The 70,530-nt window shown below is 55.0% G+C and overlaps 1 protein-coding gene across 1 annotated transcript; it reads right to left on the minus strand.

The window, feature by feature from the left end:
- Positions 1-3,072: 3,072 nt before the first annotated feature.
- LOC102446540 (uncharacterized) lies at positions 3,073-38,606 on the minus strand. The gene is made up of 3 exons (XM_075914486.2): positions 38,406-38,606; positions 13,736-14,544; positions 3,073-11,851 (listed from the first exon to the last, which is right to left on the minus strand). The coding sequence occupies exons 2-3, from the start codon at positions 14,470-14,472 to the stop codon at positions 11,110-11,112; spliced, it is 1,479 nt and encodes a 492-aa protein (XP_075770601.1). The 5' UTR covers positions 14,473-14,544; positions 38,406-38,606; the 3' UTR covers positions 3,073-11,109.
- Positions 38,607-70,530: the final 31,924 nt, after the last annotated feature.

A 70,530-nucleotide genomic window follows, 5' to 3' on the forward strand; every position in this document is an offset into this window, starting at 1 on the left:
GGAGAGGTTAAAGAGACTGGGACTTTTCAGTTTAGAAAAGAGGAGACTGAGGGGGGATATGATAGAGGTCTATAAAATCATGAGTGGTGTGGAGAGAGCGAATAAAGAAAAGTTATTTATTAGTTCCCTAAATAGAAGAACTAGAGGACACCAAATGAAATTAATGGGTAGCAGGTTTAAAACTAATAAAAGAAAGTTCTTCACACAGCGTGTAGTCAACCTGTGGAACTCCTTGCCAGAGGAGGCTGTGAAGGCTAGGACTAGAATAGAGTTTAAAGAGAAGCTAGATAATTTTATGGAGGTTAGGTCCATAAAAGGCTATTAGCCAGGGGATAAAATGGTGTCCTTGGCCTCTGTCTGTCAGAGGCTGGAGAGGGATGGCAGGAGACAAATCGCTTGATCATTGTCTTCGGTCCACCCTCTCTGGGGCACCTGGTGCTGGCCACTGTCGGCAGACAGGAAACTGGGCTAGATGGACCTTTGGTCTGACCCAGTACGGCCGTTCTTATGTTCTACTCTCAGCTGGAAACCGTTTTATCGGAGACCCCTAAAGAAGATAAGATTTTTCTGGGGAATTTCAATGCACGTGTTGGAAGAGACTCAGACCTGTGGAAAGGAACAATCAGGAGGAGGAGTTGGCAAAAGCAACTCAAATGGAATCCTGCTCCTGATCAAGTGTACTGACCATGAGCTTAGCATCACAAACACCCTTTTTTGGCAAAAGGGCAAGTTCAGAACATCGTGGAGACACCCGCGTTCAAAGCTCTGACATGGTCTCGACTATATCGTAGTTCATGCTCGAGATTGCTGTGACGTACTTCTCAAAAGAGCAGTGACAAGTGCTGATGACTGCTGGACCGATCGTCGCCTCATTTCATTCACAATGAACATTAAGATGGCCCCCAGCGGAGGCTGCAAAAGAAGTAGGTCAGATGCAAGTTAAAGGTTCAAGATCTGAAGGACTCCATTAAGCATGACCACTTCCAAGCAGTCTTAGAAGAAAAGTTTCCATTAGTGTTTCAGGAAGAAATTGAGGCACATTGGAGCCAGTTGGTCCGCCGTTGTTAATTCAGGAGCTTTGCCTGCTTATCCTTAAAATCTGGATAAAGGAGATACCCAGTGAAATGAGGGATGCCTTGATTGTTACTCTCTTTAAAAAGTTTCCACAGTCCACTTTATCCCCTGTCGTGGTATCTCTCTCCTTGCCATTGCAGCCAAAGTTTTGGCCTGAGTCCTTGCAACCTGTCTTCTGCCCCTGTCTGAAGAAACTTTACCAGAGTCACAGAGTAGCTTCCAACCATTTCACAGAATTGCAGATATGATCTTCCTTGCACGGCAACTACAAGAGAAGTGTTGGGAGCAAAACTGACTACTTCACACGGCTCTTATTGACCTAACTAAAGCCTTTGACACAGTGAATTGTGCCTGTTGGACTGTACTCTCAAGGATTGGATGGCCTGATAAATACATCAGCGTCCTAAAGTTGCTTCAAGAGCACATGAAAGCGACTGTTCTGAGCAGCACTGGCTCCTGGAGTGAACCTTTCAAAAAACAAACAGGAGTCAAACAGGGCTGTATCATCATCCTAACCATGTTTTTGGTCTTTATTGCAGTCATTTTCAACTGTAATCTACTCCTCAGTTCCTCCTCACCACCCAGACAGCCCTTGGAATGGTTCTTGCTTGTGCTTGCAAGTGTGTCCTTAGCGGTTCACCTGTAAATAGTTTTCATTTCAATAGGTTGTAGTTAGTGTAGTAGTTTTAGTGTTAGCGGAAGTCTGCCATGATGGTTCTCCCCACCCCGCCCCCGGGGAGATGCCTGGACCACATTGCTTCAAGCCTTGTTCCCAGTGCTTGAAACCCATGCCCCACAGCAATCCCCATGACACCTGTTTGAAGTGCCTTGGGGAAGGACACCTGACCTATAGCTGCAAGATTTGCAGAGCTTTTAAGCCTATGAGCAAAGGGAGAGGGATTCCAGGCTTAAACTCCTAATTATGCAGTCAGCCCTCTAATCTCTGGCACTGGCTTCAGCTCCAGTGGTTTGAAGCGCACCAGGATTGGTGAGCAAGCCATCAGCATTGCCGAGACCTTCGGCGGCACTGGGCCCCGGTAGGGCACCTCAGTACCGCTCAATCACTGGTGCTGCAGAAATGGAAGAAGGCCTGCAGAGGCAGAGCTCCGTCCTGGCATGAGCACAGGGTGCATCTGCAAGTAGGACACTTGGCTAAATCTTTGCCGATGCACTTGGGGGCTCCGGCACTGATTAGGTGCCAACTGAGCTCAGCACGGGCCGGCTGTTCGGACTTGCAGGACACACTCGTGAAGGGTGTCTGACAACCTTCCACGCCAGACACCTTGGACATGGCTCAGGACTCAGTAGAGCTGACATCTTCGCCACACTCAGCGGAGCGCTGCGAGGAGTCCTGCGCCTAGGCATCGCTGGACAGACATTTGGCACTGCAACCATCATCAACACAGGCACCGGTGACCTCACCTACTCACCCGGCACTGGCGCCTCTGGCGTCATCACGGTCTCTAGTACTGGAGCCACCCCTGGCTCTGAGGGTCCAGCACTACGGATGTGAACTAGTTGCTCCCCCACCCCCTTTGCTGCCTCTATCAGAAAGAGGCAGCAAGGGGGGGAAGAGGAGGAGGTACATCAAATCAGCAGTGCCGTGTGGAGCGTGGATCCAGACCCCGGGCTCCACACGGTGCTGCCACTTCGAAACACCATGTGCAGCCCAGGGCCAGCTGGGGTGTCCCCAGGCTGCATGTGGCATTTCAAAGTGTCAGCGCTGCATGGAGCCCAGGGTCAGCATGGGAGTCCGCACCTGACCGCAGGCTCCATGTGGCGATGCTGTTTTGAAACGCTGCGTGCAGCCTGATGCCGGGCTCCCTGCGACGTTTCAAAGCGGCAGCACTACATGGAGCTTTGGGTCAGCGGGGACCCCGGACTCCATGTGGTGCTGCTGCTCTGAAATGCCATGGGAAGCATGGGGCCAGCGGGACTGCCCCACTGGCCCCGTGCTCCCCACAGCACTTTCGCCTTTAAAGTGTAGCAGCAGCCCTGGGGCTGTTGCTACACTTCAGAGGTGAAGATGCCTCATTGAGTATTCGATTAGTAAATGACTTGAAATATAACATCTTATCCAGCACTGGGGCAAGCTGATGGCTATGGCCTATCACCAGGTTCAGCACCACTCACCAGACATGGCCCCCACAATGGCAACCTCAAGTCCAGTGGCCATTCTGGACCCATGGACCTATCATCAAGCCCAGGGACAGACGACGTCTCAGATGGGGTCTGCTTATTTGTACCCCCGAGGCACCCCATCAGCTACACCCTTTCCTCGGCAGCAGCGTTGGAGTGCAGGCTGTGCCCACAAAAGCAGGAGAGCAGACCACCAGTAGAGGGTGAGGCCATGTCTATCCTGGTGACCGCTCCGGGCCCACCCCAGATCCTAGATAGCCGTCAGGGTGGGGAACAGTCGCCACCCAGGGATTTCTCTGTTGTCCCCTGATGAGGCCCTAGCTGAACCTTCATCATCTGTGCTGGCCATGGACGCTAGAGCCCGCCAGGAGCTATTGAAGAAACTAGCTCAGAACCTAGGGGTCCAGGCAGTGAAGTGGTGGAGATTCATACAGGAGATTCTCCCACCGGGGTGCCACTCCTGCTAAATAGTGGCCAAAATCTCCAAAACACTGTGGCAAACACCTGCATTGTTCCGCCCCCTTCTGTGTGCCAGTGGTATTTGTATCCCAGTCTGGCTCTGAGCACCTATTCACCCGTGTTCCCCCGGGGTCCCTATTCGTACAGGATGCCAAACCTACGGGAAGACGGGCAGCCAGGGCCCACTCCGAAAAGCAAGGAGAACAAAAAGCTGGACCTAGTAGGCTGCAAGGCCAATGCCACAGCAGGCCTAGAACCGGGAATTGCCAGTCTTCAGGCAATGAGTACAGCTCTTGGGCAGCTGTGGATAAGTTCGAAGAATTATTTCCATGCGATTCCTGTCAGGCGTTGGGTGCCTTGGCGGAAGAGGTGCATCTTGCACACCCTATAGGCAACTTCGGATGTTGCAGACTCCGTTGTTTATTCCATGGCCATGGGCCTGTCCCTGCGGCTGAGTTCCTGGCTGCCAGTCACGGGTACTGGATCCGAGGTGCAAACTACTATTCGGGACCTTCCATTCAAAGGGTCTGGACTGTTTCCTGAACAGGCGGGCAGCAAATTGCACAGCCTCAAGGACTGCAGGGCCACGCTGACATTCATATGCTGGCCTCACAGAGGTGCCCCATCAACCTTAGGCCCCCTCCCCACCCCTGATGCTGGACTCCAGCAGGAGGAGGAAACGTAACAATAATGGCAGGGCCTACAGGAGACTGTCCTGGGCTGCCTTGGACCAGCACACAGACCCCTCGAACAAGGCACAGAGGCCTAGGTTGGGCTTTTGAAGGAGCGCCCGAGGGCGGAGTTACAGTCCCAACATTACATCGTCCCTTTGTCAACCGTTTATCCCACTTCCACCCTGCCTGGAGCAGGATCACCTCAGATCGGTGGATCCTAGACATGGTAAGAGTGGGATACTTGTCCCATTCCTTGCCTCCCTGTTCTCCCGCCCCCCTTCCCAGTCCCCCTTCAGGGACCCTTCTCACGAGTATCTTCTGCATCAGGAGGTGTGTTTGCTCCTGCAGCTGGGAGCAGGGGAGTTGGTTCTGCCAGAGTTCAGGGAAAGGGGCTGTGGAAGCAGGAAAAGGGAATAAGGGAATTTGTGTGCAGCCATCTTGGTCTTGTTAACAAGAGAGCAAGAGTCAGGCTAAGTCTGTGGCCTGACAACGCGAGATCTGTAATTAGATGCTGCCTTCGCCTCTCGCCTCCATACGGAGATAAGGATAGAATGCTGACTCTGGCAAGGACCTTGAGATAAAGAGCATCTAGGTGGAACTAAATAATTGTTAGCCATTAGTGTTTAGAATAAGAAGGAGACTAATTGTTATTGTTATTATATTTAATAGACAGTATATAAACTGCTTCATAATTGCTTGTATTCAAAGATCTGCCTCGGTGAGGGGGGGACTCCCCCCTGTCCGAACCAGTTTTTCCCTTGCTGCAGCTCGTAATAAAACTGCCTCTAGCTACTTGTTGCTTACAAACTCAGAGTGAGGACAATGTTTTCTTCCACAGGGCTTTACTCTAGTTACTTTTTAATCCCAAAATCCAAAGGGGGTCTCCTCTCCATTTTGGATCTCAGAGGGCTCAGTGCCTTCATAAAGATAACAAGGTTCAGAATGGTCACGTTGGCCTCAATCATTTCCTCTCTTGATCCGGGGGACTGAGCTGATGCCCTTGACTTAGATCAGGGCTACTCAACTCCGGCTCAGGCCACAGTGATACTCACAGCACGTGCCGAGGGCTGCACCTTAAGTGTGGTTGCGTGTACATGCAAATCTATGCAGATAGCCTCTTTCACACTGACGGGCATGAACACAAAGAATAAGGCAAGACGACCCAACACGCAGGCCCCATGTAAGTCCGTTCTGCTGATATTAATAAAAGGCAACATTGACCTGATTTCCACCCATAGGACAGCACTTGGAATGAGCAATGGCAGTCCAGGAATTGAAACCGAAGACCATTCTATTGACTCCTTTTTTGTTTTGGCTCCCACCCGCGGGCCGTGTGTTGTGCCTCACGTAAACCCAAACCGCACTGAGGGCCGCAAACGCATGGGCCCTGGGCCACATGTTGACTAGCTCTGACTTCCAGGGTGCATATTTCTGTTGTTCCACCGCACAGGCGGTTCCTCTGATTCACGGTCAGAAGAGACCATTACCAGTTTGTGATCCTCCCATTTAGGGATGTAAGCGATTAGTTGACTATTCGATGAGCATAAGCTTATTGGATAATTGAGTAGTCATTGACTAGTCACTTCCCCCCCCTCACCCTTGCTGCCTCTATCAGAGAGAGGCAGCAAGTGGGGGGGGAGCAGGGGCTGGGGTGGGGGAGCTGGCTTAAAAGCCAGTTCCCTCCAGCACTGTCTTCATGGGGAACAGGAGGCAGAACATCCCTCCTGCTGCACCTGTCTGTTTGAAATGTGCGGGAGCTGCTGTGGATCGTGTGCATTTCAAAGGGAGAGGCACAGCGGAACAGTGAGCGCTCCCCTATCGACTAATCGAGTGGTCACTGGAAGTTCCATCTACTACTCGATTAGTTGATTAACATTTAACATCCTTCCTCCCGTTCGGCCTGTCTACAGCCCCCAGGGCCTTTACGAATGTATGGTGGTGGGGGCAGCCTTCCTCGGGAGGCACAGCGTGCAAGTTTCCCCTATTTAGACAACTGGCTAATCGGGGCTGCTTTGAGAGCCCATGTGCTACAGCATGTAGACCTGATCAGACACCTTTATTCAACTAGGGGAAGTCCACCCTCGGCCCTACACAGGACACAGAGTTCATGGGAGTGCAGCTGGACTCAACAGCCCTTCAAGGGCCAGGCTCATAGCCTTAAGAGACGCTGCTCTGGGCCTGTGAGCAGCCTCTGACACCAGCCGGGAATTGCATGAGGCTGCTAGGCCGTATGGTGGCATGTGTATGTGGTGCAGTGCTCCTGGCTATACCTCCGCCCCTTGCAGGCCTGGCTCGCTCGGGCATACAGCCCGGCTCTTCCACCATTGGATGTGCTGGTCTCCCTGGGCTGGTGGCTGCAGGAAGACATGATCTGTGCAGACATCCCCATTCACCAGGCAGACCCCATCAGTTCAATTGGTGATGGATGCTTCGGACACAGGCTAGAGCACAGCACACAAGGTATGTGGTCGCGTGCCGAGCAGTCACAGCATAGAAACGCCAGGGAACAGAGCAGTTCATCTGGCCTGTCGGGTGTTTGCCTCTCCTGGAAGGCAGGCAGGTTTCAGTCCTGACAGACAATAGGGTAGCGCGGCTCTAGACCGACAGACGGGGTGGAGCTCCATCTCCTGTGTCAGGAAGCCCTGGCCCTGTGGGAACTCTATTGCACACACAATCCACATGTCCCCGGCAGGCCCTTCAGAGCACACGAGTGGGCCCTCAGGGAGGACGTAGCCTGAGAGGTGGGGGTTTCCCACTGAGACTTGTTTGCTGCACACAGCAGTGGGCAGCGCCAGCACTGTCTGCTCGTACCTGAATCCCAGGGTCGGTGGAGGATGCTCACCTCACGTTGGCTGCCCCGCCTCCTGTCTGCGTTTCCCCTCCTCCCCGCTAATGCACGAGGTCCTCCTCGGGGTGCTCAGGCACATGGTGTTAGTGCTCTTGGTAGGTGCACCGTGGGCCTGCCAGCACTGCTGCCCCGCGCTGTTGTGTCTATTGGTAGAGGAGCCGACTGTGCCCACCCTGTCCCATGTGTCTGATCTTGCCAAGAGCTAAAGGACGTGGTTGAATTCTTCGGGGAGTATCCCTGGGGGTTCTCCATTTGCACTCCTGGTCGGAGAGTTACAGTAGCAGTCTTGCTGGTGGGCTGCACAGGCAAGGAAGGGGGCACGTACGGCAGCCACCGTCTGTTCCTTCTCTCCTGCTGCCGGCGTCGGTCAGAACCACGCTCGCTCCTCGTTCATCTTGTCGTTTGAGCACGTCCCTGTTAAGTTCCTCAGTGCTACACTTCGCTTGATAGTTTAAGGGTTTTTCTTTATTGGGGCTGGCTAAGATAGCGTGGTGTGGGAGCCCCTGGGCCGGGGGCGGGTGGGGAGAGGCCTGCTCTGGTGGCCAGGGCTGCCACATGGCAGGGAAGCCACGGCTTATGGTGGCTGGGGTCGGGAATGGGACCTGCCACATGGTGCACAGGGGGGCGGGGCAGGGCCTGCTTGGTGGCTGGAATGGGACACGCTGCATGGCGGGGGAGGAGGGGGTTTCTGTGTGCATGTTGTTACATTGGGCACTGGCGGAAGCGAGCGAGAAGGCGTCGGTGAGTGAAATCGGGAGAGTCCGCAGGGGCAGCCGTCTCAAAGCAACTCTGCTACTGCACAAAGTGAGTAACCTCTTATCCGCACAAACGGGCAAATGTCTGGAATCCAGTGAACATCGTCAGTGCAGATATTCGTGCTTTCCATGGTAGAGGAATCTTGGCATCAATAAACCAGGGAAATAGAACCTAGATGGGGCTACTATAAGGTGGGTGCGTAATTGGCTGGATAACCAGAGAGTAGTTATTAACAGTTCACAGTCATGCTGAAAGGGCAGAACAAGTGGGGTTCTGCAGGGAGCTGTTTTGGGATCAGTGCTGTTCAATTTCTTCATCAGAGATTTAGATATTAGCATAGAGAGGACGCTTATTAAGCTTGCAGACGATACCAGGCTGGGAGGGGTTGCAAGTGCTTTGGAGGATAGGGTCGTAATTCAAAATGACCTGGACAAACTGGAGAAATGGTCTGAGGTAAACAGGATGAAGTTTAATAAAGACAAATGCAAAGTGCTCCACTTAGGGAGGAACAATCTGTTTCCCACATACAGAATGGGAAGTGACTGTCTAGGAAGGAGTCATACACAAAGGGATCTAGGGTTAGTTCAGGACAGTGTTACAGTAAAATCAGGGTTCACTGGTGTGGTGTCCTGACATTTCCTGCTTCGTTAGTGATGATAAACATTGGGGTGCGTGCATTTTTGTATGCTCCCTCAGTCTATTTTGCCAGCTCTGTGGAAGTTGCTAGTGTAATAGACCTCGCGAGAGCCCCCAAAGACCACAGACATAAGCTATGGAGGCACGTGGGTCAGGTTCATTGTTAAGCAAAGCACATGACTAGTCGTCCGTAGTCGCCCCTCTGTGTTTGTACCCGGGACAGTGAACTGGCTCAGTCAAGTATGGAGACACTGTCACCCCCTAGGCCAGCCAGCACGGTAAGTGAGGTGCCCCGCGTTTATAGACAGACAAACAATCTCCGTTACACGCCGTATGCACCTCCTCACTCATTCCTCACATGCTTGGTGCCTCCCCGTGCACTGTCCTCCACTGTGTTCACTGCCCGTTGCTTCGCGTTCACTCCTGTTGTTTCCAGAGGTTTTATCGTGTGCTCAGCGGCGTGTGTCTGCCCTGGGGAATGTACCTTTGGTGCTGAGAGACAGGGACTTGCAGGCAAACATCTGCTTGCGACATGGTCTGGCTGTTACCCAGAGTATAACTCCTACTGACTTTGGTTCAGGCCCCAGATCCCTGCTTCAGGCTCTTGTTTCCTCCTACAAAGCGAAGTACAAGTCAACAGTGTGACACTGCTGAAAAAAAAAATCAAACATGATTCTGGGCTGCATTAGCAGGAGTGTTGTGAGCAAGACACGAGAAGTCATTCTTCTGCTCTACTCTGCGCTGGTTAGGTCTCAGTTGGGGTCTTGTGTCCAGTTCTGGGCACCACATTTCAAGAAAGATGTGGAGAAATTGGAGAGGGTCCAGAGAAGAGCGACAAGAATGATGAAAGGTCTAGAGAACATGAGCTAGGAGGGAAGATTGAAAGAACTGGGCTTGTTTAGTTTAGAAAAGAGAAGACAGAGGGGACATGATAGCAGGTTTCAAGTATCTACAAGAGTGTTACAAGGAGGAGGGGAATTGTTCTCATTGGCCTCTGATAAGACAAGAAGCAATGGGCTTAAATTGCAGCAAGGGAGGTTTAGGAAAAAGTTCCTGCCTCTCAGGGTGGTGAAACACTGGAATAAATTTCCCAGGGGGTTGTGGAATCCCTGTCTCTGGAGATATTTAAGAGCAGGTTGGACAGGCGTCTGTCAGGGACGAGCTAGATGATGCTGGGTCCTGCTGTGAGGGCAGGGGGCTGGGCACAGTGACCTCTTGAGGTCCCTTCCAGTCCTAGTGCTCTGTGATTCTATGATTTGTAAAGCTTATTGAGGCCTAAAAACCAAACCATGTGGTTCAAATCAAGTATTTGGAAACAGGTCTCTGAAAAGGTCAGATCATGGAATTTCTCCCTATTGTGTTCCTTGTAAAGTCCATCTCGGGACTTGGCAACAAGGTAAATTAATGTCCTGTAGTTGGAGGATGTGCTATTGGGTTTTCCTGAGGGGCTTCTCAGTAAGGGCCCAGTGTGGCAAAGTGCTCAACACTTGGATCTGACCCAACAAAGTATCTATAATCTATTTTTCACTTTTAACCTGCATGTTGTTCCATTGATGTCCCTGGATCAGAGCGCTTGGTGCTGGATCAAGCCTCGAGTGGCCATCCTGGTTCAACAGTTCCTGGCAGATTAGCGCAGCAGTGAGACTTTCTGTCCACGTGACACCTTTCCTCCTGAAGCCGTTTACATTATTGAAATGCAGAATCCTTGCAGGGCAACGGCCTTGGACTCTAGGGCGACAGCCTGCTGGTGCTCAGGGTACTTCTCAAGAGCAGAGTAACTGCAGAGACCTATTGGGCAAACATTCACTTACAGGGACGACTTACGACCCATAGGCAGGCAAAACAGACGAGTTCTGCTTAAATTCTGTCTCAAACCCGCTCTGTGAGCCGACTGCATGGCAGTTTTCTTCTCAAGGAGGGAACACCATGAACAATGTTAAATGCTCATCATGGGAAGAATGTGTCACTCACTTTCTTCAAACCTGCTTGGTGAATCTCAATGCAATTTACAAAGTAAGCTAAGTGAGAACAGAACGGATTCCCCTGTTTTTAGAGGAGCAGCATATGGGCCATTTCTGGTTTCTTTAAGACACATGAACTCAAACATCTGAACCAAACGTCTCTCATTTCCCAAAATGCTCCTGGGCTGAGACCAAAAATGAAAATTCACAACTGGCTAAAAAGCAACGAAAACACAAGAAAACACAGTGCTGGGGGACAGACTGAGGTTAAGAAGCAAGTAGGAACGGATAGCATGCGCTACCCACATTGGTTACCAGTGTAGGTGCAGGAAAGTCCTTAACTACTGCTGCTACTGAGATAGTTAATGATTACTCCTTTTAGGACAGGTTTTAATATGTATAAAATGTAATAAACATGAAGTGTGTGAATCAAGAGTGGGGCTATTCTATAGGAGCGTGGCGTTTCTAGCCTGGTCACATGAAATGCTCAGTCCCTGTGGGAGGCAGTGGGAAGGGGTGTTTCTCATCTTGGAGGACTGAGCCACTGAGTTTTCCACAATGGTCACTTTGCAATTGGAAGCTTATATAGTTCATTGACTTGGTCGATCATCTTTTCCATTTCGTTGACAGCTTCTCGGATGTTTCTTGCCAGCTCCGTTTCTGCTCCTTGGTGGAGTTCCACAGAATCCTTTGCAACAAAGAAAATATCCAGTCCCAGGGTGACCCCAGTTAGAATTCGGGTAGCAGTTCCTGCAAACCTTGCAACTCTCCCAGCATTAGCCAGGAGCTGACCAGCTTTCACCATTTTCGTGGCATTAAGAACCACTCTTCCTGCTCCTGCCCCTATCTGAGCGACTGCAATAAAAGCGTTGTCTCCGCAGGATTCCAAGCGCTGTACGTGTTTCTGGAAGATCTCTGCGCACTTACTGATATTTCCCACCTCGGTCTGACAGTTTTCTAAGAGCTTCGCTACTGTCTCCTTCTTTGATGCACTTGTTATCATGTCTGTGGTGGTTGCAGCCGCACTGGTCAGTCCCCCTGCTGTAGCAGCAGCAAGCCCTGCAAGCGAGAGACCCAGAGATGCTCCAAATGTAAACGGAGTGAGACAAAGGCCTGCAATGGTCGTTATCCCCCCGGCAATCCCCACTGCCCCTCCGGTAATGTTGGCTATTGTCGCTCCTCGGTGCACATTGTCGATGTCCTCTGCAAGTTTCCGAAGCTTAGCCAAGTGCTCTTGCAATCTGTCTCTTGCCACTGACAACAATTCCATCAGTGTTTGGTTGATTTCCTTCTTCCCTGACAAACTGGCAGGAGAAAGAGAGAGAAAATAATGAGTCTGCAGGTGTAAATCGTCTCCTCTGCACCTTGTGCAGTGTGGACGTGCTCCTATTGACATCCATGGCAGCCACACTCATTTACACCAGGGAGGAGTTTGGTCCTTGGGGATGGGGAATCTCAATGCGTTCTTTAGATAGACTCACCAGATTTAACATGTGACCACAGAATTGCCACATTAGATCAGGTCAATGGCACATCTGCTGCAGGTGAGGAGTACTCTGTGCCCAATGGGACCATAAGAACAGCCAGACTGGGTCAGACCAAAGGTCCATCCAGCCCAGTGTCCTGTCGGCTGACAGTGGCCAATGCCAGGTGCCCCAGAGGGAGTGAACACAACAGGGAATCCAGTGATCCCTCCCCTGTCGCCCATTCGCAGCCTCTGACAAGCAGGTTAGGGGCACTCTCCCTGCCCAGCCTGACTAGCAGCCATTGGTAGACCTGTCCTCACGTATCTAGCTCTTTTTTGAACCAGTATCCAGTAGCTTATTCGCCTTTAATCTCTGAGGACAGGACAAGAAGCAATGGGCTCAAACCGCAGCAAGGGAGGTTTAGGTTGGACATTAGGAAAAGCTTCCTGCGTGTCAGGGTGGTTAAACACTGGAATAATTTGTCTAGCGAGGTTGTGGAATCCCCATCTCTGGAGGTATTGAAGAGCAGGTTGGACACACACCTGTCAGGGATGGTCTAGACAGTGCTGGGTTCTGCTGTAGGGCAGGGGACTCGACTGCATAGAACTGGAAGAGACCTCAGAAGGTCAAGTCCAGCCCCCTGCGCTAGGCAGGACCAATCCCAACTAAATCAACCCGGCCAGGGCTGTGTCAAGCCGAGACTTAAACACCTCTAGGGATGGAGACTCCACTACTTCCCTAGGGAACCCAGCCCAGCGCTTCCCCGCCCTCCTAGTGAAATAGTTTTTCCTAATATCCAACCTGGACCTCTCCCACCACAACTTGAGACCATTGCTCCTTGTTCCGCCATCTGTCACTACTGAGAACAGCCTCTCTCCATCCTCTTTGGAACCTCCCCTCAGGAAGTTGAAGGCTGCTATCAAATCCCCCCTCACTCTTCGCTTCTGCAGACTAAACAGACCCAAGTCCCTCAGCCTCTCCTCATAAGTCATATGCTCCAGCCCCCGAATCATTTTGGTCGCCCTCCGCTGGACCCGCTCCAATAAATCCACATCCTTTTTGTAGTGGGGGGCCCAGAACTGGACACAACACTCCAGATGTGGCCTCACCAGAGCCGAATAAAGGGGAATAATGACATCTCTGGATCTGCTGGCAATGCTCCTCTTAATGCAACCTAATATGCCATTAGCCTTCTTGGCTACAAGGGCGCCCTGTTGACTCATCTCCAGCTTCTCATCCACTGTAACCCCAGGTCCTTTTCTGCAGAACTACTACTTAACTGGTTGGTCCCCAGCCTGTACCAATGCTTGGGATTCTTCCGTCCCAAGTGCAGGACTCTGCACTTGTCCTTGTAGAACCTCATCAGATTTCTTGTGGCCCAATCCTCCAATTTGTCTAAGTCACTCTGGACCCTATCTCTACCCTCCAGCGTATCTACCTCTCCCCCTAGCTTAGTGTCATCTGTGAACTTGCTGAGGGTACAATCCACCCCCTCATCCAGGTCACTAATAAAGATGTTGAACAAACCATCTCCAGAACCGAGTACCTTCTCACACCCCTGCAGTGCAAGAACTGGGGCTGAGGTGGGGCTTTCCATCCCGAGGGCAGCCCTGACAGAGACGGGCCCAGTCCCTGTCTGGGGTCCTGAGGCACCACTGCACTCCTGTGAAGAGCAAGGGACCCCATGTGCATGCATTGCCCAGGGAGAGGAGAGCGGCTTACCTTGCTTCCAAACTGCAGTCAAGAAACTGATCGGGCACCGCTCTCTCGCAGACGGAGTTCTCGGCTGTCTCCCCGCAGCAGAGGTATCGTCCGTTCTCGTACCCCCCCTTGTGATTTAGGGTAATTTCAAATTCATACTCGATGTTGTTTGCATTTCGTAGCGCTTTCTCGAGGGAATCCGGGTCTGAGGCACTTTTTACCAGCTTCCCTCTGCAGGCTACAGTGATGCCGGCCTTGGAATAGGTGAGATCACGGACGCCCAGGAAGTGAGACACTTCATGGATCAGCGTCCCCGGCTGGGAGTCTTCCCCAAGGTGTGCAGGAGCCTTCCAGAACAGCGGGCACAGATAGACTGTCCTGTCCCCAGCCGTGGGGTAAACGTAAGCGTAGGTGTGTTCTCTGCTTTTACCCCCGATTTCCTTTCTCAGATCCTCCTTAAACGTCACAGCGCCCAGCTCTGAGATGAGACCTCGAACCAACTTTTCTGTCAGGATCGCGTGGCGCTCCATCCAGAATCTGGGCTCTCCACTCTCCCCAAAAACCAGATACTGGGGCACCTCCATGAGCACTCGGTCCTTCTTCTTCAGGGCGTCTCTCAGGGTCTCCATCGCTCTCTGCTTTGCCGCTTCCGCACGTTGTCGCTTTCCTTCAGGGAGGGGGGTCGGCTTCCAGGAAGAGCCATCTGCTGTTACGACAGAGCACTCCCTTCCACTCTCTGCCTTGCTGGTCACGAACATTTCCCGGCCACTCACCCTCGCCCCGACGTAGCCGTTCGCTGCGGCCAGGCGTGATTCTCCGGGGCGCTGTCTCTGTCAGACACAAGATTGGGCTTTGGTCACGCGCCTTGCGGGGTAACGGCTCCGACACATTTCGATCCACTCGAGTGGGGACACAGGAAAGGCCGGGACAGCCCATCCCAACACGCCCATCTAGCCCCCTCCTCTCTCTCTGAACGGGGCTGGTACCAGCTGCTCCAGAGGAAGGGGCAAGAAACCCCCTAGTGAACAAGCACGACTACTATGACGTGGAGAAAATGTTCTTCCTAGCTCTGGGTAGTTAGAGCTTGGTTGGCTTGTGCCCTGAACTAACCTGCCCCCTCTTTAGACTCTGCTCACGGGGGGGGGGGGGGGAAGGTTCCCGGACTCCTAATGACTTTGTTACTCATCTGAACGTCCCTTATTTCTGCTCAGTCCTTGGTGAGCAAAGCCGGGGCCAGCCTGAGACTTTCCGGGACACTGTAGTACTGTCCCACCTCCAGTCTGAGAGCCCCAGTGCTCTTAAGGAGGATGAAAGTCTCAAGAGAAAAGAGCATTCAATGGGAGCAGAGGGAAACCATCCTGTAGTTGGGACCCTCCTCCCAGAGGATGTTGCAGTATCCTCTCGCACTGAGGATACCTCTGAGGGGGAGGGAATGCCAGTTAGGAAGAGGCAGGTGTTAGTAGTGGGCTATTCAATCTTTAGAAACAGATAGTTGGGTCTGATGACCGGGAGAACCGTATGGTCACTTGCCTGCCTGGTGCGAAGGTTGCGGATCTCTCAAAGCATCTAGACAGACTTATGCGTAGTGCTGGGGAGGAGCCGGTGGTCGTGGTACATGTAGGTACCAATGACGTAGGGAAGGGTAGGAGAGAAGTCCTGGAGGCCAAATTTAGATTGCTAGGAAAGAGACTGAAATCCAGGACCTCTATGGTGGCATTCTCAGAAATGCTTCCAGTTCCACGCGCAGGGCCAGGTTGGCAGGCAGAGCTTCAGAGTCTCAATGCATGGATGAGACGATGGTGTAGGGAAGAGGGGTTTAGATTTATTAGGAACTGGGGACACTTTTGGGGGAGGAGGAGCCTATACAGGAAGGATGGGCTCCACCTAAACCAGGGTGGAACCAGACTGCTGGCACTAAACATTAAAAAGGCCGTAGAGCAGTTTTTAAACTAAGAGATGGGGGAAAGCCGATTGGTGTGGAGATGCACGTAAATCGGAGGGAGACTTCTCTTAGAGGAGAATCCATTGATAGAGATTCTCTAGGCTGTAGTCAGAAAGAGAGGAGGGGAGAGGGCAAACCATGGGCCAGAGCAGACAAACAACCGCATCCAAAGGAATCCAATGCATCAGGGAAGGGCAGACAAAGAAGCAGTGGCAAATTTTTAAAGTGCTTCTACACAAATACTAGGAGTCTGACTAATAGGATGGGTGAACTAGAGTACCTCGTATTAAATGAGGAGATTGACATAATAGGCATCACTGAAACCTGGTGGAATGAGGAAAATCTGTGGGACACAATCATACCGGGATATAAAATATATCGGAAGGATAGAGCAGGCCGGGTGGGAGGCGGAGTGGCACTGTATGTGAAAGATAATGTAGAATCAAAGGAAATAAAAATATTAAGTGAATCAACATGTTCAATAGAATCGCTATCGATAGTAATTCCATGCTCCAATAATAAGAAATTAGCAGTAGGGATATATTACCGACCACCTGACCAGGACAGCGATACTGACATTGAAATGCTAAGGGAGATTAGAGAGGCTACCAAAATAAAGAACTCTATAATAATGGGGGATTTTAATTACCCCCATATTGACTGGATCCATGTCACCTCAGGAAGACAAGCAGAGATAACATTTCTCAATGGCTTAAATGACTGCTTCTTGGAGCAGCTGGTGCAGGAACCCACAAGGGGAGAGGCAATTCTCGATTTAGTCCTGAGTGGAGCGCAGGATCAGGTCCAGGATATAACCGTTACAGGACCGCTTGGGAACAGTGACCATAATATAATAACATTTAACATTCCTGTGGTGGGAAGAACACCTCAGCAGTCCAGCACCCTGGCATTTAATTTCAAAAAGGGGAATTACACAAAAATGAGGAGGTTGGTTAAACAGAAATTAAAAGGCACAGTGACTAGAGCCAAATCCCTGCAAGCCGCATGGAAACTTTAAAGACACCATAATAGAGGCCCAACTTAAATGTATACCCCAAATTAAAAAACATAGCAAGAGACCTAAAAAAGAGTCACCGTGGCTTAACCACCATGTAAAAGAAGCAGTGAGGGACAAAAAGGTATCTTTTAAGAAGTGGAAGTCCAATCCTAGTGAGATAAATAGAAAGGAACATAAACACTGTCAAATCAAGTGTAAACATGTAATAAGAAAAGCAAAAAAAGATTTTGAGGAACAGCTAGCCAAAAACTCAAAAAGAAATAAAATGTTTTTTAAGTACATTAGAAGCAGGAAGCCTGCTACAAAACTTGTGGGTCCCCTAGATGATCAAGGTATAAAAGGAGCAATCAAGGATAATAAAGCCATTGCGGAGAAACTAAATGATTTCTTTGCTTCAGTCTTCACGGCTGAGGATGTTGGGGAGATTCCCGAATCTGCACCATCTTTTAAGGGTGATGAATCTGAGGAACTTTTCCGGATTGAAGTGTCATTAGAGGAGGTTTTGGAACAAATAGAAAAACTTAATGTTAACAAATCTCCGGGACCGGATGGCATTCATCCAAGGGTTCTAAAAAAACTCAAATGGGAAATTGCTGAGCTATTATCTGTGGTTTGTAACCTATCCTTTAAATCGGCTTCCGTACCTAATGACTGGAAGGTAGCCAACGTGACACCAATATTTAAAAAGGGCTGAAGAGGCGATCCTGGCAATTACAGACCGGTAAGTCTAACTTCAGTACCGGGCAAATTAGTCGAAACAATAGTAAAGAATAAAATTGTGAAGCATGTAGAAGAACATAGAATCATAGGACTGGAAGGGACCTCGAGAGGTCATTGAGTCCAGCCCCCCGCCCTCAAGGCAGGGCCAAGCTCCGTCTACACCATCCCTGACAGATGTCTATCCAACCTGTTCTTAAATATCTCCAGAGAGGGAGATTCCACCACCTCCCTTGGCAATTTATTCCAATATTTGACCACCCTGACAGTTAGGAATTTTTTCCTAATGTCCAATCTAAACCTCCCCTGCTGCACTTTAAGCCCATTACTCCTTGTCCTGTCCTCAGAAACCAAGAGGAACAAATTTTCGCCTTCCTCCTTGTGACACCCTTTTAGATATTTGAAAACCGCTATCATGTCCCCCCTTAATCTTCTTTTTTCCAAACTAAACAAGCCCAGTTCATGAAGCCTGGCTTCATAGGTCATGTTCTCTAGACCTTTAATCATTCTTGTCGCTCTTCTCTGTACCCTTTCCAATTTCTCCACATCTTTCTTGAAATGTGGCGCCCAGAACTGGACACAGTACTCCAGCTGAGGCCTAACTAGCGCAGAGTAGAGCGGCAGAATGACTTCACGAGTTTTGCTTACAACACACCTGTTGATACAACCTAGAATCATATTTGCTTTTTTTGCAACAGCATCACACTGTTGACTCATATTCAACTTGTGGTCCACTATGACCCCTAGATCCCTTTCCGCCATGCTCCTTCCTAGACAGTCGCTTCCCATCTTGTATGTATGGAACTGATTGTTCCTTCCTAAGTGGAGCACTTTGCATTTCTCTTTATTAAACCTCATCCTGTTTACCTCTGACCATTTCTCTAACTTGCTAAGGTCATTTTGAATTATGTCCCTATCCTCCAAAGAAGTTGCAACCCCACCCAGTTTGGTATCATCTGCAAACTTACTAAGCGTACTCTCTATCCCAATATCTACATCATTGATGAAGATATTGAACAGTACGGGTCCCAATACAGACCCTTGAGGAACTCCACTTGTTATCCCTTTCCAGCAGGATTTAGCACCGTTAACAACAACTCTCTGACTATGGTTATCCAGCCAATTATGCACCCACCTTATCGTGGCCCTATCTAAGTTATATTTGCCTAGTTTATCAATAAGAATATCATGCGAGACCATATCAAATGCCTTACTAAAGTCTAGGTATATGACATCCACCGCTTCTCCCTTATCCACAAGGCTCATTATCCTATCAAAGAAAGCTATCAGATTAGTTTGGCATGACTTGTTCTTCACAAACCCATGCTGGCTATTCCCTATCACTTTATTACCTTCCAAGTGTTTGCATATGATTTCCTTAATTACCTGCTCCATTAGCTTCCCTGGGACAGATGTTAAACTGACCGGTCTGTAGTTTCCTGGGTTGTTCTTATTCCCCTTTTTATAGATGGGCACAATATTTGCCCTTTTCCAGTCTTCTGGAATCTCCCCTGTCTTCCATGATTTTTCAAAGATCATAGCTAAAGGCTCAGATACCTCTTCTATCAGCTCCTTGAGTATCCTGGGATGCATTTCATCAGGACCTGGTGACTTGCTGACATCTAACTTTCCTAAGTGATTTTTAACTTGTTCTTTGTGTATCCTATCTTCTAAACTTACCCTCTCTCTGCTTGTATTCACTACGTTAGGCACACCTCCAGACTTCTCGGTGAAGACCGAAACAAAGAAGTCATTGAGCATCTCCGCCATTTCCAAGTTTCCTGTTACTGCTTCTCCCTCCTCACTAAGCAGTGGGCCTACCCTGTCCTTGGTCTTCCTCTTGCTTTTAATGTATTTATAAAAGGTCTTCTTGTTTCCCTTTATGCCTGTAGCTAGTTTGATCTCACTTTGTGACTTTGCCTTTCTAATCTTGCCCCTGAATTCCCGTGTTGCTTGCCTATATTCATCCTTTGTTAGTTGTCCTAGTTTCCATTTTTTATATGATTCCTTTTTTATTTTGAGATCATGCAAGATCTCCTTGTTAAGCCAAGCTGGTCTTTTGCCATATTTTCTATCTCTCCTACACATCGGAATAGCTTCCTTTTGGGCCCTTAACAATGTCCCTTTGAAAAACTGCCAACTCTCCTCAGTTGTTTTTCCCTTCAGTCTCGATTCCCATGGGACCTTACCTACAAGTTCTCTGAGCTTATCAGAATCTGCCTTCCTGAAATCCATTACCTCAATTGTGCTGGTCTCCCTTCTACCTTTCCTTAAGATCATGAACTCTATTATTTCGTGATCACTGTCCCCCATACTGTCTTCCACTTTCAAGTTCTCAACTAGTTCCTCCCTATTTGTTAAAATCAAATCCAGAACAGCTTCTCCTCTGGTAGCTTTTTCAACCTTCTGAAACAGAAAGTTGTCTCCAATGCAGTCCAGAAACTTATTGGATAGCCTGTGCCTCGCTGTGTTAGTTTCCCAACATATGTCTGGATAGTTGAAGTCCCCCATCACCACCAAATCTTGGGCTTTGGATAGTTTTGTTAATTGTTTAAAAAAGGCCTCATCCACCTCTTCCACCTGGCTAGGTGACCTGTAGTAGACTCCTAGCATGACATCACCCTTATTTTTTACCCCTTTTAGCTTAACCCAGAGACTCTCTACACAGCTATCTCCTACGTTCATCTCCACTTCAGTCCAAGTGTGTACATTTTTAATATACAAGGCAACCCCTCCTCCCTTTTTTCCCTGTCTGTCCTTCCTGAGCAAGCCGTACCCTTCCATACCAACATTCCAATCACGCGTCCCATCCCACCAGGTTTCTGTAATACCAATGATATCAGTTGTATTTATTTGCTAGGAATTCCAGTTCTTCCTGCTTATTACCCATACTTCTCGCATTTGTATTGAAGGATAAACTTAACTGTTGTCAGTATGACCCCTGCTGAGACCTGGATGTTAAGTCTGGTCTTTGTAAAGAGGTACGTGCTTGAGCACAGGTATACAAAAGGAGGGGACAGGTGAAACTGGTTTGAACCTGTTGTAAGGCCTGCAAAAGGACTGTGAGGGGACAAATGATGATTGGAGGGAATTTGGTGCAAAGGGGCATGACCTGTATATGCAACTGTAAGTGGTCAGTAAAAGGGGGGTAATTACCATGTAAGAAAGTACAAAAGACCTTGCCTTTTGTTTGGGCATTTGCAGAAACTTTGCAGAAACTTTTTTTCTCCTGAGTATCCTGGATGTTTTTGCCCTGGAATGCATTCCCGAATAAAGCTGGTTGCTTAAGAAGGGTGTCTGGAATTGATTTGGTAGGGGTTTTGGGCCCCCATCCAAACCCTCGGATTAAATTCTCCGTCAGTATATAGGCATCTAAGATACTGATTTGATCTTGCCTCCCTGTTGTGCCCTGACCCTCCTTTCTCCTTGCCATTATAGGCCGTAGTCCCCCCATTTCCAACCCATCTCCCAGTCCCACACATTCAGCACTTACCTGTGGGCTTTGCTCACCTGTCCCCGTCGAACCTAGTTTAAAGCCCTCCTCACAAAGTTAGCCATAATTCGTTGGACAAAAGTCAACATGGTTTCTGTAAAGGGAAATCCTGTCTTACTAATCTATTAGAGTTCTTTGAAGGGGTTAACAAACATGCGGCCAAGGGGGATCCAGTAGATATAGTATACTTAGATTTTCAGAAAGCCTTTGACAAGGTCCCTCACCAAAGGCTCTTGTGTAAATTACATGGCCATGGGATAAGAGGGAAGGTCCTTTCATGGATTGAAAACTGGTTAAAAGACAGGAAACAAAGGGTAGGAATAAATGGTAAATTTTCAGAATGGAGAGGGGTAACTAGTGATGTACCCCAAGGGTCAGTCCTGGGTCCAATCCTTTTCAACTTATTCATAAATGATCTGGAGAAAGGGCTAAGCAGTGAGGTGGTAAAGTTTGCAGATGATACCAAACTGTTTAGGATAGTCAAGACAGAAGCAGACTGTGAGGGACTCCAAGAAGATCTCACCAAACTGAGTGATTGGGCAACAAAATGGCAAATGAAATTTAATGTGGATAAGTGTAAAGTAATGCACATAGGGAAAAATAACCCCAACTATACCTACAGTATGATGGGGGCTAATTTGGCTACGACAAATCAGGAAAGAGATCTTGGAGTTATCGTGGACAGTTCTCTGAAAACTTCCACACAGTGTGCAGCGGCGGTCAAAAAGGCAAATAGGATGCTAGGAATTATTAAGAAAGGGATAGAAAATAAGACCCAGAATCTCTTACTGCCCCTGTATAAAACTATGGTACGCCCACATCTTGAATACTGTGTACAGATGTGGTCTCCTCACCTCAAAAAAGATATTTTGGCCTTGGAAAGGGTTCAGAAAAGGGCAACTAAAATGATTAGGGGTTTGGAACGGGTCCCATATGAGGAGAGGTTAAAGCGACTGGCACTTTTCAGTTTAGAAAAGAGGAGACCGAGGGGGGATATGATAGAGGTCTATAAACTCATGAGTGGTGTGGAGAGGGCGGATAAAGAAAAGTTATTTATTAGTTCCCATAATAGAAGAACTCGAGGACACCAAATGAAATTAATGGGTAGCAGGTTTAAAACTAATAAAAGAAAGTTCTTCTTCACACAGCACGTAGTCAACCTGTGGAACTCCTTGCCAGAGGAGGCTGTGAAGGCTAGGACTATAACAGAGTTTAAAGAGAAGCTAGATAATTTCATGGAGGTTAGGTCCATAAAAGGCTATTAGCCAGGGGATAAAATGGTGTCCTTGACCGGTGAGTCTGCATCCCGGGTACTGGTGGGGAGATGGCCTACGCCCGACTCCTGAAGACAGAGCTGGTGGGGCTGTGCAGAGAGAGCGTCCTGCCCGTGAGGAATGCAACCAAGGCCCAGCTGATTGCCCAGCTGGAAGAGACTGACCCGTCCAAGGGCCTGGATCCTGTCCCAGCGGGGAGCAGCCCGACCTCCCTGGGAGCGTCTCAGACTCGGAGAGGGGGCAGAGCACCGGAGCCCGCTGGAGAGATGGGATGGCCTCCCAGGGAAGCCCTGCAAGCCATAGTCTGTCCAGGGCAGGGTCTAGCCAGCAGAGCTCCAGCGGCTGCAGATCAGGCTGCGGATGAAGGAATTGGAAGTAGAGGACCGAGAGAAGCAGCGACAGCATGAGCTGGCCATGGCAGAGCAGAGAAGTGGTGGGGCCACGGCTGTGCAGAGTGGGCAGGGGCCCCAGGTTCTTGGGGTGGCCAGACGCTTGGAGAGGCTCGTGGCGGCCCAACTGAAGGACATGGGCGACATAGACGGGTTCCTCAGCTCCTTTGAGAGGGCCTGTGGACTGCAACGGGTCCCCCCAGCTGACTGGCTGCAGGAGCTCGTCCCCGCACTGAGCCAGGAAGCGGCCGGAGTGCTCAGTCAGCTGGAGGACCTACAGCCAGGGGATTACCACCGAGTCAAGGAGGCCCTGCTGCACAAGTTCGGGCTGACCCCCGAGATGTACAGGAAGAAGTTCCGGGGGGTACAGAAAGAGCCACGGGAGACCTATGTGGATCTGGCCTCCCGCCTGGCGCAATACTGCCGCAAGTGGGTGTCTGGAGTCGGAGCCCAGACCGCAGAGGAGCTGCTCAAGCTGGTCATGATGGAGCAGTTCTATGAAGCGTGCCCACCCAAACTGAGGCTGTGGCTCAAGGACCAGAGACCAGAGAACCCCCAGGAGGCCGGGAGGCTGGCGGAGGAGTTCACGGAGAGCCGGTCCGGGTGTGAACAGGAGTCCACAAGAGAGAGAAGCACGAGGAGATCGATTCCTGGCTGAGTGACAGAGAGAGTCACCGATGAGATGAGTCCAAGTGACCAGGACCAACCATCTGCACCCCAGAGAACCAGCCTGGACCTGGGCAAAGCCAACCCAAAGGGGGCCACAGAACCTAACTTGCCATCGCTGCGAGGCTATGACCCGAGGCTTGCTAGGATTAACTGGATGTGGCTGGGGGAAGGGCAGGCTGCTCCAGAGGCAGGGGCTGGCAGGAAAACCCCAGCTCAGAGTGGGGGGAAGGACGCTCAGTGCACCTCCCCTGGGAGGTCTGACCCTTGGGAGGTGGATTTCTCCGTGTACCAGATGGGGGCAGGACGGCCCCTGCAGGTGGATGGCAGGGAAGTGATGGGCTATTGGGACACAGGGGCGGATGATCCAACATAGTGGCCCCAGAGCGGGTACTACCCCACACCCAGCTGACCCTGAAGGGCATAGACGGGTCCCCGTTTAAGGTGCCTGTAGCCCGGGTGCATCTGAAATGGGGGGCCAAGGAAGGTCTCAAGGAAGTGGGGGTGCACCCACACTTGCCCACAGAGGTGCTGATGGGGAATGACCCAGAGGAGTGGCCCCAGGAATCCCAGCAGGCTCTAGTCACTGCCCAGAGCCAGAGCCAGCGAGAGCTGGCAACCTGGATCCAGGGAAGGACTCCCGGGAGGGTCCTCAGGGCCCCATCCCAGCAGACACAGGGTCCGACCTGGCTGGGACTCTGGACGTAGGCCAGGGCAGGGAACAAGTCCCAATCCCTGCCCCAGTGGCTGAATTCTAGGCCGCGGTGAAGGCAGACCCCTCCTTACAGGTGCTGAGGGACTGGGCTGGCCTTGGCACGGCCCAGGCCCCGGGGAAAGGCTGCCAGGGGATATTCCTATGGGAGAAGGGATACTTTTACCAGGAATGGCTTCCCCCCAGGAAGGTGGGGGGATGGGGATTCCAGAGGCAGCTGGTGGTCCCCCAAAGGTATCGCCGCAAGCTGCTGCACCTGGCCCATGACACTCCCCTCTCGGTACACTAGGGAATCTGATGCACCCGGCTGAGGCTGCTCCAACACTTCTACTGGCCGGGGGTATTTGCGGCCGTGCAGCGGCACTGCCGGGCCTGTGACTCCTGCCAGAGGGTGGGGGAGGCCCAAGAGAGAAGGAGAGCGGCTTTGAGGCCCCAACCCCGTATAGAGGAGTGGTGCTGGAAGGCAGTAATAGAGATAGTGGGGCCTGTTGGGCTGACCTGGCCAGGGAACAAATACATCTTGGTGGCAATGGAATTAGCAACCAACTGCCCCAAGGCCGTGGCTCTGCCCTGTATTGAGGCAGACACGGTGGCAGACGCTGCTGGCCCTTTTCAGCAGGGGGGTTCCCCCAGGAGTCCTCAGGGACCAGGGGTCCCACTTCATGTCGGCCCCGCTCCGGGGCTTGTGGGAGACGCACGGGGCCCGGCTCACGTGGACCCCAGCGTAGGGCGCCCGGCCCAGCGGGCTGGTGGGGAGGTTCCAGGGGACCCTGAAGAGGGTGCTGGAGGCCTTTATGCTCTGGCACCCGCAGGACTGGGGCGAGTACCTGCCCCCCTGCTGCCTGCACATGGGGAGGCGTCCCAATGGTCTGCCTGGCTTTCCCGGACCGAGACGGGGTGCAGAAGGACCCCCTGGGCTCGCTGAGAGAGTTATGGGAGGGGAAGACCTCCCCGGATGGAGCGTTGTGGGTGAAGACACCCTGGCTTTCTGGGAAAGGCTCGCTGATCTCATGGGCCCAGCCAGAGAGACCCTGGCCAGAGATCAAGGGCAGTGGAAGGGCTGGTCCGGCCACAGAGGATAGTCCCGTGTCGGTCCCCCCAGAGCTGTACAGCAACTGGACGGGGGGAGCCGATTCCTGCAGGGCATCGCCGCAACCAGCCCGAGCCAAGGGGAGCGCCAGTGTCCCCATGGCAGGTCTCCAGGCAGTGGACTCGAACTTCCCTAGGCCACAAGCAGAGTGACCCTGCTCAGTTCGCTTTTGGAGTGGGGAGAACTGTGACGTAGTGGGGGTATCGGGCTGGTTGCTGGCTGGGGCTGTGGGTGACCCCCACTGGCTGCTGCTTGTACCACGGCCCAGCCGAGTAGCTGATGGGTCAGGAAGATGACCTGTTCAACCGGTTACCTCCCAGGGAGAGGAACGAAGGGAGGAAGGCGGAGTGCAGCCCTGGCTGGGGGGCAGGGCTGGAGGAGAGTTTTAGTTTCTGTCTGGGATCATGGAGGAAGCAGCCTGAGCAAGAGGCTGGGATTTAGGGGCCCAGGCTCCCCCATCTCAAGGGGGGCTGAGGCACCCTAGGCCTGCCCTGGAACCAGATTCCATCTGTGCTGGGCTGTACCCTGGAGAAGCAATAAACTCCCTCTGTTCTACTGGCTGGGGGAGTCTGTTCGTGCCACTCCGGGGGTGCAGGAGTCGGGGGAACCCCAGCGCGCCGTCACAGCAAGTCGTGCCTGACCAATCTGATTAGCTTCTATGATGAGGTAACTGGCTCTGTGGACATGGGAAAGTCAGTGGATGTGATAGACCTTGACTTTAGCAAGGCTTTTGATACGGTCTCCCACAATATTCTTGCCAGCAACTTAAGGAAGTATGGCTTGGATAAATAGACTGTAAGATGGTAAAAAACCTGGCTAGACTGTCAGGATGAGCAGGTATTTTTTAACAGCTCGATGTCAGGATGGGGGTTGGTTTCTAGCGGAGTGCCCCAAGGATTGGTTCTGGAGCTGGTTTGTTCAACATCTTTATCAATGACCTGGATGAGGGGATGGATTGCACCCTCAGCAAGTTTGCAGATGACACTAAGCTAGGGGGAGAGGCAGATACATTGGAGGGCAGGGAGAGGGTCCTGAGAGTCCTTGACCGATTAGAGGATTGGGGGAAAAGAAATCTGACAAGGTTCAACAAGTCCTGCCCTTGGGACGGAAGAATCCCAAGCATTGGTACAGGCTGGAGACCGACGGGCTAAGTAGCAGTTCTGCAGAAAAGGACCTGGGGGTTACAGTGGATGAGAAGCTGGATATGAGTCAACAGGGCGCCCTTGTAGCCAAGAAGGCGAATGGCATATTAGATTGCATTAGGAGGAGCATGGCCAGCAGATCCAGAGAAGTGATTAATCCCCTTTATTCGGCTCTGGTGAGGCCACATCTGGAGTATTGTGTCCAGTTCTGGGCCCCCCACTACAGAAGGGATGTGGACGCATTGGAGAGGGTCCAGCAGAGGGCAACCAAAATGCTGAGGGGGCTGGAGCACATGACCTACGAGGAGAGGCTGAGGGATTTGGGTCTGTTTAGTCTGCAGAAGAGAAGAGTGAGGGGGGATTTGAGAGCAGCCTTCTCCCAAGCAATACAAGCTGTCCATGGGCCAAGCTCCAAAGACCAATGGTTTTACATTTCCAGGATGGCTCTACCCTCTTCAAGGACAATGCGGCCATTACACAATGCTGGAAGGGGCACGTTGAGAGCCTACTGAATCACAGCCTCTGAAATACCATCGTGCCCATTCCACACCACCCAGCACCGGAACACCTTGCTGGTCCTCCGACTGCGGAAGAAGTCCAGCGCGCTATCACTGAAGAAGAAAAAAATCACAGGACAGCTCCCCCGGACAGCATCCCCACTGAGGCTATTTAAAGCGGGTGGGACAATGTTTCAGTGCAAACGTTGCCAAACCTGCTCACTGAGAAGAAATCCACCTGACTTTAGGAACACAAATCTAGAGAAGTGATTATTCCCCTTTATTCGGCTGTGGGGAGGCCACATCTGGAGTATTGTGTCCACTTCTGGGCCCCCCACTACAGAAGGGATGTGGACGCATTGGAGAGGGGCCAGTGGAGGGCGACCAAAATGATGAGGGGGCTGGAGCATATGACTTATGAGGAGAGGCTGAGGGACTTGGGCTTGTTTGGTTTGCAGAAGAGAAGAAATAGGGAGAGGATTTGAGAGCAGCCTTCAACTCCCTGAAGGGAGGTTCCAAAGAGGCTGGAGAGAGGCTGTTCTCAGTGGTGACAGATGGCGGAACAAGGAGCAATGGGCTCAAGTTGTAGTGGGAGAGGTCCAGGTTGGATATTAGGAAAACTATTTCACTAGGAGGGTGGTGAAGCACTGGAATGGGTTACCTAGGGAAGTAGTGGAGTCTCCATCCCTAGAGGTGTTTAAGTCTCGGCTTGACACAGCCCTGGCCGGGTTGATTTAATTGGGATTGGTCCTGCCTAGGGCAGGGGGCTCACTTGCTTAGATAGCTACAGACGTGTATAGATTAGCCATTGGTTTGATTGTTGTTTCTAGCAAAGTGATTTGGCTGAAACGCAAGAGGCCCACGGGCAATATCCTGTATGTTGAGCTAAGGCAAGTTAGTAGTTTTGTCTGGTACCTTTCACCCAGATGGGGAAGGACGACCTGCATGTGTTCAGGCCCTTTCCCCTGGATAAATGGTGGTAAGAGAGAGCCACTCTTCATGCTGTTTTCCTGCTGGTAGCTAGTGCAGGGGATTTTTATAGGGGGAAATGGCAGCACGCCACCTTTGAGAATACAACGGCAAAGCAGCTAGCACTGGCTCACATAGACGCCCACACGCACCCCTACACATGCACTGGTTTACCCATTGATGTTATATTTATTAGTTTATGGTTTGTGGCCAACCAGACTGATTACAGGCGGAGGAGCGGGGGTTTGTTGGTCTGGACCGATGCTTTAGTTTTGGCAGGACATTTTTAAAAATCCTGGCAAAGCAGTTTTTTAAAATTGGGATTAAAAGTTGTGCGTTATTATGCTTTTTTTGCTGGATGTTATTTTTTGTTTTGCTATGCTAAGCTGGTTTTGATGACCAATATTTTGTTTTAATTGGTAAATGCTTACATTTTTTAAAAGAACATTTATTTTTTAACCCATACATTTTTTACTTATATAAAATGGTGCATTTTTAGTTACAGAGAAGCATTTTTTGTTACGAAGACTTTATTTTTGCCTCAAACAGTGATAGACACAATAGTCTGGCTGGGGCAGCATTACCAATGGGAAGGGAAAAGGCCTTTCTGCTTTAGGAAAGGGGGCTGGCAGGGTACACTGAGGCATGCCACTTTGTATAAAGCTACATTTTGGCTACATGGCTACATTAGCCCCCTTTTGATCCATTGTCAGGGGGTACACCCCTGACGGGGGCTGCTGACCCCCTTATACTGACCCGCATCTCAGTCCAGGCCTATACCGCACCCCAAAGTCCCCAAAAGTCCAGGCCCCTCTATCAGGGGATATACGGTATCAAAGGCCTAGTCCCTCTGAGGCACCTCTCCTGGCCCCAAGCCTGGTTATCCGGGGGGGGCCTGCGTGGTGGGGGGACCCGGGCCCTCCCTCTCCACCGGGTCCCAGCCCAGGGCCCTTCAGGCAGGGTCTATGGCTCCTGCCGGCTCGGCGGGGGATCCGGCCGATACGCACCGAGCCAAACTTTGTATCCCCTGCCCTGGGCTGCTCCCTCCCGCGCCCCGGTTCCCCTGGGGCCCACTGGCCTCCGAGGCAGGACCTGCTGGGGCTGTGGGTACGCTCCGGCCTCCCGGGGTCGGGGGCTGCTTCCTCAGTGTCAGGGTCCAGCACTGGCAGCAACTCTGGTCCCAGTGGCTGCAAAAACACTGGCCTGCTCCCTCACCCAGCTGTTTGTTTGCCTGCTGGGCTCCCTCTGCCTTTATACCTGGCCTCTGTTGGGAGCTACTCCCGGCCCTGCAATGCGGGGCCTGTTCGCCCCATCACACCCCTCAAGAACAATTCTTTAGTGGGTCGCAGTTGTCTTAAGCTATGTCTACACTCGTGGGTTCTTGTGTAAGAATATGTTGCGCAAGGGAGCTTTTGCACAAGAGCGCCCATGGCAGTGTGCACGCTCTCTTGCACAAGAAAGCTCTGATGGCCATTTTAGCCATAGGGGTTTCTTGTGCAAGAAATTCATGTTGCCTGTCCACACTGCCCTCTTGTGGAAGAGCTCTTGTGCAAGAGGGCTCATTCCTCGCGGGGGGAGGAACAACTCTTCCGGAAGAAGCCCTGTTTTCCGACGCTGTAGCGTAAATGTACTTGTGCAAGAATGCGCGTGCAGTGTAGACGCTCTGCAAGTTTTTGCGCAAGAAGCCTGCAGTGTAGATGTAGCCTTAGAGTCGAGAGACTCGGAAGCAATTTGGGCTTGTGGTTATAATGTAATACACATCTCATGTATTTAACAGTACACAGTATTAAATATAAAATAATACCAATACAATTAACAATGGATAAAACATAACAGATAATATGCTTTTAGAAGTTGGGGAACAGCTTGTAAAAATGTTGTACCAGGGAGAGGCTGCTTTTTTTTTTAGATGTAGTAATTTTTAATATATTTTATTAGCCTGTAATATTTAAATAACACTTTTTTAATTTTTTGTCTGTGTTGTAAAGACTGGCTTACTTTTGCTTTTGTTAGTAAGCCATTAGTCCAATTATGCTAGTTTTGGGTAAGAGCAATAAAGAAATGTACCAAAGTGGTAGTTGTAGTTTTAACATTTGGTAAGTACTAAGTGTGGCTGTTAGGATACAGCACAGCGGCGTTACATTTATATCTATTTACTGATGACTGGCTAGTATTTGTGTTTTATAAATTTTTTTAGGATGTAACAGTTTAAAATATGAATGGAAATCAGTCCTGAGAGCCAGGGCGCAATGATGCGGCAAAGAAGCAGTTTGCTAAATTAAGAAGAGAAGAATTTGGAAATGGCTTCCATCTTCTGTGTTTCTTGTGTCATATCTGCCACTCGCGGGGCCCTAGCGCCTGTGCTGCTGTTCATGTTGCGGGAGTGAATTGTTAGTTACCAGGATTGCTCGTTTGCCTTTATTACAGCCCACCCTGGAGAGTTAAAGGAAGAATTCATTTTTGAATAACCTTTAGTTGTTTTAAATTATGGGCAGTTTTTATTAATTGAGATTTTGCTTTTTTGGGGATAGGGATACTGGCTTAGTGGGGGTCCCAATTGTTTACAATTGTAATACAAGCTTTTATTTTTTCACAATGGGGAATTTTAAGCCCCTTTTGCACCTTGCTGGACCATGATATTTGCAGCTGTTGGTTCCCCTTTCCTTAAAGGGATTTGTTAATTTGGGAGGAGGAGGAGGAAGGAGAAGAGCACTTGGTTTTAGAACACCAACTACTTTTTTTCCATAGATAGTATTTGGAGCCTTCAGACTTTTTCAATAAGCTTTTCATGGGTGCTTCATTTTCTTTTCCTTTTCCTTTTCCTTTTTTCCTTTATTTTCTTTTCTTTCTGCTGCATTAACACTTTTAAGCTATACTGTCACATTACCGAATTGGAGGGAAGCAGCCAGATCGCTGCTGCACCCCTGGGGGGGGGTGTTGGCCCCAGAAATTGGTGTGGGGGGAGCCATGTGGGGTATTGAATGGGAGCTTATTGTTTGCTGATCTTATGTACGCTATTTATGTGAGTGTATAATGTCTGTGTGTGTAGGTAGGAATCTGTAATCTGTGTGGAAGCTGAATATTTCTGTGAATGTGGTTAAGCATGGCTATGGACAGGCTGAGTAGCGAAGCCCTGTGGGACAATGGCACTTGATGGGCCAAAGACACACCCAAAGAATGGGGGCTGACACCTGAGAGCAGCCAGCAGGAAACACAGAGATTGGCCTCTGACCAGGTGACTTGCTGCATACAAGAAGAGGCCAGGAAGGAGTATAAAGAGGCCATGTGGTCGATGCCATTTTGTTCTCAGCTCAGCACTTCATCCCAGAGGCAGCACTGCAGGGATCGAAGAGCCCGGAAGACCTGTGAACCCATCCTGATCGTAGGATGTGCAATAAGGACTTTTAAACCAGCAGCTGTAACATCTCTGCTAGAGCCTGCATCGAGGACTGGGAGATTCGGTGCATGTAACGTACTGATCTTTAACCACCTCACTCTCAGGCTTTTCTTTCTTGTGATAATAAACCTTTAGTTGTTAGATGCTAAAGGATTGGCCCAGCGTGATTTGTGGGTAAGGTCCAGAGGGTAAATTGACCAGGGATCTGTGGCTGGTTTCTTGGAACCGGACAGAACTTGTTCGGGGTAGGTGGGATTGGGTGCTAGGACCCCCCCACCCGTGTATAGGCCTGGGGCCATCTGGGGCACGGATATTGCTGGGGTGTCGGGGGGTTTTGCTCGTGATGCTTCAGGCAGGCAGCTGAAGCGCTCTGTGGGACTGGTGTGTGGCCTGTTTGGAGAGGTCGCCAGTCGGGGGCTGTAAGGAGCCCCGGATTTGAGCAATTCACCCTGAGCGGATGCCCTCAGCGGTGCCCAGACACGGCCCGGTCCGTCACAGTGGCGTAGTCGGCAGGATCCACAGATCTTGGTCAATTGAGCTTTGGGATCAGGACCCCACGCTGTCTAAATTTGATTTTTGGTGTTGAGAGTTTGGTTGGGTAAAGGGCAGCCGAAATGAGTCAGTGCCAGTATGAGAGCCTAAGTAGAGAGGCTCTGAAGTATTTGTGCTCGGGGAGAGGCATTGCCTTTAGGAAAAGGGCCTCTAAACTAGATCTGGTAGTGTTGTTACTAACCAGAGATGTGGATGAAAAGGAGCATAAGCGAGCCAAGGAGGCTGCTGAAAGAAGGCAGAAGGCAGATGAAGAAATTGCTAAGAGAAGGCAGGAGATGGATCGGGAACTTGAGATGAGAAAAGCAGAACATGCAGAGGGAAGAGGCAGAGCATGCAAAGAAGATGGCCCTAGCCAAGGAGGAAAATGCTAGACTTGACCTCCAGCTTAAGAGACTAAAAGAACAAGAGAGACTGTATCCTCCTGAAGGTTCAATGTATAACTCTGTGGGTATGCGGTGTTCTTATGATATGGCAGACGTATTGTGCCCAGCTGATGTGATGACCCAACCCCAAAGCATGTGTGAATGCAAACCTTTTGTGTTACCTGTAGCTAACAGGGAGGTTTGGGAAGGGGGTGCATGTGGGTATGGAAAGCTTCCTGGAGCAGGTCAGTCTTACTGTAACCAAGGGGAAAGTGTCTCTATATGTGAGCCTGTGGGTGAGGGCCCGTCTGATGCCTCAGAGGTGAGGCTGGAATCAGAACCAGGGCAGGAAGAGCCCAGAAGTCAGGGAAATGTTTCTCTGGGGCAGTCTGGAGGGGCTGGCCAGAGTGAAGTTTTAGTTGAGGAGCTGGTGGCTGGTGAGGTTTGTGAAATTGAACCTGCACAAGCTGAAATTGAGTTGTGTGAAGAAGCACAGTGTGTGCAAGCTGGCAATTTGGCTGGTGGAAGTAGCAAGGGGGCAGTAAAGGAAGGTGTCTCAGTGGCTAGCTGTATGCCTGAGATTAGCCAGGGGTATTGGGACGAGGGAGAAACTGTCTCTGGTTGTCTGGCTGTGTGTGGGGAAGAGTTTCTTCCTGTGTCTGAGGAAGGTGCCCCACAGCCTCTGATGGCTGAGAGCAGGGCTGTTGTCCCAGAGTTGGGTCTGGATACAGAGAAGGCCCAGAAAGGGGGTGGCTCTAGGTTTGTGTCTGCTGGGGAGAAGGATGAGGTGACTCAGGTAGATCCAGTCAATGTTTTGCCAGAACCCCAGAGATCAGACAGTGGTGACCCTGATATTGTGCCTGATGCTGCTGTGTTGCTGGAAGAGGGGGGAGCAACTCTATGGGACCAGGGTGACCCCTTAGCCCAGGCACAAGGAGAGATTGAGGGCATGTTAACTCTGGTGCCTAATGATGGTGTGGACGTTTACAGCCATCTAGAGAGTTGCACAGGGAGTGAAGGTGCTTCTGACCCTGTCTCTTGTGGGTCTGTCTGTGTGCCTGAGGGGGGATTGTCTGTGAATCCACCAGAGGGGCCAGAGATGACTCAGGGAGTTAGGGAATTGCAGGAGGAGTTGGTTGTGGCTCAGCAAGGCAAGGCTGCTGCAGAGCCAGGGAAGGGTGAACTGCTGCTTAAGGAAGCTCATAGGGAGGAGAGTCCTGGCAGTGCTTGTAGCAAGCAGTTTGCAGTAACTGAGAGAGGTGACAGGGCCTTGCTGGGAGAAGGCATTCAGGAGAAAGCTCTGCCTGTAAAAGGCAGCAGCTTCTTGTGTGAGGCCCTTGTTTTGGTGCCTGACAGACAGAATTTGTCTGTTGGCAGTGACTCCACTGACTTGGGTTTAGGGAAACCCGGCGTGGATGGTGGTGGAGAAGTCTCGGAGGGACTGAGGGTTGTTCCAGATGAGGCAGGAACAGCCAGAGAACTGGAGCAGGCTGCTAACCCAGGGTATGTCTACACTACCCCGCTAGTTCGAACTAGCGGGGTAATGTATGCATACCGCACTTGCTAATGAAGCCCGGGATTTGAATTTCCCGGGCTTCATTAGCATAAGCGGGGAGCCGCCATTTTTAAATCCCCGCTGCTTCGAACCCCGTGTAGCGCGGCTACACGGGGCTCGAACTAGGTAGTTCGGACTAGGGTCCTATTCCGAACTACCGTTACTCCTCGTTTCACGTGAAACGAGGAGTAACGGTAGTTCGGAATAGGACCCTAGTCCGAACTACCTAGTTCGAGCCCCGTGTAGCCGCGCTACACGGGGTTCGAAGCAGCGGGGATTTAAAAATGGCGGCTCCCCGCTTATGCTAATGAAGCCCGGGAAATTCAAATCCCGGGCTTCATTAGCAAGTGCGGTATGCATACATTACCCTCCTAGTTCGAACTAGGAGGGTAGTGTAGACATACCCCCAGTGACTGTGGGTGACCAGCTTGCTGGGAAGTCAGTGTGTGTGGGACAGGATTGTTCCCAGGTGAAGGAGGAGAGTGGGAAGTTAGTGTCTCAGATTCAGGAGAAGGGCTGGGTAGCTAAGTATGCAGAGCAGAACAGCTGTGTGGTCACTCTCCCTGGGATGCAGGAGATGGCAGTTATGCTCCCATCTCTGGACACTGTGGACACTCATAGTCTATCAGGGAGGTTGATACCTGGTTCCATGTGGAAACAGAGGTTAGAGAGGGACAGAGGAGAGACTTGGGAGTCTACAGCTTACTGCTGTTACCCCACTGAGTGGGGGAAGGGGGAGAATTCCAGGGCCATTGTGAGCCAGGGAGTCACGCCCAGCCAGCCCTTTGTCTGGGTCAGGCCAGAGGTTTCAGGCCTGGAGCCCAGAGGACAAGGGGGAGGGGCAGGACTTGTTTTGGCCAAGAAGATTGGCAGTTTAAACCTGAAGGGCCAAAACTGCAATGGTGTGGGGCCAGAGAAGGGGCCTGACGGAGAATTTCAGTATACACCTGGCATAGGATTGTTCTTGTTACTGATGTTAATTCTTGTAACCAATGGATTATTGTTGCAGAGAATTGTAACGGTATACAGTGTGCATGAGTTTATGAAAATACCATGTAATCTGTCTGGAGATGTACCAAACGACAGACGGTATGTAAGGGGACATTGTGATGTTGCTAGTTCATGGTTAATGCTTGTAACTAGTCTTGGAACGTTTTACAGGACAAAAAGGGTTCCAGCCAGAAGGTCCTGTCTGAAAAGGGAAACTGAGGCACGCCACCATTTTATTTTCGTGGCTAAGTGCAAAAATGCCTACACAATTTGGGGTGAGAATACCCACATTCACACAATGTTAATTGTTGTTCAGAGAGTTGCCAGAGCTGGCCTGGATAAATTTGCTATTTTCTTCAGCTCGGGGCAAAATCACCTGACACACTTATGGATCATGCCGCAGAAGCAGATCCAAGTAGCTGTGGTTTTTACCAAGTTCTACCTTGGGTTGGTGAGACAGTGCAAGGACATAATTGTCAATAGGGCAGACCTTGCAATAATGAAGCCTGGGTTCTCATACTGACATTCAGCTCTGTACTGTTGTTTCTGCCATTGGGTAGAACATGTGATGACCCAGAGCCAAAGCATGGGGAGGCCTGAGATGCCCTCAGTGATGTCACTGGCATCACTTCCTGCATCAATTTTGCGTTGGGGGTGTCACGTTACCGAATTGGAGGGGAGCAGCCAGATTGCTGCTGCACCCCTAGGTGGGGGTGCTGGCCCCAGAAATTGGTATAAAAGGGAGCCATGTGGGGTATTGAATGGGAGCTTATTGTTTGCTGATCCTGTGTACGCTATTTATGTGAGTGTATAATGTCTGTGTGTGTAGGTAGGAATCTGTAATCTGTGTGGAAGCTGAATATTTCTGTGAATGTGGTTAAGCATGGCTATGGACAGGCTGAGTAGCCAGGCCCTGTGGGACAATGGCACTTGATGGGCCAAGGACACACCCAAAGAATGGGGGCTGTCATCTGAGAGCAGCCAGCAGGGAACACAGAGATTGGCCTCTGACCAGGTGACTTGCTGCATACAAGAAGAGGCCAGGAAGGAGGGATAAAGAGGCCATGTGGTCGATGCCATTTTGTTCTCAGCTCAGCACTTCATCCCAGAGGCAGCACTGCAGGGATCGAAGAGCCCGGAAGACCTGTGAACCCATCCTGATCGTAGGATGTGCAACTACGACTTTTAAACCAGCAGCTGTAACATCTCTGCTAGAGCCTGCATCGAGAACTGGGAGATTCGGTGCATGTAACGTACTGTACTTTAACAACCTCACTCTCAGGCTTTTCTTTCTTGTAATAATAAACCTTTAGATGTTAGATGCTAAAGGATTGGCCCAGCGTGATTTGTGGGTAAGGTCCAGAGGGTAAATTGACCAGGAATCTGTGGCTGGTTTCTTGGAACCAGACAGAACTTGTTCGGGGTAGGTGGGATTGGGTGCTAGGACCCCCCACCGGTGTGTGAGGCCCGGGGCCATCTGGGGCACGGATATTGCTGGGGTGTCGGAGGGGTTTTGCTCGTGAGGCTTCAGGCAGGCAGCTGAAGCGCTCTGTGGGACTGGTGTGTGGCCTGTTTGGAGAGGTCACCAGTCTGGGGGCTGTAAGGAGCCCCGGATTTGAGCAATTCGCCCTGAGCGGACGCCCTCAGCTGCGCCCAGACACGGCCCGGTCCGTCACATATACAGCGAGCCTTTTTGGAGATTTCAGCATGCTTAAAGGTTTTTTTTTCCCCAAAAGAAAATTATGTATTTTATACATAACAATGTAACGTCCACAATGTAAGTAACAGGGTTACTTGTGGACGTTACATTTATTCCAGTGTTAAACAGTAATATTAGCATTACATTTTTATTTACAAATAGGTGTTTTAAGTATTTTGTTATACTATGCCTTTTATTTAGATAATTTATTTTGGGGCCAATGTGCATTTAATACCTTTTTGAAATGTTTGCCAAGAGTTCAGTTATATTTCTGGGACTTGGACGTGTTAAAGGTCAGAGTACTATGCTTATAAGCAGACCCCCTTTTGTATGTGTAGATTTTAGCATTGTGAATACACAATTTTTTTAAACTTAGGGTTATTTTTTTTATTTTTAGTTTTGATTTTTGTGGAGGGTTACAATTTGAACTGATTTGATTTTAGATAGTTTATTTGGTGACCAGGCATATTTATTATTTGCAGCTCCTCTGTGCTTCCAGCTAGGTTATTTGCACCAACAGACCTTTTTTGGCTCACTAATAGATACAAAGTTCTTAGCAGCCTGGAGATTCTGTCTTAAAAAGGGACACAATGAACTTTCATCAGTTTTGATGACTTTTTACTTTGAAGTTTTGCTCCCACACACAATCTGAAAAAGAAAACACGACTCCTTGAGGCTCCTGGAGCCATGATAGGATATTATTTAATAGCATGTTTTATTGGCTGTTTTTCCTCCTTGGACAATCACAGAGTATATGTTACAGTTTAACTTTTAGAACCCGGCATTGGCATATTCAGTTGTACGTGAGGTGTAACTGTATTTTTATGCTTTTCGTACAGTGGCAGGCTGGTTACTTAGAGCCACCTCAAGGCTCAGGGGTTTGAATTTTGACTTTTTTAGCTTTTATTTGCTATTATCTCTATACGGGTGACCCCCAACTTGTGACCCCCCTGCATTTATGGCCACTCTGGAGCTGTGGGGACGCCTACCGCCCGCCCCCACCCCCAGCCAGCTCAGGGCACCATTCCCGCCCCACCGCGGTGTCACCTACCACCCTGCATAGCCCTTGGCCAGCCAGCTCAGGGCGTTGTTTGTGCCGCACTGTGGGGCCAGCTACTGCCCAGCAGAGCCCCCCGGCTCCAGGAGACAAAGTGGGCTAGGGACAGAACCCCCATTCATAGCATCGCCCTGTGGGCGATACGTGTTCGAGTTACGACGGGCCGACTTACCACGGTTCTCCAGGAACCAATGAGGCCGTAGGGGCGGGGTCGCCTGTATCTATTTCTAAATAAGTTTCTGGGGGTGACGGGGATGTCGTGTCACTCTGCGCCCTGCAGCCCCTCCCTCCCCCTCAGACACGTGGCCTCTCTCCACACCCATGCTCCGGGTTGTGGGGGGGCGCATGGCCTCCAGCTGGGCCGGCCACCCTGTGTCTTTGGCCTAGCCCAGCCCAACCTCCGTGGTGGCTGTGGGAGAGAGCTGGTTCTGCCAAGATGGGGGGGGGGAGGGAATGGGGTAGGGACACACACTCCCCCAATGGCAGCTGGGGGCAGAGAGCCAGGCCTGGCGAGGACGGGCAGGGGGTAGAGTCTTAGCCAGGAATCCCAGGTGCAAAGGGGGAGAGCTGGGGCTGGCCTTGCTCGGTGAGGCCTTGAACCGCCCTCCCACCTGGTGGCCGGGGGAGAGCCGAGGCTGCAGGGCAAGGGTGGGGGCAGGTTTGGAGCCAGGACTGGCACAGCCTGGCCTGCCGGGGGCTCAGCTGTGAGGGGCGGGGTAGCAGTGGGCTGGATTGGCAGCCACTTGCAGGGAGCGCTCCCTGGGGCATGTTGCTGAGGAGGGAGGGTGAGGGGCAAACCTCACAGGGACGAGGCGGGGGCATTTCGCCCAGGGCAGGACGGGCTTTGGGCCCCGTTGGCTGGCGGGATGGAGGCAGGGCAAGAACCGTCTGTCATACGGTCTGCGGCCAGGCCTGTGCAACAGGCTAATATCAGTGTAACTGCCCCTCGGGGGGGCGTCCTGAGCCCCCTCCCACTGCACCGAGCCACCCACAGCCCAGAGCAGCATGGAAAGGAGCCCATTGGCTCTCTCAGCCAAGGGAAACGAAAGCGACACGTGTGAGGAATGAAAGAGCAGCCTGTGGAATTGTCCGTACCCCCCCCCCCACCCTCAACCCCCCACCTCAGTCAGGAGGGGAGCGAGCCAGCCCTGAGCCAGGCTCCGCACTCACCAGATGCTGCTGCGCTTGTGCCCTGCCTGGCCGGTCACTGGGGGCTGCAGCGCGCTCGGCAGGCCGTCGGCCGGGAACGCTGGTGGCACGGTTGGAGCGGTCCGGTTTGCGGCTCGCTGGCTCCCAGGCTGCTGTGGGATCCTCCCTACGGCCTCCTCCCTTATGTAGAGCCTCCCCCTCCCCCGTGCACCGGCCTGGGACTCAGACCTTTCACTTTTGGTTTCTCAAAAAGTGTCTGGAAAGTCCCCAGTGGGCTGGTTACGATGAGGGCGGGGGAATTCCTCCAGTGGAGGTTTGGGGGAAACAGCCGGTCCTCTGGACGGGATTCACAGGCCCATCCCATTGGGGACAGTTCACCTGTCCCGGGGCGCAGCCAGGCCTCCGGGGGCTTGTGTCCAGCGCAGAGTTAGCTTCCGAGCTGGGCGACAAACGTCTCCCAAACTGTGGGCGAGTGAGGGAGGCCGGAATGGTTTGTGAGGCAGAGCTGAGTTTGCTGGGTGCTTCACTGGGGGGAGATACGTATCCACAAGGCCCGTGACGACTTTCTCGCAATGAACTGTTCGGCGCCTCGGTTGGGAATGAATTCTGATTTGAAAACTCCTTCAGTGTCATTTAGTTTTAAAACCTTGAAATCAAAATGAAACTCAACCAAAAAAACTGATCAAAACACATTGGCTGTGTCTAGACTGTCAAGATTTTGCGCACAAGCAGTCACTTTTGCAGAAAAACTTGCCAGCTGTCTACACTGACTGCTTGTATTTGCGCAAGAACAGTGACTTTGCAATGTATAAAATCTTCTTGCGCAAATACTTTCACGCTCCTGCTCAGGAAAAAGCCCTCTTGTGCAAGAATACTTGTGCAAGAGGGCCAGTTTAGACAGGGAAGGACTGTTTTGCGCAAAAAAGCCCCGATGGTGAAAATGGCCACTGGAGCTTTCTTGTGCAAAATCGCGTCTAGACTGGCCACGGATGCTTTTGCGCAAAATCTAGACACGCTTTTGCAGAAATATTTTTAACGGAAAAACTTTTCCATTAAAAGTATTTCCGCAAAATCCTGCCAGTCTAGACACAGCCATTTTGTTTAGTTTGAGTTGCTGCAAACTTTGAACATTTTCAATTCCTGCCCAGTTCAGACTGAATTTTCTTTTCATATTTCAAAATTTCCAGCAAATTGATAAATCTGCGGGGGAGGGGGTGTTGTGTTGCCCGGTTCTAGTTCACTTATGTTCTAGCTCCAGTGGCTGCTCTTGCGTCAAATCCCACCCACAGAAGCTCCTTGCTCAAGGGCAGGGCTGCGATTCATGCGGGCTGGCTGGCTTGGCCGGGGTAGCGAGCCAGCTGACCCGCTGCTGATCTGAGCGCTGTCCTGTGGGTGCAATTGTGAGAGGAACCCAGACACTGACCCTGGCGGCTCTTGCTGTGCCCTGCCCTGGCAAAGGGCTTAAACGTGGCACAGCTGCCTCCCCTTGTCTGTATCCCTGTGCTCAGGTCGAGATCCCCCCACGCCTGCTCTGCACAAGGCACCTCTGTGCCTGACACTGCCCGGTTGGATTTACGGTTGTGTGGCTGCAGCGCTGGGTGAAAGTCCAGGCTGGTGGCCTCTGGGAAGCCAGAACTTGCGCCTTTCCTGCTCTCCGGGTGAGCATCATTCCCCACGCGCCTGGAGCAGGCTGAGCGGAGACGGGACCAGCTGCCGGGTCACAGTCTCTGGGCTCGGCCTGTGTCAGGCTGGGCCGGCGGATCCCACCACCCAAGCGCGCGCCTGATGACAGGGAGGGACCCAGGCAGGCGTTTAAATTACCCCTGGGGTCTGCTCCCAACATTCAGATCCTGCACCGTTCTGGAGATTTGCGCTGCCAAAAGAAGGCGACAGAGCCGCGCCCGTCTCGACTGCTGGGGGTGTGTTTACCACACCGCACAGAGAGCAGCCCGCTCGCTATTCCGCACGTCCGAGCGCATGGCGGTGAAGTGCAAACACCCTGCGTGCCAGTCGGAAGGGTCATTTCACTTACATGACCCACCACCAATCAGGAGATGATATTTAAAAAGCAGAATCTCATTTCGGTGGCTCAGAATTCCACACGTGGCCATCCCGTTGTCTGGCTAATCGTTGTCCTGACCGGCCGGGTATTTCGGGAAGCACTGGGCTCTGACTCTCCGGCTCGGTACGTGGTTTATTTAGTGCCCTCCAAGGCTGTTTTCTTATGGGTCTGTAAAACGCCCTGGGTGGTGCTCTAAGCCCATGGTGCCCTCAGCGGTGCCCAGACCCGGCCTGGCCCGTCACATGTTGCGCTTAGCCCATGGTGCCCTGGCCCAGGGGAAGAAGCGGAAAAGCGCCTGGACCCTCCTAGCTGGGGGTCCCCCTCTGGTCACGTGTAACGAGACCCCTGGGCGTCACGCAGCCGCCTCGAGACGGGCCCAGAGCGTCCCATTCGCCGCGTCTCTTCGCCGAGGAAGGACACTCGCTCCCCGGACAGCGCGGGGCGGGTCCCTGTGGGCTCTGGTCTCCCCGTGCTGCTGGGACCCGGCCTCAGGCGCTGCCTCTGCCCATTGTCGGGCCTGGCGGCTGGGCGCTGTGGGGGCGGGGCCTGGACACGCCACCTACTGGTGCACGAGGGGAAGCGCTCGGGAGCAGGCGCATCCGCCCGGAGTGGCCGCTCGGGCTTGGCCAGGCGGAGCGGTTTGGCCTGCGGCCAGGAGGGGCACAAATGGCTACTTGGGCGCCAGCCAGGCCTGGGTAATGCCCACGGCACCAGCGTCCGGCTCGGGCGGTGGGTTAGAGAGGCGGGGGCCAGGCGGCGTGTGTTGCTCTCCCGGTAGCCGGCCTGGAACCGGACCCGCTGGGCTTGGGGGCAGTGGGCGCGCTGGGGCCGTGTGCAGGGTCCAGGTGCTCTGTGACTCTTCGGTGCTCACAGGTAGATCCGGTTCGGCCCAGCTGAGGGCCTGGTCTCCGTCTGTTGCTCTCGACAGCGGAACGGAGCAGCTGGTCCCGGGATGGGGGCTGGGGCTGGCAGGGTGGAAGGTGCGGCTGGGGCTGGGGGTTCCTGCTGCGCAGGGATAGCGCTGGGAGCCAGGCGCAGCAGCAGACCCCCCAGCACGGCACGGCAGCTCCAGGCAGTGGGAGGAGCGACAGCCTCTGCTGCCAAGGCGCCTCCGGCCCGGCACGCCCCAGACCCAGGCAACACAGTGAACACGACCCCCCGCCTCACACGGGGCTGTTTTATTGCCCCTCCCACAGGGCCGCAGGTCAGCCCAAGAGCAGAGTTAATCCCTGGTCCAGGCGTAGACACGGCAGCTCGTCTCTCTTATATAACCTGCCTTCCTGAGCCTGCGCCCCTCCTGCTCCACAGCCCCCGCCTCTGCCCACAGCCCCACCCAGCAGGCAGGGTTGGGGGAGGGGCAGGACAGGGACCCCCCCTGGGCACCACCAAAAATTATACAAGTACCTGAGTAGCAGCCACAGAGCCAGTAGGACACAAGCTTTCGTTTGCCACCTCACCTGGCCCCTGTGTACAGACGTGGGGCAACCCCCCCGCCGTGGGTGCTCCCCTTAAAATCCAGTAGCGTGACAGCCTTGTCTACCCGGGCACGCTGTGTTGCTCAAACCTGCGTTTTGGTGACGGTACGTGAGACTGTGAGGCAGTGGGGTGTGCTCTGTGCGCTCTGGGCGCTCTCAGGAACGTGACCTGCACTGACCTGCTCTGGCCGGGGGAAGCCAGGGGAGGTAGAAAGTGCCATGTGGCCCCCTCCATCTTGCCTTCAGTTTGGCTCCTGACCCCAGAGGCAGCCTCGCAGGGAACAAGGAGCCGGGAAGAACCGTGGACCCGTCCTGACATGGGATGTAACCAGATACTTTTGAGCCAGCAGCTGTAACATCTCTGCTAGAGCCTGCACCGAGAACTGGGAGATTCGCTGCATGTCATGTACTATCCTTTAACAACCTCACTCTCAGGCTTCTCTTTCCTTTAATAATGAACCTTTAGATTGCAGATTCTAAAGGATTGGCCCAGCATGATCTGACGGGCTGCAGGGCAGACTCAGACGTGGGGGGCGGGGGGCCCAGGCGACTGGCCTGAGGGATCCTTTGCTGGGTTCAAAGCTCCATAGCCCCTCCTGCTGGGCGCTGGCCGGGGGTCGCTCTGGGCTGGGGAGCAGGGGGGCGCTGGCTTGACTCCACGGCAGTCAGCCAGACCCCCTTTCAAACAAACCAGCTGAGTTCTGTGCACCAGGGTTTCTTTCGGTTTCACAGCTGGCTAGTGACCCCCTGGGGCTCTGCTTCATTCTCAGCTGAATTACAGGAAATACATTTCTTCAAAGTGAAAGGCTTAGGCCAGGATCATGGGCTCTCCTGATCTTATCGCTGTTCTCCTGCTGTGACAGACAGGGCCCAGCAACCCCAGGGGAGAACAAACGGCTGGAGTGTGACGTAGTGGGGGTGCTTGCTGGGCTGTGGTGACCCCTGCTGTCTGGAGCAAGACCCAGCAGGGAAAACCTCATTATGCAAAGGTGACTCAAAAACCTGTCTGACCTGCGGCCGCCCATGGGGGGAAAAAAAAGGGAGGTGAATGCTGCCCTGGCTGTGGGCAGGGCTAGAAGAGGGGAGTGAGTTCCTGGCTGGAAGGCAGGGGAGAAGGAGCTGGGGAGGGTGGCTGGGACTCCCCTATCTCAAGGGGGGCATTGAGACCTCTTAGCCCCAGTTCCTGTAACCAGATTACATCTGTGCTGCGCTGTGCTGGAGGAGCAATAAACCACCCTCAATTCTACCGGCTGGTGCAGTCTGTTTGTGCCATTTCGGGGTGCAGGAGACGGGGGACCCCAACGCGCCGTCACACTGGTGTCAGAAGTGGGATGCACTGCACCCCGTGGATGAAGCTCCCAGCGGCAAGCAACAAGGCGCAGTAGAAGCAAGAGCCCTGGAGCCAGGCGTGCTGGAGACAGAGCGAAGAGGTTCCTGGGAATCGTGGGGCGCTGCAGCACTAGACTGGTGAGTCTGCACCGAGGGGCCCAGCGGGCAGATGGCCCACGCCCGACTCTTGAAGGCAGAGCTGGTGGGGCTGTGCAGAGAGAGGGACTTGCCTGTGCAGAAAGCAACCAAGGCCCAGCTGATTGCCCAGCTGGAAGAGAATGACCAGCCACAGGGCCAGGATCTCTTCCCCAGGGGAAGCAGCCAGACCCCCCCGAGAGTGTGTCAGGCTCAGAGAGGGGGAGGAGCGCTGGAACCTACCAGAGAGATGAGACAGCGTCTCCCGGGAGGCCTGCAAGCTGTAGCCCATCTAGGGTAGGGGCCAGCCCAGCAGAGCTGCGGCGGCTGGAGATCCAGCTGCGGATCAAGGAATTGGAAGTACTGGACCGAGAGAAGGACCGCCAAGAAAGAGAGAGGCAGCGACAGCATGAGCTGGCCATGGCAGAGCGGAGAACCTGCAGGGCCCCGGTTGCGCCAAGTGCGGATGGGCCCCAGGGTCCCAGGACTGCCAGGTGCTTGGAGAGGCTCGTGGTGGCCCAATTGAAGGACGTAGGTGTGACGGCGCGTTGGGGGTTCCCCGTCTCCTGCACCCCGAAATGGCACAAACAGACTGCACCAGCCGGTGGGATAGAGGAAGTTTATTGCCTCTCCAGGATACAGCACAGCACAGATGTAGTCTGGTCCCAGAGCTGGGCTAGGATGCCTCAGGCCCCCTTGAGATGGGGGAGACTGGGCCCCTAAAACTCCAGCTCCTCTCCCTAGGCTGTCTCATCCATCCTCACAGACAGCCACCAACCAACTAACTAAATTTCCTTGCAGCCCTGCCCCCCCAGCCAGGGCAGCATTCCACCTTCCTTTGTTCCTCTCCATGGGGGGTGTCTGGCCCCTGGCTCAACAAGTTTGGCCTTACCTCTGCCTAGTGAGGTTTTCCCTGCTGGGTCTTGCTCCAGACAGCAGGGGTCACCACAGCCCAGCAAGTACCCCCACTACGTCACAGTAGGCGACATAGACGGGTTCCTCAGCTCCTTTGAGAGGGCCTGTGGGCTGCAACGGGTCCCCCCAGCTGACTGGCTGCAGGAGCTCATCCCCGCACTGAACCAGGAGGCGGCCGGAGTGCTCAGTCAGCTGGAGGACCTACAGCCAGGGGATTACAACCGAGTCAAGGAGGCCCTGCTGCACAAGTTCGGGCTGACCCCCGAGATATACAGGAAGAAGTTCCGGGGGGTACAGAAAGGGCCACGGGAGACCTATGTGGATCTGGCCTCCCGCCTGGTGCAATACTGCCGCAAGTGGGTGTCTGGAGTCGGAGCCCAGACCACAGAGGAGCTGCTCAAGCTGGTCATGATGGAGCAGCTCTATGAAGCGTGCCCACCCAAACTGAGGCTGTGGCTCAAGGACCGGAGACCAGAGAACCCCCAGGAGGCCGGGAGACTGGCGGATGAGTTCACGGAGAGCCGGTCCGGGTGTGAACGGGAGTCCCGGAGAGAAAGAGAATCGCGCAGAGACCGGTTCTCGGCGGAGCAACGGAGAGAGACACCTCCGAGGCGAGCCCCAGGGACCAGGACCAGTCATCGATACCCCAGAAAACCAGCCAGGGCCCGGGCAGAGCCGACCCGAATGGGCCCACAGAACCTAACTCACCATCGCTGTGGGCAACGAGGCCACAAGAGGGCTCAATGCACCGGGCGCAAGAACAGGTCCCATGACCTGGGACTTTCCAGGGTTAACTGGCTGGGGCGGGAGGAAGGGCAGGCTGCCCCAGAGGCAGGGGCTGGCCGGCAAACCTCCGCTCGGGGAGGGGGGAAGGATGCTCAGTGCACCTCCCCTGGGAGGTCTGACCCTCGGGAGACAGATTTATCCGTGCACCGGGTGGGGGCGGGGCGGCCCCTGCGGAGGGACTGCCTCGTACCCCTGGAGGTGGATGGTAGGAAGGTGACGGGTTTCTGGGACACGGGGGCGGAGGTGACGCTGGCCCGGCCCGACATAGTGGCCCCAGACCGTATGCTACCCGACACTCAGCTGACACTGAGGGGCATAGGCGGCACCCCCTTTAAGGTACCCGTAGCCAGGGTGCATCTGAAATGGGAGGCCAAGGAGGGCCCCAAGGAAGTGGGGGTGCACCCGCACTTGCCCACCGACGTGCTAATGGGGAGTGACCTAGAGGAGTGGCCAGGCGGACCCCACAGGACGCTGGTCACCACCCGTAGCCAGAGCAAGCGAGGGGCTGGCGGCCCGGAACTCGAGGAGGTTCCCCAACAGGGGGCCCAGGGCCCTGTCCCAGCAGACCTAGAGTTGGACCTAGGCAGTGGGGGGAATCACGGCCCTGTCCCAGCCCCAGCCGCTGAATTCCAGGCGGAGGTGCGAGCGGATCCCTCCCTGCAGGCCCTGAGGGACCGGGCTGACCTGGGTGCCGCTCAACCCCTAGGAGGAGATTGCCAGGAGAAGTTCCGGTGGGAGAGGGGATTTCTGTACCGGGAATGGCTTTCCCCCGGGACGGTAGGCAAGTGGGGGCTCCAGCGGCAGCTGGTGGTTCCCCAAAGGTATCGCCGCAAGCTGCTACACCTGGCCCATGACATCCCGTTCTCGGGACGCCAGGGGATCCGGCGCACGCGGCTGAGGCTGCTCCAAAACTTCTATTGGCCGGGGATGTTTGCAGCTGTCCAGCGGTACTGCCGGTCCTGCGACTCCTGCCAACGAGTGGGGAAGGCCCAAGACAGGAGGAAAGCTGCATTGAGACCCCTGCCCATCATAGAGGAGCCTTTCCAGAAGGTGGCGATGGATATTGTGGGGCCCTTCAGCAGAGCGACCCGGACAGGGAAGAAATACATCCTGGTGGTGGTGGACTTCGCCACCCGCTACCCCGAGGCCGTGGCCCTGCCCTCCATCGAGGCAGACACGGTGGCAGACGCACTGCTGACCATTTTCAGCAGGGTGGGGTTTCCCCAGGAGGTTCTCACGGACCAGGGATCCAACTTCATGTCGGCCCTGCTCCGGTGCTTGTGGGAGAAGAGTGGGGTGCAACACACCTGGGCCTCGGCGTATCACCCCCAGACCAACGGGTTGGTGGAGAGGTTCAATGGGACTCTGAAGCAGATGCTACGGACCTTTATGCACAAACACCCGCAGGACTGGGACAAGTACCTACCCCACCTGCTGTTTGCATGCAGGGAAGTGCCCCAGGAGTCCACGGGGTTCTCGCCGTTCGAGCTGTTATATGGGAGGCGAGTGAGGGGCCCCCTGGACTTATTGAAAGACGAGTGGGAGGGGAAGGTCTCCCCGGAGGGTGAGCCGGTCGTGGAATACGTCCTGACATTCCGGGAAAGACTTGCCGAGCTCATGGGCCTGGCCAGAGAGAACCTGAGCAGGGCCCAGAGGAAGCAGAAGGTCTGGTACGACCGCAATGCACGGGCCCGCGCCTACGCTACTGGGGACCAGGTGATGGTCCTGATCCCCGTGCGGAAGAACAAGCTGCAAGCCGCCTGGGACGGCCCCTTCAAGGTGGTTAAGCAGCTGAACGAGGTGAACTACGTGGTGGAGCTGACGGGCCGGACGCGCGGCCAGCGGGTATATCATGTTAACATGATGAAGCCGTACTGGGACAGGGAGAACCTGGTGCTGGCCGTGTGTAAGCCCTGGGAGGAGCAGGGGGAGGATCCCCTGGTGGGCCTGTTCCCTGGAACCGGAGAGGACTCTTGGCTGGAGTCAATTTCCCTCTCGGACCAGCTCACCCCGGCCCAGCAGGCCGAGATCCGGGAGGTGCTGCGCTCCCACCAGCAGCTGTTCTCCGACAAGCCTGGTCTCACCAGCCTGGCTGTCCACCGGGTGCAGACGGGCACTCACCCCCCGGTGCGCTGCTCCCCATTCAGGGTCACAGGGAAAACAGCCCAGGACCTGGAGAGAGAGGTCCAGGACATGTTGGCCCTGGGGGTGATCCAGCTATCCTCCAGCCCCTGGGCCTCTCCCGTGGTGCTGGTTCCCAAGAAGGATGGGTCGATCCGGTTCTGCGTGGACTACCGGAAGCTCAACGCCATCACGGTGTCCGACGCCTACCCAATGCCAAGGCCCGACGAGCTCCTGGACAAGCTGGGGGGAGCTCGCTATCTCACCACCCTGGACCTCACCAAGGGCTACTGGCAGGTGCCGCTAGACCAGGAGGCCAGACTGAAGTCGGCTTTCATCACACCACTGGGGCTCTATGAGTTCCTGGTCCTGCCCTTTGGCCTCAAAGGGGCGCTGGCCACCTTCCAGCGCCTGGTGGACCAGCTGCTGCGGGGAATGGAGAACTGTGCCCTAGCGTACATCGATGACATCTGCGTCTTCAGCCAGTCCTGGGAGGACCACGTGGCCCAGGTCAGCCAGGTACCGGATCGGCTGAGGGAGGCTGGGCTGACCGTAAAGGCTGGGAAGTGCAAGGTTGGAATGGCCGAAGTGTCCTACCTGGGCCATAAGGTGGGGAGCGGCTGCTTGAAGCCAGAGCCGGCCAAAGTGGAGGCCATCCGGGACTGGCCTGTGCCCCAGACCAAGAAGCAGGTCCAGGCTTTCATTGGGATGGGGGGTACTACCGGAGGTTTGTGCCCAACTTCAGCTCCATCGCTGCCCCGATCACAGAGCTGTGCAGGAAGGGGAGGCCCGACAGGGTGGTCTGGACGGAGCAGTGCCAGAGGGCTCTCTGTGCCCTGAAGGGAGCCCTGGCCAAGGCCCCAGTGTTGGTAAACCCAGACTTCGACAAGCCCTTTATCGTGTTTACTGACGCCTCGGACACTGGGCTGGGGGTGGTGCTGATGCAGGCGGACGAGAAAGGGGAACGTCACCCCATCGTGTACCTGAGCAGGAAGCTGCTGCCCCGGGAGCGGAGCTACGCGACCGTAGAGAGGGAATGCCTGGCCATGGTGTGGGCCCTGCAAAAGCTGCAGCCGTACCTGTCTGGCCGGCGTTTCACGGTGTTCACCGACCACTGCCCCCTGACCTGGCTGCACCAGATGAAAGGGACGAATGCCAAGCTGCTGCGGTGGAGCCTGCTCCTGCAGGACTACGACATGGAAGTGACCCACGTCAAGGGGAGCGCCAACATCATCGCTGACGCGCTGTCCCGTAGCGAGGGGCCCGAACTTCCCCAGGTCACGAGCGGAGTGACCCTGCTCAGTTCGCTCTCGGAGGGGGGAGAACTGTGACGTAGTGGGGGTACTTGCTGGGCTGTGGTGACCTCTGCTGTCTGGAGCAAGACCCAGCAGGGAAAACCTCATTATGCAAAGGTGACTCAAAAACCTGTCTGACCTGCGGCCCCCCATGGGGAGAAACAAAGGGAGGTGGATGCTGCCCTGGCTGTGGGCAGGGCTGGAAGAGGGGAAGTTAATTCCTGTTTGGAAGGCAGGGGAGAAGGAGCTGGGGAGGGGGCTGGGACTCCCCTATCTCAAGGGGGGGCACTGAGGCCTCTTAGCCCCAGTTCCTGTAACCAGATTACATCTGTGCTGCGCTGTGCTGGAGGAACAATAAACCACCCTCAATTCCACTGGCTGGTGAAGTCTGTTCATGCCATTTCGGGGTGCAGGAGATGGGAAAATCCCGACGTGTCGTCACACTGCTCTCCTGATCTTATCGCTGTTCTCCTGCTGCGACAGACAGGGCCCAGCAACCCCAGGGGAGAACAAACGGCTGGAGTCTAGAGCAAGGTTCCCTCTAATCTTTTCCATCCATGTGCAGAATATATTCGTGCGCACTAGGAATGACTCTAGCAGCGGCACTTTGCTAACTAGCTGGGCAGCATTTGGATTTCTCCTGATGGCTGCACAAGCGCCCGGCTTACAGGGACACTGGTCTGGACCCCGAAGAGTGACCACGTGAACCGAGTGACTGCCTACAACGTTAGCAAACAGAGAACGTGCCAGGCGAGGTCCATTACCACAGGTGTGCTGCTCTTGGCTTGTGGCGGGGGGGGGGTCATTAGGAGCAAGTCCATTAGCAAAATTTTTTAATAAATCTCTAAACTCAGGGGTTGTACCATTTGATTGGAGAATTGCTAATATAGTTCCTATATTTAAGGAAGGGAAAAAAAGCGACCCAGGTAACTATAGGCCTGTTAGTTTGACATCTGTAGTATGTAAAATCCTGGAAAAAATTTTGAAGGAGAAAGTAGTTAGGGACATTGAGGCTAATGGCAATTGGGACAAATTACAACATGGTTTTACAAAAGGTAGATCGTGCCAAACCAACCTGATCTCCTTTTTTGAGAAAGTAACAGATTTTTTAGATAAAGGAAATGCAGTGGATCTAATCTACCTCGACTTTAGTAAGGCATTTGATACAGTACCACATGCGGAATTATTGGTTAAATTGGAAAAGAGAGGGATTAATATGAAAGTTGAGAGGTGGATAAGCAACTGGTTAAAGGGGAGACTACAGCGGGTCATATTGAAAGGTGAACTGTCAGGTTGGAGGAAGGTTACTAGCGGAGTTCCTCAGGGATCAGTTTTGGGGCCAATTTTATTTAATCTTTTTATTGCTGATCTTGGCACCAAAAGTGGAAGTGTCCTAATAAAATTTGCGGATGACACAAAGTTGGGAGCTATTGCCAATTCAGAAAAGGATCGGGATATCATACAGGAAGATCTGGATGACCTTGTAAGTTGGAGTGATAGCAATAGGATGAAATTTAATAGTGAGAAGTGTAAGGTTATGCATTTAGGGATTAATAACAAGAATTTTAGTTATAAGCTGGGGACACATCAGTTGGAAGTAACGGAGGAGGAGAAGGACCTCGGAGTCCTGGTTGATTATAGGATGACTATGAGCCACCATTGTGACATGGCCGTGAAAAAGGCTAATACGGTCTTGGGATGTATTAGGCGAGGTATTTCCAGTAGGGATAAGGAGGCGTTAGTGCCATTATACAAGGCATTGGTGACACCCCATTTGGAATACTGTGTGCAGTTCTGGTCTCCCATGTTTAAGAAGGATGAATTCAAACTGGAACAGGTACAAAGAAGGGCCACTAGGATGATCCGAGGAATGGAAAACCTGTCTTATGAAAGGAGACTCAAGGAGCTTGGCTTGGTTACCTTAACCAAAAGAAGGCTGAGGAAGGACATGATTGCACTCTTTAAATATATTAGAGGGATAAATACCAGGGAGGGAGAGGAATTATTTAAGCTTAATACCAATGTGGACACAAGAACAAATGGATATAAGCTGGCTAGTAGAAGTTTAGACTTGAGATTAGACGAAGGTTTCTAACCATTAGAGGAGTGAGGTTCTGGAACGGCCTTCCAAGGGAAGTAGTGGGGGTGAAAGATCTATCTGGCTTCAAGATTAAACTAGATGGGTTTATGAAGGGGATGGTTTGATGAGATAACATGATCTTGGTAACTAATTGACCATTCATTATCAGTGGTAAACAGGTCAATGGAGGGACGATAGGAGTTACTATAGAGAACTTTCTGGGTGTCTGGCTGGTGAGTCTTGCCCACATGCTCAGGGTTTAGCTGATCGCCATATTTGGGGTCGGGAAGGAATTTTCCTCCAGGGTAGATTGGTAGAGGCCCTGGAGGTTTTTCGCCTTCTTCTGTAGCATGGGGTACAGATCACAGCTGGAGGATTCTCTGCATCTTGGGGTCTTCAAAGTATTTGAAGGCTTCAAAATCTGAAATATAGGTGAGAGGGTTATTCTAGGAGGGGGTGGGTGAGATTCTGTGGCCTGCATTGTGCAGGGGGTCAGACTAGATGATCATAGTGGTCCCTTCTGACCTTAAAGTCTGTGAGTTTCCCAGGCAGTTTCCATTCCCAGTCACAAATCTGCCATTCCAGAGGAAAGCCTCTGAAATAGAGTCCAACGAACTAACGTTTATTCAACATGCCCCTCATTTCCCCTTGTGACGTAGTGGGGGGAACCTGCTAACTCTCTGGCTGCTGTCTGTAGCACCACCGAGCAGACAAGCGATAAGTCACTATGCAAAGAGGGGATCCCAACTGGTTTGGCCAGCTGACCCCCATGGAGAGGAACAAAGGAAGGTGGATGCTGCCCTGGCTGGGGGGCAGGGCCGGAGGAGAGGGAGTTAGTTCCTGGCTGGAAAGCAGGGGAGAAGGAACTGGGGAGGGGGCTGGGATCCCCCCATCTCAAGTTAGGTGCATTTAGGGGCAAGTTAGGTGCATTTCAAACACAGTCGGTTTGGTAACAGACCGGCTGCGTACATTGAGAATCATAGAATCATAGAATAATAGGACTGGAAGGGACCTCGAGAGGTCATCGAGTCCAGCCCCCCGCCCTCAAGGCAGGACCAAGCTCCGTCTACACCATCCCTGACAGATGTCTATCTAACCTGTTCTTAAATATCTCCAGAGAGGGAGATTCCACCACCTCCCTTGGCAATTTATTCCAATATTTGACCACCCTGACAGTTAGGAATTTTTTCCTAATGTCCAATCTAAACCTCCCCTGCTGCACTTTAAGCCCATTACTCCTTGTCCTGTCCTCAGAAACCAAGAGGAACAAATTTTCTCCTTCCTCCTTGTGACACCCTTTTAGATATTTGAAAACCGCTCTCATGTCCCCCCTTAATCTTCTTTTTTCCAAACTAAACAAGCCCAGTTCATGAAGCCTGGCTCCATAGGTCATGTTCTCTAGACCTTTAATCATTCTTGTCGCTCTTCTCTGGACCCTTTCCAAGGGTACAGAGAAGGGAAGAAGATTCTTGCTGCTGTGCACGGGAAGCATCTGATGAAAATGCAGCCGCCTTGGTAACTCACTATCTTCTAGTGCATGGGTTCCCAACCTGGGGGGGTGAAGGAATTCCAGGGGGGCAGGAGCTGACCCAGTCTTCCCTCCCCCTGTCAATCCCACCCCCAGTTTTGCTGCTATTTTTGTTTTTCAGCCCTGGTCAGTTCCTTTTTTTTTTTCTCAACAAGTTTGCTGTTGAGAAACTGAGGGGCGTGAGGGTTTCTCAAAATTGAAAAGAGGGCAAGATGCCGAAACGCTTGGGAGCCACTGATCTAGTGACTGGCACAGGCTTGAATTTCACAACAGAACATATTCAACTTGCCTCTGGCAATGTCCCTTTTACGGAGCCGAAACACAAATACGAGTTTTAATATTTGTTCTATAGTTTCAATAATTTACTGAAGAATAAAAGTACAATACAAGTAAGGCAGCTACTCTGGCTTTACTGTGAAACCGTGTAACCAGCGTCCTGTGTATTCCAGAGGCAACAGCACAGAGACGGCTGCTACTTAAAGGGCCCACGCGGTTCTTGTCCAGACAGACACGTGCTAACCGCCTCCCGGATTGCCCCTGCAGGGCTCGGGCAGCTGCTTCGGCACACGGTGGCACCTTTAAGAGATGCCCAGAGACGAGGACCTTTCAGCAGACGCGGCTCCGTCACTGGGTCTTAGAGCTGGGTGAGGCCTAAATGGGTTTTATTCCTACACCAGTGTGCGGGTCGGAGGAGTCCCCTCTCTGACGCGCATTTGCTCAACTGTCCACTTTTCATTGGAATCGGAAAGGGAGTCAGAGGATTAATAGCTACCCACTGACAGGCGCGCTAATCTAAAGAGGCAGGATCCATATGTGGCTCCTAATGAATTACTAGGCCTCTTTAACAGGCAGATGCGGAACGGCTAACGTTTTAACACTTGGGTTCCCTGGGCATGCTCCGACAGCGTTCGGTGCATCGGTGACACGATTTGGCGATATCGTACAATTACTTTGTTGTGCTTAAAAGAAGCACCCGGGGTCTTTTTCAGGGAGATAACGCAACAGGCCACATTTACTGAACATCCATAGATCAATCAATACTTATCAGATGCATATGGTACATGACACTCGTGCACTCACACACACAGGCACACTCCGTCTTGTTGTTACCAAAAGTTGCATCCCCTAACGGCACTGGCCAGGTGAGAGAGATGGGGGAGGGGTGGAGCCGGGCTTCTGCCAACCCGGATCGATGCTCCGATGGTGACAAGACGAAAACCCGGGATCCCTCTGCAAGACGCCTCCTATTTCTCCCTCTCGTGCAGCCAATTAGCCATCACCTGGCCTCTTCTAATGCTGCTTCAAAGAGAGTTCTTCCAAGGGCAGGCGCTTGCTGCTCCACTCCCAGGCGTCTGTCTGTCCAGTCTTCTTAACGAGCTCACTGCACAGGGACTGGCTTGGGTCTGGCTCCCAGCCCCTCTCCACCCTTGTGACTGCAGCTGGAGGTGCTCCCCTTTCAGTCTCCATTCACAGCTCGTTCATCCCAACAGGGCAATCGGGGAAAGGGGGGAGCTCAAAAGACATTTTTTCTTACAAGGTCTAGATCTCTTAATACAAAGTTCTAGGAGAAATGTTCAGAGATTCTATGAGAACACTTAGGAAAGCTAGATCGAAAAGGACAAGAGCTTAATACAAAGTCTAATATCACAGGGATTTCTCCACAACTTGTCTGTACGTTCTGTGTTTGAGTCATGTGACCAAATTACGTTTTGTGGCGTTTTGTTGCAACAACCCTGCACCAAATGTGCACAATATAAATATTAAGAATTGTTTGGGACCCTGCTAGTTATAGTACGATCGGGGTCCTTATAAAGCAGCAGTGATGGTTCAGTCTTCATAAAAGTCTGTCGTAAGAGTAGGCGTGTTTGCCAAGAAGCAGCGTGACTGGCACTGTCCATGTACAGATGTAGCTACTTGTGGTCTGGCATTGTCAAGCAATGTGGCCAGTTGTTTGGCAGAACCCAAATTACAATTCCAGAGTTCATGGGGCAAACCTCCATCGTATCAATGTAGAACTCCACCTTTAATACCTATATTACCCCAGCCAAGGGGGTGGATCTGTCCGGGGTGTAGCGAGGGGCGAGGGGGGCAGTTGCCCCAGGCACCACGCTAGGGCGCGTTCTCCCTGAGCTCACCGCAGCGTGGCGCCCGGGGCACCTGCCCCCCTCCCCCCTCGCCGCACCCCTGGATGTGTCCTTACTGGGGCGGCATGTTGACTGGGTAGAGCTTGTGCCACTCGGCGCTTTGTCTAGAACGCGCTAAGGAACAAAGGGCCAGGCAACGGTAGCAAATGCCCGGCCGGGACGGGGCTTTGCCCGTGCTCAGCAGCAAGGCAAACGCCTCCGAGGGACCCGAGCCAAGAGCAGCTCAGCACATCAGGCAGCGCACAGCCCGGCTCTTCCTCGGCGGCCAAGGTTTGTTCGGACGAGGTGTACCGGTAGTTCGGAATAGGACCCTAGTCCGAACTACCTAGTTTGTGCCCCGTGTAGCCGCGCTGCACGGGGTTCGAACCAGCGGGGATTTAAAAATGGCGGCTCCCCGCTTATGCAAATGAAGCCCGGGAAATTCAAATCCCGGGCTTCATTTGCAAGTGCGGTATGCCTACATTACCCCGCTAGTTCGAACTAGGAGGGTAGTGTAGACAGACCCTCAGAGAAGGCAGAAGCCAGAAGGAGAACGTGCAAAGAGGACGGCGGAGTCGGACGGAAGGATCACATAAACCAAGGAGAGATCTGCCAGACCTGAGCTTCAACTCACGAAACGGAAGAACTGAAGAGACGTCTCCCGGGAGTTCGGTGTGTAACCGCGGGGTACGTGGTGTGGTGTCTAACACAGCCCAACGCAGGGATGGGGTGTGTGACGGGGGCTGTGACTGGGCGGTTGTCTGGGGCTAGTCAGTCCGACTGTAACCCGGGGAGAGTGTCTCTAGAAGTCTGCTCAGGAAGATGGTTGTGAGTCTGTGCGGGGGAGCAGTGTGTCTGGGAGCGCGGGTTCTGAGGGCTCGGGGTGAGGCTGGAATCAGAAGCAGGGCCGGGGACCCTCGGGGTCGGGACAGTGCTTCTCTGGAGCAGGATGCAGGGGATGGCCAGGGTGAGTTTCTAATTGAGGAACAAGGTACGTTCTGGAGGGGGTGGGTTGTGGGCTGGTGATGCTTGTGAAACTGCACTTGCACAAGCTGGAAGTGAGTTAGCACTTCCACACCGAGCGCTCCAGCTGCCAGTCCGGCCGGCAGGAACCTCACGAGCAGAACCCCCCAGACGCCCCAGCTCTGCCCGTGCCACAACCAGCCCCGGGCCTGCACAGGTGGGGTTATAGAACCCGATCTCATCTCCCCCGAACGGGTCCTCCTGGTCCCAAACAACCAGCCCCGGGCCTAACACAGGTGGGGTTATAGAACCCGATCTCATCTCCCCCGAACGGGTCCTCCTGGTCCCAAACAACCAGCCCCGGGCCTAACACAGGTGGGGTTATAGAACCCGATCGCACCTCCCCCGAACGGGTCCTCCCGGTCCCAAAGAACCAGCCCCAGATCCCCGGTCAGTTCACACCCTGGATCTTCCCCACAAGAGCGCGCTGGGCCCGTCCTTGAGCATCTAGGCTACATCTACACTGGCACCCTTTTCCGGAAATGCTTAAAACGGAACAGTTTTCTGTTATAAGTATTTCTGGAAAAAGCGCGTCTACATTGGCAGGCTGCTTTTCTGGAAAAGCACTTTTTCTGGAAAACCGTCCGTGGCCAATGTAGACGCGCTTTTCCGGGAAAAAGCCCCAATTGTCATTTTCACGATCGGGGCTTTTTTGCGGAAAAGACTACTGTGCTGTCTACACTGGCCCTTTTCCAGAACAGTTTTTCCAGAAAAAGGGCTTTTGCCCGAACGGGAGCAGCATAGTATTTCCAGAAAAACACTGACAATTTTACAGTAAATCGTCAGTGCTTTTCCGGAAAAGCAAGCGGCCAGTGTAGACAGCTGGCCAGTTATTCTGAAAAACACCCCCCGATGCAAACACAGACACCAGGCAGCTCCTGCCACAGGGGCAGAGCCGTCCCGACACAAACACGGACGTCAGACGGTTGCTGCTGCACCAGTGGAGACGGGCATGAAGTTGGTATCATTTTTGGTGGTGCCCAGCGAGGGTCCCTGTCCTGCTCCTGCCCCCATGTCACGTTATTGGACTATGAGAGGAGCAGCCAAGTCACTGCTGCACCCATGGGGGGTGTTTGCCCCAGAAGTCGGTACAAAGAGGGCCATGTGAGAGGTCAAACAAAAGCTCATCTCCTACTGGTTCGGTATCTGCTCTTCATAGATCTGTGTAATGTCTGGGTGTGGAGACTGGGAGTTTCTCTGTATGTGGTTGAGTAATGGGCCAGGAATGTTGGGCCATGGACATGCTAATGAGCAAGTCTCCAGGGAACGATGGATCTCTGGAGGCCAAACACACACCTGGCCACTGGCCGTGTGACTAGCTAGCTTGGAAGAAGCCAGGAAGGAGGGATAAATAGGCCACGTGGCCGACTCCATGTGGTCTCCAGATCTGCTCCTGACCCCAGATGCGGCCTCGCAGGGAATCACGAGCCAGGAAGAACCGTGGACCCATCCTGGCATAGGATGTGCACCAAGGACTTTTAAGCCAGCAGCTGTAACATCTCTGCTAGAGCCTGCATCGAGGACTGGGAGATTCGATGCAGGTAACGTATGATACCTTAACAACCTCACTCTCAGGCTTTTCTTTCGGTCGTAATAAACCTTTAGATATAGATTCTAAAGGATTGGCCCAGCGTGATTTGTGGGTAAGGTCCAGAGGGTAAATTGACCAGGGATCTGTGGCTGGTTTCTTGGAACCGGACAGAACTTGTTGGGGGCAGGTGGGATTGGGTGCTAGGACCCCCCACCTGTGTATGAGGCCCAGGGCCCTCTGGGGCACAGATATTGCTGGGGTGTCGGAGGAGTTTTGCTCGTGAGGCTTCAGGCAGGCAGCTGAAGCGCTCTGTGGGACTGGTGTGTGGCCTGTTTGGGAAGGTCTCCAGTCTGGGGGCTAGAGAGAGCCCCGAGTTTGAGCAATTCGCCCTGAGCGGACGCCGTCAGCTGTGCCCAGACACGGCCCGGTCCATCACACCCCACACCTGCCTGCTGGGTGGGTGTAGTGGGGCAGAGTGTCCACCCACTGAGCCGGGGGTGGAGGAACCCCTCTGGGAGCCCTTTTGGGCCCAGCCTAGCCCCGCCCCCTCACCTGACCGGAAGCCAAAGGGCAGGGCTAGGACTATAAGAAGGCCGCCAGGGAGCTCAGTCGGGGCCCAGCCTCTGAAGGAGACGGAGGCCTGTCCCGAGCTCCTGCCTGGGGAGGCTGAGACCGGGCCTAGGCCTCCCTCAGCCACCTCCCCGGAGGCCAGCCAAGGCATCCCTGCCAGGGCTATGGAGGCCGGGCCAAGCCGGCCAGCAGAACCTCCCAGGGACCCAGAGGACTGGCCCGAGCCGGGGAACTGGCTGGACCCCCGATGGGTACCGGAACCCCGGGGCCGGACACGCCCGCGGGACGCTGCCGAGCTCCGATCCCTGGACCGGACTGGCCGGACCCCCGATGGGTACCGGAACCCCGGGGCCGGACGAGCCCGCGGGACACTGCAGAGCTCCGACCCCTGGACCGGACCGGCCGGACCCCCGATGGGTACCGGAACCCCGGGGCCGGACACGCCCGCGGGACGCTGCCGAGCTCCGATCCCTGGACCGGACTGGCCGGACCCCCGATGGGTACCGGAACCCCGGGGCCGGACGAGCCCGCGGGACGCTGCAGAGCTCCGACCCCTGGACCGGACCGGCCGGACCCCCGATGGGTACCGGAACCCCGGGGCCGGACGAGCCCGCGGGACGCTGCAGAGCTCCGACCCCTGGACCGGACCGGCCGGACCCCCGATGGGTACTGGAACGCCGGGGCCAGACAAGCCCGCGGGACGCTGCAGAGCTCCGACCCCTGGACCGGACCGGCCGGACCCCCGATGGGTACCGGAACCCCGGGGCCGGACGAGCCCGCGGGACGCTGCCGAGCTCCGATCCCTGGACCGGACCGGCCGGACCCCCGATGGGTACCGGAACCCCGGGGCCAGAGAAGCCCGCGGGACGCTGCAGAGCTCCGACCCCTGGACCGGACCGGCCGGACCCCCGATGGGTACCGGAACCCCGGGGCCGGACGAGCCCGCGGGACGCTGCAGAGCTCCGACCCCTGGACCGGACCGGCCGGACCCCCGATGGGTACTGGAACCCCGGGGCCGGACGAGCCCGCGGGACGCTGCCGAGCTCCGACCCCTGGACCGGACCGGCCGGACCCCCGATGGGTACTGGAACCCCGGGGCCGGACGAGCCCGCGGGACGCTGCCGAGCTCCGACCCCTGGACCGGACCGGCCGGACTCCCGATGGGTACCGGAACCCCGGGGCCGGACGAGCCCGCGGGACGCTGCCGAGCTCCGACCCCTGGACCGGACCGGCCGGACTCCCGATGGGTACCGGAACCCCGGGGCCGGACGAGCCCGCGGGACGCTGCAGAGCTCCAACCCCTGGACCGGACCGGCCGGACCCCCGATGGGTACCAGAACCCCGGGGCCGGACGAGCCCGCGGGACGCTGCCGAGCTCCGACCCCTGGACCGGACCGGCCGGACTCCCGATGGGTACCGGAACCCCGGGGCCGGACGAGCCCGCGGGACGCTGCCGAGCTCCGACCCCTGGACCGGACCGGCCGGACTCCCGATGGGTACCGGAACCCCGGGGCCGGACGAGCCCGCGGGACGCTGCCGAGCTCCAACCCCTGGCCCCTGGACCGGACCGGCCGGACCCTGCTAGGATGACACCGACCTCGACTCCCCGACGGACCGGCTGGAGCTACAGGTACCGGGAAGGGGGAGATGAGGACTGGCCCGGGGGTAGCCAGGCGGGGAGCCGCCCGCGGCCAGCAAGTTACGGGCCGGAGCCCTGCTGAGCCAGCCACAGCTGCACGGCTGCATCCAGAGCCCCTGGGCCGGGGCGCAGTGGAGTGGGTGGGCCTGCGCCCCCCTTGCTACCCCCTAACCGGGTGGCAGTCTCCCCCTCGCCACCGCTGCAGGGGCGCTGCCGCCCAGCTCCTAAGCTAGGAGCGTCTGCAAACCGCTGTTTGTTTGCGGCCACGCCCTGCACCAGGGTCTGGCCGCCATTGGCTGCCCGCCCGGAGCTGGGGCCTGGGCTTGGCTTGGTGTGTTTGTTGCCCGCCCTGCTCGAGGGCCGGGCCTTATAGACTGTATTTGTGCCCGCCCGGCTCGAGGGCCGGGCCTTATAGACTGTATTTGTGCCCGCCCGGCTCGAGGGCCGGGCCTTATAGACTGTATTTGTTGCCCGCCCGGCTCGAGGGCTCGGGCCTTATAGACTGTATTTGTGGCCCGCCCGGCTCCAGGGCTCGGGCCTTATAGACTGTATTTGTTGTCTGCCCGGCTCGAGGGCTCGGGCCTTATAGACTGTATTTGTTGCCCTCCCGGCTCGAGGGCTCGGGCCTTATAGACTGTATTTGTTGCCCGCCCGGCTCGAGGGCTCGGGCCTTATAGACTGTATTTGTTGCCCACCCTGCTCGAGGGCTCGGGCCTTATAGACTGTATTTGTGCCCGCCCGGCTCGAGGGCTCGGGCCTTATAGACTGTATTTGTCGGTCTGCCCGGCTCAAGGGCCGGGCCTCATAGACTGTATTTGTCGGCCCGCCCGGCTCGAGGGCTCGGGCCTTATAGACTGCATTTGTTGCCCGCCCGGCTCGAGGGCTCGGGCCTTATAGACTGTATTTGTGGCCCGCCCGGCTCGAGGGCTCGGGCCTTATAGACTGCATTTGTTGCCCGCCTGCTCGAGGGCTCGGGCCTTATAGACTGTATTTGTCGGCCCTCCCAGCTCGACGGCTCGGGCCTTATAGACTGTATTTGTGGCCCTCCCGGCTCGAGGGCTCGGGCCTTATAGACTCCATTTGTTGCCCGCCCTGCTCGAGGGCTCGGGCCTTATAGACTGTATTTGTCGGCCCTCCCGGCTCGAGGGCTCGGGCCTTATAGACTGTATTTGTGGCCCGCCCGGCTCGAGGGCTCGGGCCTTATAGACTGCATTTGTTGCCCGCCCTGCTCGAGGGCTCGGGCCTTATAGACTGTATTTGTCGGCCCTCCCAGCTCGAGGGCTCGGGCCTTATAGACTGTATTTGTCGGCCCGCCCGGCTCGAGGGCTCGGGCCTTATAGACTGTATTTGTGGCCCGCCCGGCTCGAGGGCTCGGGCCTTATAGACTGTATTTGTTGTCTGCCCGGCTCCAGGGCTCGGGCCTTATAGACTGTATTTGTTGTCTGCCCGGCTCGAGGGCCGGGCCTTATAGACTGTATTTGTCGGCCCTCCCGGCTCGAGGGCTCGGGCCTTATAGACTGTATTTGTGGCCCGCCCGGCTCGAGGGCTCGGGCCTTATAGACTGTATTTGTTGTCTGCCCGGCTCCAGGGCTCGGGCCTTATAGACTATATTTGTTGTCTGCCCGGCTCCGGGGCTCGGGCCTTATAGACTGTATTTGTGGCCCGCCCGGCTCCAGGGCTCGGGCCTTATAGACTGTATTTGTTGTCTGCCCGGCTCGAGGGCTCGGGCCTTATAGACTGTATTTGTCGGCCCTCCCGGCTCGAGGGCTCGGGCCTTATAGACTGTATTTGTGGCCCGTCCGGCTCGAGGGCTCGGGCCTTATAGACTGTATTTGTGGCCCGCCCGGCTCGAGGGCTCGGGCCTTATAGACTGTATTTGTGGCCCGCCCGGCTCGAGGGCTCGGGCCTTATAGACTCTATTTGTTGCCCGCCCGGCTCGAGGGCTCGGGCCTTATAGACTGTATTTGTTGCCCGCCCGGCTCCAGGGCTCGGGCCTTATAGACTGTATTTGTTGTCTGCCCGGCTCGAGGGCCGGGCCTTATAGACTGTATTTGTGGCCCGCCCGGCTCCAGGGCCGGGCCTTATAGACTGTATTTGTGGCCCGCCCGGCTCCGGGGCTCGGGCCTTATAGACTGTATTTGTTGTCTGCCCGGCTCCGGGGCTCGGGCCTTATAGACTGTATTTGTTGTCTGCCCGGCTCGAGGGCTCGGGCCTTATAGACTGTATTTGTTGCCTACCCGGCTCGAGGGCTCGGGCCTTATAGACTGTATTTGTTGTCTGCCCGGCTCGAGGGCCGGGCCTTATAGACTGTATTTGTTGCCCGCCCGGCTCGAGGGCTCGGGCCAAATAGTCTGTATTTGTTTCCTGCCCGGCTCGAGGGCCGGGCCTTATAGACTGTATTTGTCGGCCCTCCCGGCTCGAGGGCTCGGGCCTTATAGACTGTATTTGTGGCCCGCCCGGCTCGAGGGCTCGGGCCTTATAGACTGTATTTGTTGTCTGCCCGGCTCCAGGGCTCGGGCCTTATAGACTGTATTTGTGGCCCGCCCGGCTCCAGGGCTCGGGCCTTATAGACTGTATTTGTTGCCAGCCCGGCTCGAGGGCTCGGGCCTTATAGACTGTATTTGTTCCCAGCCCGGCTCGAGGGCTCGGGCCTTATAGACTGTATTTGTTGCCCTCCCGGCTCGAGGGCTCGGGCCTTATAGACTGTATTTGTTGCCCTCCCGGCTCGAGGGCTCGGGCCTTATAGACTGTATTTGTTGTCTGCCCGGCTCGAGGGCTCGGGCCTTATAGACTGTATTTGTTGCCCGCCCAGCTCGAGGGCTCGGGCCTTATAGACTGTATTTGTGGCCTGCCCGGCTCCAGGTCTCGGGCCTTATAGACTGTATTTGTTGCCTGCCCGGCTCCAGGGCTCGGGCCTTATAGACTGTATTTGTTGTCTGCCCGGCTCCAGGGCTCGGGCCTTATAGACTGTATTTGTGGCCCGCCCGGCTCGAGGGCTCGGGCCTTATAGACTGCATTTGTTGCCCGCCCTGCTCGAGGGCTCGGGCCTTATAGACTGTATTTGTGGCCCGCCCGGCTCGAGGGCTCGGGCCTTATAGACTGCATTTGTTGCCCGCCCTGCTCGAGGGCTTGGGCCTTATAGACTGTATTTGTCGGCCCTCCCAGCTCGAGGGCTCGGGCCTTATAGACTGTATTTGTGGCCCTCCCGGCTCGAGGGCTCGGGCCTTATAGACTGTATTTGTCGGCCCGCCCGGCTCGAGGGCTCGGGCCTTATAGACTGCATTTGTTGCCCGCCCTGCTCGAGGGCTCGGGCCTTATAGACTGTATTTGTCGGCCCTCCCAGCTCGAGGGCTCGGGCCTTATAGACTGTATTTGTCGGCCCTCCCGGCTCGAGGGCTCGGGCCTTATAGACTGTATTTGTGGCCCGCCCGGCTCGAGGGCTCGGGCCTTATAGACTGTATTTGTTGTCTGCCCGGCTCGAGGGCCGGGCCTTATAGACTGTATTTGTCGGCCCTCCCGGCTCGAGGGCTCGGGCCTTATAGACTGTATTTGTGGCCCGCCCGGCTCGAGGGCTCGGGCCTTATAGACTGTATTTGTTGTCTGCCCGGCTCCAGGGCTCGGGCCTTATAGACTATATTTGTTGTCTGCCCGGCTCCGGGGCTCGGGCCTTATAGACTGTATTTGTGGCCCGCCCGGCTCCAGGGCTCGGGCCTTATAGACTGTATTTGTTGTCTGCCCGGCTCGAGGGCTCGGGCCTTATAGACTGTATTTGTCGGCCCTCCCGGCTCGAGGGCTCGGGCCTTATAGACTGTATTTGTGGCCCGTCCGGCTCGAGGGCTCGGGCCTTATAGACTGTATTTGTGGCCCGCCCGGCTCGAGGGCTCGGGCCTTATAGACTGTATTTGTGGCCCGCCCGGCTCGAGGGCTCGGGCCTTATAGACTCTATTTGTTGCCCGCCCGGCTCGAGGGCTCGGGCCTTATAGACTGTATTTGTTGCCCGCCCGGCTCCAGGGCTCGGGCCTTATAGACTGTATTTGTTGTCTGCCCGGCTCGAGGGCCGGGCCTTATAGACTGTATTTGTGGCCCGCCTGGCTCCAGGGCCGGGCCTTATAGACTGTATTTGTGGCCCGCCCGGCTCCGGGGCTCGGGCCTTATAGACTGTATTTGTTGTCTGCCCGGCTCCGGGGCTCGGGCCTTATAGACTGTATTTGTTGTCTGCCCGGCTCGAGGGCTCGGGCCTTATAGACTGTATTTGTTGCCTACCCGGCTCGAGGGCTCGGGCCTTATAGACTGTATTTGTTGTCTGCCCGGCTCGAGGGCCGGGCCTTATAGACTGTATTTGTTGCCCGCCCGGCTCGAGGGCTCGGGCCAAATAGTCTGTATTTGTTTCCTGCCCGGCTCCAGGACTCGGGCCTTATAGACTGTATTTGTTGCCAGCCCGGCTCGAGGGCTCGGGCCTTATAGACTGTATTTGTTCCCAGCCCGGCTCGAGGGCTCGGGCCTTATAGACTGTATTTGTTGCCCTCCCGGCTCGAGGGCTCGGGCCTTATAGACTGTATTTGTTGTCTGCCCGGCTCGAGGGCTCGGGCCTTATAGACTGTATTTGTTGCCCGCCCGGCTCCAGGGCTCGGGCCTTATAGACTGTATTTGTTGCCCGCCCGGCTCCAGGGCTCGGGCCTTATAGACTGTATTTGTTGCCCGCCCGGCTCCAGGGCTCGGGCCTTATAGACTGTATTTGTTGCCCGCCCGGCTCGAGGGCCGGGCCTTATAGACTGTATTTGTGGCCCGCCCGGCTCCAGGGCTCGGGCCTTATAGACTGTATTTGTTGCCCGCCCGGCTCGAGGGCCGGGCCTTATAGACTGTATTTGTTGCCCGCCCGGCTCGAGGGCCGGGCCTTATAGACTGTATTTGTTGCCCGCCCGGCTCTAGGGCTCGGGCCTTATAGACTGTATTTGTTGCCCGCCCGGCTCGGGACTTATAGACTGTATTTGTGGCCCGCCCGGCTTGAGGGCTCGGGCCTTATAGACTGTATTTGTGGCCCGCCCGGCTCCAGGGCTCGGGCCTTATAGACTGTATTTGTTGCCCGCCCGGCTCCAGGGCTCGGGCCTTATAGACTGTATTTGTTGCCCGCCCGGCTCCAGGGCTCGGGCCTTATAGACTGTATTTGTGGCCCGCCCGGCTCGAGGGCTCGGGCCTTATAGACTGCATTTGTTGCCCGCCCTGCTCGAGGGCTCGGGCCTTATAGACTGTATTTGTCGGCCCTCCCAGCTTGAGGGCTCGGGCCTTATAGACTGTATTTGTCGGCCCTCCCGGCTCGAGGGCTCGGGCCTTATAGACTGTATTTGTGGCCCGCCCGGCTCGAGGGCTCGGGCCTTATAGACTGTATTTGTGGCCCGCCCGGCTCGAGGGCTCGGGCCTTATAGGCTGTATTTGTTGTCTGCCCGGCTCCAGGGTTCGGGCCTTATAGACTGTATTTGTTGTCTGCCCGGCTCGAGGGCCGGGCCTTATAGACTGTATTTGTCGGCCCTCCCGGCTCGAGGGCTCGGGCCTTACAGACTGTATTTGTGGCCCGCCCGGCTCGAGGGCTCGGGCCTTATAGACTGTATTTGTTGTCTGCCCGGCTCCAGGGCTCGGGCCTTATAGACTATATTTGTTGTCTGCCCGGCTCCGGGGCTCGGGCCTTATAGACTGTATTTGTGGCCCGCCCGGCTCCAGGGCTCGGGCCTTATAGACTGTATTTGTTGTCTGCCCGGCTCGAGGGCTCGGGCCTTATAGACTGTATTTGTCGGCCCTCCCGGCTCGAGGGCTCGGGCCTTATAGACTGTATTTGTGGCCCGTCCGGCTCGAGGGCTCGGGCCTTATAGACTGTATTTGTGGCCCGCCCGGCTCGAGGGCTCGGGCCTTATAGACTGTATTTGTGGCCCGCCCGGCTCGAGGGCTCGGGCCTTATAGACTCTATTTGTTGCCCGCCCGGCTCGAGGGCTCGGGCCTTATAGACTGTATTTGTTGCCCGCCCGGCTCCAGGGCTCGGGCCTTATAGACTGTATTTGTTGTCTGCCCGGCTCGAGGTCCGGGCCTTATAGACTGTATTTGTGGCCCGCCCGGCTTCAGGGCCGGGCCTTATAGACTGTATTTGTGGCCCGCCCGGCTCCGGGGCTCGGGCCTTATAGACTGTATTTGTTGTCTGCCCGGCTCCGGGGCTCGGGCCTCATAGACTGTATTTGTTGTCTGCCCGGCTCGAGGGCTCGGGCCTTATAGACTGTATTTGTTGCCCGCCCGGCTCGAGGGCTCGGGCCTTATAGACTGTATTTGTTGTCTGCCCGGCTCGAGGGCCGGGCCTTATAGACTGTATTTGTTGCCCGCCCGGCTCGAGGGCTCGGGCCTTATAGTCTGTATTTGTTTCCTGCCCGGCTCCAGGACTCGGGCCTTATAGACTGTATTTGTTGCCAGCCCGGCTCGAGGGCTCGGGCCTTATAGACTGTATTTGTTCCCAGCCCGGCTCGAGGGCTCGGGCCTTATAGACTGTATTTGTTGCCCTCCCGGCTCGAGGGCTCGGGCCTTATAGACTGTATTTGTTGCCCTCCCGGCTCGAGGGCTCGGGCCTTATAGACTGTATTTGTTGTCTGCCCGGCTCGAGGGCTCGGGCCTTATAGACTGTATTTGTTGCCCGCCCGGCTCGAGGGCTCGGGCCTTATAGACTGTATTTGTGGCCCGCCCGGCTCCAGGTCTCGGGCCTTATAGACTGTATTTGTTGCCTGCCCGGCTCCAGGGCTCGGGCCTTATAGACTGTATTTGTTGTCTGCCCGGCTCCAGGGCTCGGGCCTTATAGACTGTATTTGTGGCCCGCCCGGCTCCAGGGCTCGGGCCTTATAGACTGTATTTGTTGTCTGCCCAGCTCCAGGGCTCGGGCCTTATAGACTGTATTTGTTGCCCGCCCGGCTCGAGGGCCGGGCCTTATAGACTGTATTTGTTGCCCGCCCGGCTCCAGGGCTCGGGCCTTATAGACTGTATTTGTTGCCCGCCCGGCTCGGGACTTATAGACTGTATTTGTGGCCCGCCCGGCTTGAGGGCTCGGGCCTTATAGACTGTATTTGTGGCCCGCCCGGCTCCAGGGCTCGGGCCTTATAGACTGTATTTGTGGCCCGCCCGGCTCCAGGGCTCGGGCCTTATAGACTGTATTTGTTGCCCGCCCGGCTCCAGGGCTCGGGCCTTATAGACTGTATTTGTTGCCCGCCCGGCTCCAGGGCTCGGGCCTTATAGACTGTATTTGTTGCCCGCCCGGCTCCAGGGCTCGGGCCTTATAGACTGTATTTGTGGCCCGCCCGGCTTGAGGGCTCGGGCCTTATAGACTGTATTTGTTGCCCGCCCTGCTCGAGGGCTCGGGCCTTATAGACTGTATTTGTTGCCCGCCCGGCTCCAGGGCTCGGGCCTTATAGACTGTATTTGTGGCCCGCCCGGCTTGAGGGCTCGGGCCTTATAGACTGTATTTGTTGCCCGCCCTGCTCGAGGGCTCGGGCCTTATAGACTGTATTTGTTGCCCGCCCTGCTCGAGGGCTCGGGCCTTATAGACTGTATTTGTTGCCCGCCCGGCTCCAGGGCTCGGGCCTTATAGACTGTATTTGTGGCCCGCCCGGCTTGAGGGCTCGGGCCTTATAGACTGTATTTGTTGCCCGCCCGGCTCCAGGGCTCGGGCCTTATAGACTGTATTTGTTGTCTGCCCGGCTCCAGGGCTCGGGCCTTATAGACTGTATTTGTTGCCCGCCCTGCTCGAGGGCTCGGGCCTTATAGACTGTATTTGTTGCCCGCCCGGCTCCAGGGCTCGGGCCTTATAGACTGTATTTGTGGCCCGCCCGGCTCCAGGGCTCGGGCCTTATAGACTGTATTTGTTGTCTGCCCGGCTCGAGGGCTCGGGCCTTATAGACTGTATTTGTTGCCCTCCCGGCTCCAGGGCTCGGGCCTTATAGACTGTATTTGTTGCCCGCCCGGCTCCAGGGCTCGGGCCTTATAGACTGTATTTGTTGCCCGCCCGGCTCGAGGGCTCGGGCCTTATAGACTGTATTTGTGGCCCGCCCGGCTCCAGGGCTCGGGCCTTATAGACTGTATTTGTTGCCCGCCCGGCTCCAGGGCTCGGGCCTTATAGACTGTATTTGTGGCCCGCCCGGCTCCAGGGCTCGGGCCTTATAGACTGTATTTGTTGTCTGCCCGGCTCGAGGGCTCGGGCCTTATAGACTGTATTTGTTGCCCTCCCGGCTCCAGGGCTCGGGCCTTATAGACTGTATTTGTTGCCCGCCCGGCTCGAGGGCTCGGGCCTTATAGACTGTATTTGTGGCCCGCCCGGCTCCAGGGCTCGGGCCTTATAGACTGTATTTGTTGCCCGCCCGGCTCCAGGGCTCGGGCTCACCTACGGTGCGGCTGGGACCGGTCGTGCGTCGGGCGGGAACTTTGAAAGGGACAGGACTAGACTGGGTGCCCTGCCCAGAGCTGTGGGATAATAGACTTGCAGGTGGTGAACTTATTCCTCTGCGGCCCGGACCTGGAGCAAGGCCGGGAAGAGACTCGCCCGCCTGGACTATTTTCGGGCACGGCAGCGCAGTGACGCAGGCAAATCCCCACTGGACTGGAGGCGGAGGAGCCGCCTCCTGAGGGCTCACCGGCCTATCACAGACCCCCGGAAGGGGGAGGAACTCAGGCTATTGTGGGCATTGCCGGAGGGCAGTGTCCTGAACGGGTCCCGCCACCTGCCGGTAGGTGTAATTCCCCGAACCGCCGGCAGGTGGTGCTGTGGTGGTCTGGGTAGACCACTACAGTGGGGCAGAGGCGGGGGCTGCGGAGCAGGAGGGGCGCAGGCTCAGGAAGGCAGGTTATATAAGAGAGACGAGCTGCCGTGTCTACGCCTGGACCAGGGATTAACTCTGCTCTTGGGCTGACCTGCGGCCCTGTGGGGGGGGCAATAAAACAGCCCCGTGTGAGGCGGGGGGGTCGTGTTCACAGCGTTGCCTGGGCCTGGGGCATGTGATTGTTACTGTCCTGCAGTAACCCCGGCTCCAGACACTGGTGGATCTGAGCCTCCGCCCTGAATATTTCTGGAGCCCAGGCAGTACCGTCCATGTGACTCTCAGCCCCCGAGTGGAGACGCTCCCAATACAGACGTGAACCTTGCGCCTTGTCTGTTTTGTTGCCCAACCTGCCTGCTGGTGACAATCCAGTGCGAGCGTTTACACTGCAACGCGACTTTGGTTGGGAAAAACTCCCCGTTTTGGCAAGAAAAAACATCCCCCCCCGCCAGGGACGTTTGTCTTTTCTCCTCCCTTTATTGTCGACCAAGAGCCAGTGTGGACTCTGCTGTTTGTTTTGTCGCGAGAACTGGCTTCCGCTAGTATCCCACAATGCCTGCCCTGATGGCTCTGCTCAGTGTTTTGTGATCGCTGATACCCTGCAAGCCTGCGCCCCGCCCCTCCCCCTGCAGGAAGTATCTGACAGCTGAGTGAGCAGCTCCATTTGGGAAACAAACAAAGGCCAAGGCATTGGAGTGCTCCTGGTCTGCCCTGCTAGGGACACAGTGGCAGGCAGGCTGCTGCTGCAGGGGGGGGCTGGAGAGACGGCCGTGCTGCCTGGACGTTCCTCAGCACGGAGAGCTCCCCGAGCTACAAGGGAATCCTAAGATGCGGAGGGATCAGCTCTGCCTTTCCACCGCGCTGTGCTGGGGGACGCTCACCCACAATGCTTTGCTAGCGCCCTGTCCACAGAGAGAGAAAGGTGGCCATGCAATGGCGACAACGGGAGGCAGAGGAACCTGGGCGTGCAGTGGATCACCAGGGCTGGGGGCTCCCCACCCCCCCACCGGCAGCTGTCTGCTGCTGGGGACGAAGGGGGAATAGTTTGGGCTCCAGCTGTGGGGGATGGGACCCAGAATGGGAGGGGTGGGCCAACCCTGCCCAGCACGAGAGCAGGAACCGTACCTCCACCCCTGCCCCCACTGCCCCAGTGGGGTTAGCGCTGTCCTGGCCCCTCTCTGGCTTCTTGCAGCCCCCTGTGGTCATTACCTGGTGTAACCGTCCCTGCTAGCGGCCCCTCCCTTTGCATGTCGTGGAACACAGCTGGATTGCAGGCACGCCCATCGCCCGGCACAGCCACGCCCCATCGCCCGGCACAGCCACGCCCAACGCCCGGCACAGCCACGCCCTGGCCTGCAGCCACGCCCCAACGCCCGGCACAGCCACGCCCAACGCCCGGCACAGCCACGCCCTGGCCTGCAGCCACGCCCCATCGCCCGGCACAGCCACGCCCCATCGCCCGGCACAGCCACGCCCCATCGCCCGGCACAGCCACGCCCCATCGCCCGGCACAGCCACACCTCATCGCCCGGCACAGCCACACCCTGGCCTGCAGGCACGCCCCATCGCCCGGCACAGCCACACCCTGGCCTGCAGGCACGCCCAACGCCCGGCACAGCCACGCCCCATCGCCCGGCACAGCCACGCCCTGGCCTGCAGGCACGCCCCATCGCCCGGCACAGCCACGCCCCATCGCCCGGCACAGCCACGCCCTGGCCTGCAGCCACGCCCCATCGCCCGGCACAGCCACGCCCCATCGCCCGGCACAGCCACGCCCCATCGCCCGGCACAGCCACGCCCTGGCCTGCAGGCACGCCCAACGCCCGGCACAGCCACGCCCCATCGCCCGGCACAGCCACGCCCTGGCCTGCAGGCACGCCCATCGCCCGGCACAGCCACACCCCATCGCCCGGCACAGCCACGCCCCATCGCCTGGCACAGCCACGCCCTGGCCTGCAGGCACGCCCATCGCCCGGCACAGCCACACCCCATCGCCCGGCACAGCCACGCCCCATCGCCCGGCACAGCCACGCCCTGGCCTGCAGGCACGCCCCATCGCCCGGCACAGCCACGCCCCATCGCCCGGCACAGCCACACCCCATCGCCCGGCACAGCCACACCTCATCGCCCGGCACAGCCACGCCCTGGCCTGCAGGCACGCCCCATCGCCCGGCACAGCCACACCTCATCGCCCGGCACAGCCACGCCCTGGCCTGCAGGCACGCCCCATCGCCCGGCACAGCCACACCCCATCGCCCGGCACAGCCACGTCCTGGCCTGCAGGCACGCCCCATCGCCCGGCACAGCCACACCCTGGCCTGCAGGCACACCCCATCTCCTGGCACAGCCACACTTCATCGCCTGGCACAGCCACGCCCTGGCCTGCAGGCACGCCCCATCTCCTAGCACAGCCACACCTCATCGCCCGGCACAGCCACGCCCTGGCCTGCAGGCACGCCCCATCTCCTGGCACAGCCACACCTCATCGCCCGGCGCAGCCACGCCCTGGCATGCAGGCACGCCCCATCGCCCGGCACAGCCACGCCCTGGCCTGCAGGCACGCCCCATCGCCCGGCACAGCCACACCTCATCGCCCGGCACAGCCACGCCCTGGCCTGCAGGCACGCCCCATCGCCCGGCACAGCCACACCTCATCGCCCGGCACAGCCACGCCCTGGCCTGCAGGCACGCCCCATCGCC

The sequence above is a fragment of the Pelodiscus sinensis genome, chromosome 7, assembly GCF_052426305.1.
Source record: "Pelodiscus sinensis isolate ZL-2025 chromosome 7, ASM5242630v1, whole genome shotgun sequence".
Taxonomy (NCBI): Eukaryota; Metazoa; Chordata; order Testudines; family Trionychidae; genus Pelodiscus; species Pelodiscus sinensis.

Coding starts and splice junctions, on each gene's coding strand:
- LOC102446540 (XM_075914486.2), bottom strand. CDS start 14,472: ATGTTCGTGACCAGCAAGGCAGAGAGTGGAAGGGAGTGCTCTGTCGTA. Junction 11,852..13,735: donor GACTGCAGTTTGGAAGCAAG/GTAAGCCGCTCT, acceptor TTCTCCTGCCAG/TTTGTCAGGGAAGAAGGAAA.